Raw genomic sequence first — 72089 nt, forward strand, 5'->3', positions numbered from 1 at the left:
CTACTCATCACGCGGTACACATGGCATAGCCAGCATCACGGTTTTAGCGTGACAATCAAGAATAGCATAATGGGGCGACAACCAGTCCATGCCCAAGATAATGTCAAAATCTACCATGCTGAGCAACAATAGATCGGCTCTGGTCTCAAAGCCACTAAGAACAATCAAACATGACCAATAAACGCGGTCCACAATAAGAGAATCTCCCACAAGAGTAGAAACATAAATACGGGAACTCAAAGAATCACAACATACACCCAAATGCGAAGCAAAATAAGAAGACACATAAGAATAAGTGGAGCCTGGATCGAATAGAACCGATGCATCTCTGTGATAAACCAGTATAATACATGTGATGACAAAATCGGAGGCAACAGCCTCGGTACGGGCAGGAAGGGCATAGTATCGGTCCTGGCCTCCCCCTCTAGGGCGATCTCTACCTGCTCGACCTCCACCACTAGCTGGCTGAGCAAGTGGGGTAGTAACTAGACCTGTAACCATAGCCTGAGAACTCTGTGGGGCGCGCTGTGGCTGAGAAGTCTGTAAAGGTGCACCCCTCCCAAGTCTGGGAAATCCCTCACCATATGACATGTGTCACCACACTCAAAACAAGATCTGAGAGGATGTGGTGGCTGTGACTAGCTCGGGCCAGGTCTGCTGGATTGACCTCTGAAAGCACCCCGCGCGGAAGGCGCGCTAGATACTAGAGGTGCAAAATAAGGCTCCTGAGGTCTAGGAGGAGCTGGAATACCACTGGCTGCCGGAAGAGCTAAATGAACAGGGCGACTCATATAACCCCTACCATGATGACCTGCAGCTGGGGCACGAGCACCAGAATAATGGCCTGATTCTCGAGACCTCTTGGCCTCCCTATCTTCTTTCTCCCTAGCATGCATACCCTCAATCCTCCTAGCAATGCTCACCACCTGCTGATAAGAAATATCCATCTCTAACTCACGAGCCATGCTAGACCTGATGCTGGGAATAAGGCCCTCAATAAACCGGCGAACCCTCTCGCGAACAGTAGAAACCAATGTTGGTTCATGTCTAGACAAACTGGTGTAACAGACAGCATACTCTGAGACAGTCATAGTACCCTGGCGCAAATGCTCACACTCTGCGCGCCATGCGTCCCTAAGGCTCTGAGGAACATGCTCTCTCAGGAACATATCTGAAAACTGAGTCCAAGTCAGCGAAGCAGCCTCATCCGGACTATCTAACTCATAGGTGTGCCAACAATCATAGGCAGCTCCTCGAAGCTGGAAAGTAGTGAAGGAAACCCCGCTTGACCCTGATATACCCACGGTACGGAGAATGCAGTAACTCTCACCTAGAAATCCCAGAGCATCCTCTGATGCTAGACCGCTGAATATAGGAGGCTTGTACCTCTTAAACCCCTTAAGCCTCAGTTTCTCCTCCTCGGAAGCCGCTGCCTTGCCCTCGGGCTGAACTGGCACTACAGGCGGTACAAGAATAATCTCAGGGACTTGTTCAACATGCACTCGCTGCTCAAGAGTGCGGGCGGCGGGAGTCTGTGCTCCTCCCCTGGCCTGAGATGTAGCTGCAGCAAGGGGAAGCAACGCTGCCTGAGCCAGAGTGGTGTACATGCTCATGAACTGTGCTAGAGTCTCCTGAAGAGCTGGAGTAGTAGTAGCAGTAGGCGCGTGTCAGGTGCCTGGACTCCAGCTGGAACTACTGGTGGTACCTCGGCAGCAGCTTGCACAGGTGCTTTGGCTACATCACATGCACGTCCTCGGCCTCTACTCTGACCCCGACTTTTGGAGACTCTCGCAGGGGTGCGGGTGCCTGATCATCTCTGGCAGCGCATGTCCTCACCATCGGTGAGAGAATAGAATATAGAAGTTTAGAATTGTGATATCAAAATCTCGCACGACAAAGAATTCAATTGAAGTGGAAATTTTCCTAATGGTTACATAGCCTCTCGTATATAAGTACAGACGTCTCCGTACCGATCAGCGAGACTTTAATAAATCGGCTTGTGATTCATGACTCCTATGAACCTAGAGCTCTGATACCAACTTGTCACGATCGCGGTTCGCCCACCGTGAACCATCGTGATGGCTCCCTACGACTAGGTAAGCCTAAATCGCAGAAAATAAACCAATTTGCGTAAGTAAAACAATTGAAAATAGAATTAGAGTACTAAGACAGTGTTTAAAAGTGTCGCTCGGCATACACAATATTTAACTCTCAGGAACCAATACATAACTCCAAGACCCGGAAACCCATGAATCACAAGTTATGGATCACTACATAGTGCTCTAACTCCAAAATAGTCTAAAATAAAAGAAATACAGAAGGGCGGTAACTATAAGAGAGAGTGGACAGAGACTCCTCGGTCTGCAGACACGGCAGATACACCTCGAAGTCTCCAAACGGTCGCCTCGCCTCAAGGATGGTAAGTCTAAGTCAAGGTACCTGGATCTGCACATGAAAAACATGCGTAGAAAGGGCATGGGTACACCACAGCGGTACTCAGTATGTGCCAAGCCTAACCTCGGTCGGGTAGTAACGAGGAAGGTTAGAGCCCTACTAAGGTTAAATAAAATACAAAGTATAACAGTGTAAAACAAGACAATATAACTAAGTGCAACAATAAGAAATAATATAGAATAGAAAGAACAACAACAACTAGAACAAAAGCAAAATAATTACAGAAGGAAATACAATTCAACACAGAGATAACAACCGGAGTACCTTCCAGGATACCGTCCTGTAGTCCCAATTACATCTATCCAGTGGATCTCCAAGGATACCGTCCCGTAGTCCATCATATATATCCGAAGGATCTCCCAAGATCCCATCCCGTAGTCTAATTATTAGTGCGTGGGGATCTACCGAAATCTTGATCCGTACTCCCAAATATAAATACCCAGTACTGGGGGAATCTACCGTGTGCAGTCCCGTAGTTCCATATAATTGTGCAGGGGGATCTACCGTAATCCCACATCCGTAGTCCCAAATAAACAGACGAGGGGGATCTACTGGAATCCCACATCCGTAGCCCAAATAAACAGACAAGAGGGATCTACCGGAATTCCACATCCGTAGTCCCAATGTAAATACACAGTAGCAACAGGAAAATATTCAGAAATGGCAAATTTCATATTAAGAAAATAAGTAATTCTAGCCTAGCATGCTGCACAGAACTCAGGTAAGGCAGTTTGAGCAAATAAAGTATTAAATCACTTAGACATGCTTTCCTAAGCTAACAACAAGCTTAATAGTGCGAGCAATAAAAACAGGAAAGAAAACATACTAGTAATTACTTAATGAAAAACGGATTTCCAACAATTAGCACAAGTACGCACTCGTCACCTCACGTACAAGGCATTTTAATTACCAAATATACCAAATCTTATGGGGAAAGGTCCCCCACACAAGGTTAGGCAAGCCACTTATCTCGAACCGGCTCAAAGTCAACCCGAAACCACGCTCTTGCCACGAGTACTCAACTCCAAATGGCCCAAATCTATTCAATTCAATTGCATAATGTAAATAACACTTCAAGTAACTGACTCTACAAAGAAATTCTAAGCTAATACGCGAAATTAGGTAAAATGACCAAAATGCCCCTCGGACCCACGTCTCGGAATCGGGTAAAATTTATATTTCCAGAATCCTCACACTCTTACGAGTCTAACAATAACAAAATTATCCCAATCTAATGTCAAATCCCAATCAAAACTCAAATTCTTGGTCTAAGAACTTTTTCCTAATTTTCATACAAATTCCGAAATTAAATGATGAATTCATGTTTAGATTAATGGGTTACATGCAAAAAGGAGTAAGGAATCGTTACCCAATTGATATCTCTGAAAATCCCTCAAAATCTCGCTCAAATCCGAGCTCCCAAACTCTAGTTTTGATTAAAATGGCCAAACCCTCGACTTTGAAATTTTATATCTGCCCAGGTAAATCCTTCTTCTCGAACGCGGAAGGACCCTCGTGTTCGCGAAGCACAACTTCGATTGGCCCAGATTTCCTTCATCACGAACGCGATAGCAAACTTTTCCCTCCAACGCGAACGTGGGACACTCTTTGCGAACGCGTAGGCATACGACCTCTCAACTTCGCGAACACGGGACCCTCTTCGCGAACGCGAAGCGTTAAGCTTACAACAGGCCTAGCTCCTTTTCGCGAACGCGAGACCCCACTCGCGAACGCAAAGATTGAAACCAGAACTGGAGACTTGCTACATTTTCTGCAATCCTCTAAGTCCAAAAATGACCTGTTGAGCATCTGAAACACACCCGAGGCCCCCGGGACCTCAACCAAACCTGCCAACCAATCCTAAAACATCATTCAAACTTGTTCAAACCTTCGAAATGCTCAAAACAACATCAAAACACCTATTTTTCATCGGATTCAAGCCTAAGAATCCCAAAAACTCTAAAAAATACGCTTTTGATCAAAAAGTCTATCAAACCTCGTCCGAATGACCTGAAATTTTACACACACATCGCATTAAACACTACGGAATTACTCCAACTTCCGAAATTCCATTTCGACCCTCGGATCAAATTCTCACTATCGAACCAGAAACTTCAAAAATTCAACTTTCGGCATTTCAAGCCTAAATTAGCTACGGACCTCCAAAACACAATCCGAACACGCCTCTAAGCCCAAAATCCCCCAACGGAGCTAACGGAACCATCATATGTCCATTCTGAGGCCGGCTTCATATTGTTCCGACTACGGTCAACTTTTCAATACTTAAGCTCTCATTTAGGGATTAAGTGTCCAAAAACTCTCCGAAAATCAAAACTGAATATCCCGGCAAATCAAAAAGCAGAAATAAACTCGAGGAAAATAATTAATTAAGGATCGGGGCGTAAATTCTTAAAACGACTGGCCGGATCGTCACAACATCTTCCCGTAGATGGACGTCCTCTTCCTTTCCCGGCACTCGCGCTCGGTCTCCATGATAAGGGTCTGGCACAACAAGAAAGAAGTTAAAATAAAAAGACAGGTCGACAATAACAACGCAAACCCAATGACGAAAAGGAAAATAAAGACATCTACCCGCAAGGCCATGCCTACGACGTTCCGAGACAACTCCATGTCGCCCATCGCTCTAAGCACCTCGCTCTCAGGGGCAGCACATAAAGGGGCTAAAGCAGACGCCACTTGATCACAGTTCGACAACAAGTAGTAGTCCCCTGGGACAATTATATGCCGATCAGAACCTTCCACTATGACCTCCACATGGGTATGGCGCTCCAAAAACTCACGAACGTCTTCCGGGTCGACATCTGAATCTGAGCCTTCGCCCTCGACGCGTAGGCCCCCTCCAACATTGGATGAAGAGCCACCCTCACCGGAGCGTACGGAGCCGCCTCTTGAGTAAATCCCTTCCGTTTGGGGAGACCTCCCCGCTAAGATGGCGTCGGCCATAAATGTAGGCACAGATGCCGTCTGTGATGCACCCACCCTCCTTCTACCAATCTTTCCCAAGCTCCACTCTCCTCCTTTTTCTCAGTAACGACTCATCCCCGTTAAAGGATTCGTCCAATAGGTGAGGGGTAGGTAAGGAAGAGGCCTCTTCCCTCACGACCATATCTCGAGAGGGAGCTTCCGTTTGAATCGGCTGAGTACGACCCCCTCGAATGGATTCAGTCAAAGTAAATTGCATTTCTGCAGCAGTGATAGCCTGTCGGAATGCAGGGACTGGGGCCCTCCGCCTAAAAGCTCCTCGACCTGTCATCACGAAGAGTCGTATCAATAGATAACGGTGTTTGACCGACGAAGTAATATAGGAGAAGACATTTACCAGATGAAACCTTCGGTCCATAACATTTCACGAAGGCGGGCCAATCTTGGGTCTCCACTGCATGGGGCAACGGACGGGCTACCCAGTCCCTTATACCCGCAATAGGGCGGGGTGGATGCCCCATAGTTGCAAACAAGAAGCAAACAAACCCTATAATGAATGAATAGTAAAAGAAAGAGTAAAACAAGTGGCGACACTTACGATTCTCATTCCACTGCTCTAGGAACCTAGCGGGGTCAAAAACAATGTGTTCGGTTTTGACAAAGAAATACTTATGCCAAAACCTGTGACTTGCTCGGTCGTCTGTCCCAACCACCAGCCCTTTTTGTTCCACGATGCCTCGAATGCACCATAGTTCCCCTATGAAAGCTGGGCGAGAACAAGTGCAAGAGGTGGTGGACAGTAACCTCGCACCCCGCCAACTCCGCATACTTCGTCAACAATAGAAGTATCTTAAGCGTGTATGGTGAAAGTTGCACCGGGCAAACTTGATAGAATCTACAGAACTCTTCCTCTAACGGAAGGAGGGGGAAAGAATGACCAATCACAAAGGGGTACTCGTAAAAAGCGCAATACCCAGGCCTTTGTACTTCCACGAAGTTCCTTCCCGCTGGAACCATATCAACATGAGCGGGGATGCTATACTTTGTACGGAGAGCATCAATGTGAACTTGCTCCGTTTCATAAAGCACGGGGGTAGGAGTAGGAGGATGATCCTTGAGGAAGTCACTTCGAGACATGGGGTGTCTCGGCAGCAACTCCTCTACGGTGGGAAAACTATCCCCCTCTTCCACCGTCATATCCTCACCACTAGAGGGGAGCGCCATGGACAACGGGGCGGCCTCAGACACTCCCTCACGAGAACGGTGTGTTCTAGGAATTTCTTCGATGGAAAAGGTGTTAAAACAATAGAGAAGGTTGTGAACGAAGAATGGGAGAAGAAGAAGCAGAAAGTTGTTAGAACAAACTCATGAGGGGTAAGAAAGGATAACCAGAAATGAAATGGCCAAGAGTTTTTGAAAAAACAAACCCTCCACCTATTTATAAGATTGGGTGGCGCCAGAATCGAAGCGAAAGGTTGCAGAGTGGCACCGAAATCAAAGCGATAAGCCCTCAACCCCTGTCTCGAAAACACGCAAAATGATGACGCACGTGGAGATGATGTCATTTCCCGATAAAATACTCTATCCGGTGTCTTGTTGAGCACGTTGCCTTCCCATTATTGGCCAAGCCGTAACGCTTCGTAAGACCAAATTTCTCCACAAGAGCAAGCGGTGTCCGCTTATCGAGGACGCACCAAGTTGCAACCTCGACAAGCAAAGGGACTAACTGTATAGGTTCAAATTTAGACGACCACGACCGTTGATGAATACGACAAGCGACGAGATCCTCGTAGCTCGGCGTCCTGCAGGGGACGACGGACAAGCGAACAAGAGACTGTATGACTTTTACAGTAGTGTAGGTCCATCAGGGGCGTTGGGAATATTCTTTCAAATATTCTTTATGATTTGTCCTTTAGGGCTTAGAAGGGGCTTGTCCCTTATATATAGCGTAAAAACAACCTTGTAAACGGGGATCTCCTTCTTCTACTTTTCCAACTAAGAACACTCGCTGTAACACTGGCCTACGTAAACGATTAATATCATTATTGTTTGATTGTTCATCTTGATAAAGTCAAAAAATATTACCCTCTGTATTCACTTTGTATACCTTTTATTCTAGCAATTATTATACTTAGCTAAGATTTACCCCTTTATTTTCTTTGATTGATTTATTAAAAAAGGTTCCAATATCTTTTGAGTCAAACAGCAGTAATGTACCTTTTTAAGTATTTAGCACCAAAAAAGAAAGAAACAGCGGTAACAAGTCAAATTTAGAACTAGTGAAAGTGTTTTCCTATCCAAGAGTAGACGTATAAGCTTCCAGCTTGAAATTAAATACGAACATTTTGAGACATGTAAAAGACGAATAGAGTGACAAATTAAATGATTTCGGATAGGGATATCTGCTTGAGTCTCCATTTGATAATCTCTTTCTAACTCTAAATATGAAATGTAAATATTGCAAACTAATACAAGTTCAATTTAACTAATATAAGGTGTAATATTAACCGTATGATAATCAGCACTTTGATTATTGTTTCACTACTTAAGTAAGAATGAGGAACTGCTGTATATTCTCCATTTATTTAAGTTAGCCCAAAATGCAACAATAAAAACATGTGGTACACCTTAAGTGCAACTGTCTTGGTGGGTGCGTGTGAAAGAAATATATACAGAAAGGACCTAACCCACCAACCTCGGGCCCCTACCACCAGGGGTGCAATGGTTATAATTTATTTATACTCAATAACTTTTGCTTAGATCATATATTTTTGTTTAAAAAATTCACTAAATGTCATAATATTTAGTTTGAAATTTTGGCATTCATGGTCTACCGTTACATATTCATCAATTACCTTCATTATTGTCATTTAAGAGTGGCTTGATCCTAGGACCTTGTTCTCTAGGTATGACTATAAATAGTGACTTCAACAACTATTGTAGGACATGAAATCTCTAACAAATTTATGCTACACACTATTCTCAAGCTAAGTAATGTATTTTATTTTCTCTCTAACATTGTTTTTATTGCTGCCTTCGAAAGTCTTGCTCCCGGAACCAGGCTATCTACTATTTATCTCGAATTCAACGCTAAGTCTTATATTCTTATTTAATTTATTTATTATGTTTGGATCAAATCAGTTCGCTTGTTTGTAAACCACGTAACAAATTCAACTGTACTGTTTTACGAATGAACAATTATAACTTGAGATTGTTATAGAAATTTATAAACTTAAAGTTCTAGATTCGTCTATGCCTATCACACTGATGCAGGATTCGCGATGGCATTGGGGGTGGGTAGAAAATACGGTGGGAGAGTTAACGTTGGAAAATTGTGTTAAGAATCAAATGTATCCATTTCATGTAAGTAATACTCCAATTATTTGGGATTAGGTGATTTTTTTTTTCAATAATCAAACTTTAAGATCTGGCCTTTGACTGGTAATTTTGTAATAAGTACAGTTAATATTTTACCCTTTAGATGATTAAATTCCCATTCAATGTACATTTTTTGTATCATGGCTTAATTTTTATTTTCCTTTTCCCGTATATGTTAATTAGGACTTTAATTTCCTATTGAAGTAATAAAAAAAAAGTAAATAACTTGTAATCGAATGCATCCGCCAGTAGAATTTAAAAATAAATTGTTCCTAATTAGTGATTTATTATTGTCAATCAAAACTCAAATTTTATCTACAAAACTGAAAATAAAAGGAGAGAAGGCATGATACTAAAATAAAAATTGTTCAACATAATGGTATATTTTGCAATAAATTCATAAGAGAATATATATTTATGTTCAATATGTAGATGAATCTAGGGGAGGCTCAACTCTAAAGCCCCCAAAAAATTAAGCCCCAAATTAATTATATATATAGTATAGATAATTATATATTTATTTTTATGAAAAATAAATTTTCGCAATCATATGTTATCAATTTTTATCAGCCACTACGTTCATATTTTCAAAGTTTATACTATTTACTATTTTAAAATAGTGAAATGTACTTATTCTTGAAAATAGTAGGCATTTAAATTGTAGCTACTTCTTATTTTAATTTTTGGCTAATACACTTGAACTTGAATCATTCTTGTTTGTAACTTTGATGTTGTAAGATTTTTTTTTTCAATTCTTTGAATGTCTTTCTAAATATTATCAAGCTAAAGCTAACTAGATTATGAAATGATTAGATTAGAAAAATATGTCGTCTTATAACATGTTTCCTCCTAAAATCTTGGCCAAACACCTCAACTTCTTGAAAAAGGTTACTTTTGGAGAGGAAAAGCATTTTTGTACTTGGAGAAGAAGCTTGGCAAGCTATTAACCTTGAATGTTTGTTAAAATATAATAATCTATAAAATTGATGATTTTACTAATTTTTGGAACTAAAAGTGACAAAAAAATTATAAAAGTAAAATATGATGCTCTAATTTGCATATGTGATGTCTTAAGTATATTTTTATCTCAATTATATTTTTAAATATTTCTATCGCTTATAGAATAATTGTAATATTTTCTTGGAAAAAAAGTTTGTAAACTAAAATCAATAAGATGTAACTTAAGATCAACAAAATCTCATGAGAATCACACACGTATTGACCATATTGTTAAGTGAAAAAAATTGATTATCCAAACACAATTAACTTCCTGCATTTTAGGAAACTATAAGAATAAACATTAAATAAAATATATAAAAAATATACTAAAAATATTTAGCGCCTCTTTTAAGTTTGGCTTTAGGCCACATATTAGATTGAGCCGCTACAGTGAATTTAGAATACATTACAATTAAGGACAAGGAGGAATGATAGCTAAAACATTTAATTAAGATTTAAAAAAGAGAGAAGAAATAACATAAAATTGACCTAATCATTTTCGTGATAAGGAAAGATGATATATAGAGAGGAAGAAAAAGAAGTAAAAATAAAAAGAGAAGTATATCATGATTCAAAAAAATAAATGGAACGAGAGGTTGATAATTTAAAGGATAAAATAGTCATTGTAAATGAAATTTCTGGCGAGTGGCGAGATCTTATGACAGGGTTAGGCGAACGTTTATAGTTTACATTTTTAATTTTTTTCAAAAAGAATGGAAGGAAAAAAGTGATTTCCACACATTTGACATTGATATTATATAATTAAAACGAGCATACGAGAATAATTTAGAAGGCCAGCCTTGAAAGTCTGACCATGCTACTTTTGTGCTATATTTATAAACCTTAAGTGGAAACCAGAATTTTCAGTTAATGATTAGGAATATAATATTAACTATATAATTCAATATTGAGTTTAAGTCGATAGCATTGGGTTTATATCCTAGAATTTCTTCTTTAGTTAAATAGAAGAGAATGAAGGACAAATTCAAAATAAATGCCAAAGCTATTCAAATACAATCCTTAATAGCACTATCATAATTAAAAGATTTAAAAAATGATTGTTGCATTTAACAACAAGATTTAAATAAGATATAATGCAAGCAATTATTTAGTTGGATCTCTGTAATAATAACCAACATTGATACCATTTTATTCTGTAAATTCTGTGTTTTTATTGATCAAAGGTAAGTGATTCTCTATAATTAAGTAGTGCACTATCGTAAATGATCTTAAAAGCTCTAGAAATAGCTTGCATGAATGGAGAATCAATCATCACTATTTGATTATGATATATTTGTTGAAGTTTAAGAAGCTTTTAATTAGGTTTTGTTTGTGCACTTGGAATATTAAATTAGTCGCTTTTACCTCCTTGTATTAAGAATATAAGTAAAAATGTATTAATGCAATAACACCAGGCATTATGCTAGGGAAAATTTAGCACCAGATGGATATTTAATGATATTAAAAAGAAATGTAAAATCTTAAAAATGAGAATTTGCTTAGTGAAAGTGATCAACATATATTCTGATCATAAGAATATAAATTTTACTACTAATTCTAGATACCAACCAAACACCTAAAGTTAAACATGAATTCTGTAGAGGTACGTAATATGTGTGATGAAATAATATTATTATAAATGTATTGAAAAGAATGAAAACACTAACTATAGCATATGCATAAAATAATACTGCAGCTACATTGTGTTATGATAAATAGTTAAAATTTATTATATTCTAAAGCTTAAAAAGGATAGATGAAATAACCAAGTAGGTATAATTAATGCTGTGTCAACTCTTTTGCCATAAAAATAAAAATAAAAAAAATAGAAACGTACTGACACTAATTAAAAGTACATATAGGATAAATGGGAACAGCTAAAATTTTAGACATACGGGAGATGTTAATATTTTGACAGAAAGCACATAGGTGTAGATTCATGAGTTACCTCGTATGTACTTTTGGTTTTTCCCCTAGCTACATAATTTATAAGAAAAAATAATATTAACCTGAAGTACAAGTAAACGCATGCATCATCCCTCCTTGGAAATAGTCAAATAATTTAATATATTCACCAAGTTCTTACGGATGATATATAACAAGCTAGTATTAAAATCTTACCAATAAATAAAAGAAAATAAAAATAACGGAGTTGTAATGGATTATGAGAGACAATAATTAAGATCTCAATAGATACAAAAGACGTTAGGTAATTTTTTTTCCATCAATACAAATTTTGGTGCCAAATTTTTTATCAGATATACTTATATTACTGATAAATAGCATGAACTTATTGAATCAAATGATGTGCGCAAAATCCCAAAAAACTTACTTGATCAAACACCATCGTTATAATAAATAAATAAGTGTGATTAAAGATGCTAGAATAAAACTAGACCAAAGTCTAGATTGGCCCCCCACCTATCTCAAGAACCCCATCATCCTAACACCTAAATAAATAACTTAATTAGGAGGAGTAAAGTTGAATTGTTAATGGCAGAGACGAAGTAGTAGCTTTAATAATGAAAGGTAGCAACTACTGCAACTTCCCCTCTGACGTCATATGTCTCCTACCTGCAATAATATTACTACAACTACTAAGGGTTCCAATTTTAATGTATATACATATGTATGTCTATATTTGTCTCATTACACTAATAGTTTTAATAGATCATTGAAATTTTATGTCTTTGGTGTTAAAGCCGTGACTGGATAATTAGAAATTAGTAACGATTACTGCTATTTGCTTACTGATTTTAGCTTCATTATTTGGTAATTGTTGATTGTAATCCAAAGAAACAAAAACATACCAAGCCAAAATCATTTGCACCTCGGGGATAGAGTCGCCTCTGGTAAGAAGATTAGATCGTCTTAGGATGTTTTATATATATATATATATATATATATATTGTGTGTGTGTGTGTGTGTGTGTGTGTGTGTTGTTTTGGGCTAAGATCAATGTGTGTTGTTTCAAGCAATAGGCTAATGTATGGGCTTGGCTTGTGCCAAAGATAGCAGAAACACACCGAAATTTGACTAGGAGGAACTATAATTAGACTGGACAGAAACTGCAGAAAGTGACAAAGAGATTTCCATTTCATCTCAAAATGTCCCTTCACTTAAGCATTGTAGAAACATTACTTTATGCAGGAATAAATGGATAAAGCTACACTTGCATTTCTTCAATTTTTTTAGATTGAATGAATGGCACTCTCTACCACTTAAATGATTATCCTAAAATGGTAGGAATAAGACATGTGAGAATTTAATTGTTAAAACTATCTTATGTTAGTCTAGAGTTTAGAGATTTACTATTTTTGGTCCCTCCAAGGATTTAATTTTGAGTTTCTTTAATAGTGGCTTTTGACTTGAAGCTCATATATGTGAATGTGATTGAACAATTTTCTTTATAAAAAAAGAAGAAGAAGAAGATAACTAGCGCAATTTTATTAGAAAATAATAACTTAAAATCATGAATTCGCCTCTAAATTTCTTCTTTTATCAAGTGGAGAGATAATTGAGCTACCATAAGAATTTGCAATTCTTTTTCTTTGTAATCATTCGTCTTACAGGTTATGTGGGCTTATGTAAAAAGTCCACTACATTATTCCTGGACTCCAGCGGTTTAGTGGCCCAATTTTTTTGACCATGCTAAAATTGTTTTATAAATTTCAATTTATAATTTTTGGGTACATACTTCTAGATTTATATAAACAAATAAACGTCAAACAGTCCTTTTTCAGCTAACTAGCAATCTTTTATCACATTGTAGTTACTACTAAAAGCATTGTTTGTTATTGGACATTGCTGTATTAATCAGTAGTTAATATCTCCACAGCTTCTTTCAGAAATGGAAGAAAAGGAAAGAGGAGGTACTAAATTAATTAAGAACTATGCATTTACACCATTTTAATTAGTTAGCAAATGAACTGGTGGTGATTCTTAATGTAGCTGGTAGATCAACTTCATAATGATGTTGAAGCATTCATGCACCTATTTCACTCATAATGAGCACTCCCTTTCATCTCGACAAACTTTTTCAACGAATGAACACGCGTAAAATGTTAAAGATTATCTGAAGAACGTGTAATATACGCATGATTGAGAAATCAATTGGGTAAACAATTAGGTATAAGATTTTTCTCGTCTAATAAATACCTCATCTAGGGGTAGCTTGTCTTCAATATCTAGGTGTGTACTGTATACATTGAATTAGCAATATAACACAATATAAGAGTAATATTCTCATCGAATTTCCACCACACTCATTTAAATCCTCGATTTGGATCAGTGCAGAGCAACAGGCCAACAGCATTGCTAGCTGGTTGCTATACGTTTTACGCTATTGTTTCACCAAAATTAAATTGATATTCTCTACTCCAGTTGCCAATAGTGAATAGACTATGCTTTAATTAAATACCAACCAGCTCTTCTGGTTTTTTTTTTGGGGGGGGGGGAGAGGGGGTGGTGGTGGGTGGGGGGAGGGGGTTGGTTTGCGTCGACTGTGATAAGAGTGAGGTAGCCGGGAAATTACACTATGTATATAAAGTCAAATTTTATTTTTATGTATATGTATATATATATATATATATATATATATATATATATATATATATATATATATTAGGTGATGAATCATATTTGCTTCTTTGCATGTATACTTTTATTTTTTTGAATTCTCTTGGTGAAATTCCTACCTCCGCCACTGATTGATGTTATGCGATAGGATATTACTATTTTATTTGACATATGATTTTAACCATGCTTCATTCTCTACTTTAGTATTGACATTTTTCAATAAATTAAACAATTCTAAAATCTCAAGTAAATGGAGATTGATCGAATTATCAGGAATATAATTGTTGGGATATTCAGTACATTATGAAAATCTGGGGGGGGGGGGGGGGTAGCACAAGGCATGCATGAGATTTAATTCTACAATTCTAAATACTCCATACTCCATAGCTATATAGGATAGAGGAATTAAGATACTGTTGCGGAAGCCAAATGTATAGAGTGTGAATAAGTCACAACTACTATACCAAAAATTATGACAGCCACCAAATAATAAATAAGACAATAAAGCAATAATAAAGGGAACACCAGAATTTACGAGGTTCGGCTAATTCTGCCTACTCCTCGGACACAACCAAATATTTTATTCCACTCCAAAATACAAGTGAAATAATACTAAAGAGAGAAGATACAAATGCCTTAAACAGATGAGAAGGCAAATGAGAGGTGTGTTTCAATCCTAAACATTAGGCCTTCTTTTATAGGGGAAAAATCCCCTCCAAACTTAACTCCCAACCAATGTGGGACTTTGGCATTTTGCCAAACTTCAACAAATCTCCACCTTGGCAAAATTCCACATTTTCAATTCTCTCTCAATAACAAATTTTGGTTGTGTCTTCATCTTCAATCTTCAGTGTTCAACAATGTTGATCAAATCCAAACAATGTTGAAACTTGACCGCAGTCACCACCTTTGTCAGCATATCAGCAGGATTCTCTGTAGTATGAATTTTCTTCACCGTGACTCCACCTTCTTCTATGATTTCTCGTACGAAATGATACCGAACATCAATGTGCTTCGTCCTTGCATGATAAACTTGGTTCTTTGCTAATTGAATAGCACTTTGACTATCACAAAAAATTGTGATACCTTTTTGTTCAACACCAAACTCCTTTAGCAATCCTTGAAGCCAAATTGCCTCTTTCACAGCATCTGTAATAGCCATGTACTCTGCCTCTGTTGTAGACAAAGCAACTGTTGACTGCAAAGTAGACTTCCAACTAACTGGTGCCTTTGCAAAAGTAAACACATAACCAGTAGTTGATCTTCGTTTGTCCATATCACCCGCAAAATCTGAGTCACAATATCCAACTACAGACTGATTGTCTTCCTGCTCAAAAACTAACCCGACATCTACAGTATTATGAATATACCGTAGAATCCACTTCACAGCTTGCCAATGCTCCTTCCCTGGATTGTGCATATATCTGCTAATAACTCCAACAGCTTGTGAAATGTCAGGCCTTGTGCAAACCATTGCATACATCAAGCTACCAACAACATTTGCGTATGGTACCTTTGACATATACTCTCGTTCAGCTTCATCCATTGGCGACATAGTAGTACTTAGCTTAAAATGGGAAGCAAGTGGAGTACTAACTGGCTTAGTCTTGTCATCTATGCCAAAACGTTGAAGTACTCTCTTCAAATATTCCTTTTGAGATAAACAGAGTTTCTTTGAACGTCTATCTCTAATTATCTCCATGCCAAGAATTTTCTTTGCCTCACCCAAATCCTTCATCTCGAACTCCTTCTTCAGTTGAATCTTCAACTTATCAATTTCTTCCGAATTCTTGGAAGCTATCAACATATCATCAACATATAGGAGAAGATATACAAAGGAACCATCTTTAAGCTTGTGCAAATACACACAATGATCGTATTTGCTTCTCTTGTACCCTTGCCGCAACATAAACTCGTCAAATCGCTTGTACCATTGTCTAGAAGATTGTTTCAATCCGTACAACGATTTTTCAAGTTTGCACACCATATTTTCTTTTCCAGCAACTTTGAATCCTTCTGGCTGAGTCATGTAGATTTCCTCATCCAAGTTTCCATGTAAAAACGCAGTTTTTACATCCATCTGAACTAGTTCCAAATCCAATTGTGCTACCAAAGCCAACATAATTCTAATGGAGGAATGTTTTACAACTGGGGAAAACACTTCATTGTAATCAATTCCCTCCTTTTGAGCATATCCTTTGGTCACCAATCTTGCTTTGTAGCGAACATCTAATTGGTTAGGAAATCCTTCTTTCTTTGCAAATACCCATTTGCACCCAATTGCTTTCTTTCCCTTCGGGAGATTGGCCAATCTCCATGTATGATTCTGATGAAGGGACTGTATTTCATCATTCATGGAAATCCTCCACTTATCTTCTTCTGAACTTTGGACAGCGTCTTTATAAGTAGTAGGAACATCATCAGCTACAATTGAGGTTGCACAAGCAACCGTCTCTATGAGACGAACAGGTTTCGTTATTGTTCTTTTTGGCCTGCTGGTTGCTATTGATTCAAGTTGTTGTTGAGATTCCTGAGTTGGAATCTCCTCTACTGGCTCTCCTTCCAGAGGGTAATCTTCATTTGTTTCCTCCTCTGCTTCTTGTGTAGGAAAAATAAATTTTCCCTCAAACTCCACCTGCTTAGAAGCACCTTCATTTTGTTTGGTATCTTCTGTTACCTTATTTACCATAGCAAATTCATCAAAGGTAACATCTCTGCTGAATATTACTTTCTTTGTCATAGGACACCATAAGCGATATCCTTTGACTCCAGAAGTAATTCCCATAAAAATAGCCTTCTTTGCCCTTGGATCCAATTTTGACTCCGTCACATGATAATATGCAGTTGAGCCAAACACGTGCAAAGAGTTATAATCTACAGCAGGTTTTCCGTACCATTTTTCAAATGGTGTTTTGCCATCAATAGCAGCAGATGGTAGACGATTAATGAGGTGGCATGCATATGTAATTGCCTCAGCCCAAAATTCTTTGCCCAAGCCAGTATTGGACAACATACACCGTACCTTCTCCAGCAAGGTCCGGTTCATACGTTCTGCCACTCCATTCTGTTGTGGTGTATGTCTAACAGTGAAGTGTCGGATGATGCCATCATTTTCACAGACCTTATTGAAATGATCATTTTTGTATTCACCTCCATTGTCTGTGCGAATACACTTGATTCTCCCGCCTGTCTGATTTTCCACCATCGTCTTCCATTTGAGAAAAATTCCCAACACTTCATCTTTGCTCTTCATTGTATACACCCATACTCTTCGGGAAAAATCATCAACAAAGGTTACAAAATAGTGCTTCCCACCCAATGAAGGTGTTTTGGAAGGACCCCAAACATCAGAGTGTACATAATCCAAAATGCCTTTAGTATTATGGATCGCTGTACCAAATTTAACCCTTGTCTGTTTCCCTTTAACACAATGCTCACAAAACTCCAAGTTGCAAGCCTTTACTCCTTTTAACAATCCTTGATCTGATAGAGTTTTCAAGGATTTTCCTCCAGCATGTCCCAAGCGCATGTGCCATAGCTTGGTTGCTTCTGCCTCTTTGTCGTCACTGGATGTCACTGTCGCTGTCCCAATAACTGTACTGCCACGATAGCGGTACATATTATTATTCTTCCGATTAGCCTTCATTACCACTAGTGCACCGGAGCATACTCTCATCACTCCATTTTCTGCAATGATTTTGAACCCTTTTGATTCTAGGGCTCCCACAGAGATGAGATTCTTCTTCAAATCCGGTACATATCGAACATCTATCAATGTTCTGATCATTCCATCATGGTTCCTTAATCGTATTGAACCAATGCCATATGAGGTAAGAGGGCTGTTATCCGCTGTGTGGATGACTCCATATTCTCCTTCTTGAAATTCCATGAACCAGTCCCTGTTGAGACACATATGATAGCTACAAGCCGAGTCCATCAACCATATGTCTGATGATGTTGATGACTCTGTTGTAACTAATGAGAAGTCTGAATCATCACAATCAGCTACATTTGAATCCATAATGGCCTTTCCATTGTTATGTTTGGCCTTATTCTTCAACTTCGGACAGTCTTTCTTCCAGTGCCCTTTTTCTCGACAAAAGGCACATTCATCTTTGCTGGGTCTGGATCTTGACTTGGATCTTCCCTTCTTTGTCCTCGTTTGATTTTGAGGACGACCCCTCACAAATAGTGCTTCTCCTTCTCCGCCCTTCTGTTTTTCTCGCTTTCTTTGTTCATAGCTGTACAAAGCCGAACAAACTTCTCTGAGAGAAACTTCGTCATTTCCATGGAGTAGAGTAGTTTCAAGGTGCTCGTACTCATCAGGAAGTGACGCCAACAACATCAAGGCCAAGTCACCATCATCATAAGTTGTATCCATATTTTGCAAATCTGTAACCAACTTATTGAAACTGGTGATATGTTCATTCATCGTGGTACCAGGAACATAGGTGAAGTGAAACAGTCTCTTCTTCATGTACAATTTATTTTGACTGTTTTTCTTCAAAAATTTATCCTCCAGTGCTTTCCATAATTTACATGCAAAAGTTTCCTTTGTGTATGGATATTTCTGCTCTCTAGCAAGGTAGGATCGAATGGTACCGCAAGCAACACGGTTGATAATTCTCCAATCTTCTTCTCCAATAACATCTGGTTTCTTTTCTTCAATGGCCAGATCTAGCCCTTGTTGAAAAAGGACATCTAGAACCTCGCCTTGCCACATCCCAAAATGTCCGGACCCGTCAAATATTTCGACCGCAAATTTCGCATTTGACACAATTCTTGTCATAAGCGAAGATGCCAATGATGACGTATTGTTGACACTTGATGTAGATTCTTCTTGTTTATTGTCTCCCATCTTTGACACAAATATTATTTAATAGCTGACGACACAAATCAAGATTATTTCCTTTCTGGTGTGGAAGATCAGACTAAGCTGCAACCACAGAGCATACTCAGACAGAACCTTGACTCAGTTACCAAGATAAATCTTTTCTGATGTGGAAGATCAGACTATGCTGCAACCACAGAGCATACTTAGACAGTACCTTGGCTCTGATACCAATTGTTGCGGAAGCCAAATGTATATAGTGTGAATAAGTCACAACTACTATACCAAAAATTATGACAGCCACCAAATAATAAATAAGACAATAAAACAACAATAAAGGGAACACCAGAATTTACGAGGTTCGGCTAATTTTGCCTACTCCTCGGACACAACCAAATATTTTATTCCACTCCAAAAATACAAGTGAAATAATACTAAAGAGAGAAGATACAAATGCATTAAACAGATGAGAAGGCAAATGAGAGGTGTGTCTCAATCCTAAACATTAGGCCTTCTTTTATAGGGGAAAAATCCCCTCCAAACTTAACTCCCAACCAATGTGGGACTTTGGCATTTTGCCAAACTTCAACAATTATTTGACATATGATTTTAACCATGCTTCATTCTCTACTTTAGTATTGACATTTTTCAATAAATTAAACAATTCTAAAATCTCAAGTAAATGGAGATTGATCGAATTATCAGGAATATAATTGTTGGGATATTCAGTACATTATGAAAATCTGGGGGGGGGGGGGGGGGAGATAGCACAAGGCATGCATGAGATTTAATTCTACAATTCTAAATACTCCATACTCCATAGCTATATAGGATAGAGGAATTAAGATACAACATGTTATGTTTACGGGTAATTACTTTTTTGCCTTTAATTACCCTCATTTAATTTCTACAAGTATATATCTCCTGCTTTACCATCATATCAGAAATACTTGGACTGATACAAGAAAACGCCAGAAATTAAATGAAGAAAACCAGTGATATATCAAATTGCTTCACCAGTCCATACTCCATAAATATGGGGACATTCTCACCTGTCTTTTAATTACCATTTTTATTGTCAACTACTTAGACTAAAACAATAATAGAGATAAAACTTGTCTATGTAGTACTTTGTTCAGAAATTAACTACTCGTGCATTACCTTTATTGGTCTACAGTTGAGCTGTCGTGCCAAAAAAGGGAAGTGTATTATAGCCAACTGCACTGAATTGATGACCAAACAGCTGAAACTTGTCTACTTGAACCATTTCCTAAAATTAGGTCCAGAAAACATAGAAGAAAGTTATGCATTTCTGTGGGTGGGGGGACTTTAAGGTTTGAACCATTTCCTAAAATTAGGTTCAGAAAACACAAAAGAAAGTTATGCAGATTCTCGATCTTGTATGCATTTCTCTTGATCAACTTAATTTTTTCATACACCAAGTGTAAAGACCACTTCGACAAACTGGTGTATAACGCAGAGCATTACATTATATTATCCATCTTGACACATATTATATTAGCCATTAGGGAAAATAGGTTAATAATATTTTTTCATCAAGATCATCTTTAAATATTATCAACTGATCATCTGGGGTTAATCTATGGATTATTTCAATACAAATTCAGTCCGAGTTCTGAATGACAACCACTACTATATTCTATACTACATACAAAAAATAGAACTGGATACACAGACTAAAATAATTACAATATATATTTAAATGTATTTCAGAAGAGCTAACGAGTTATTGTGAAATAGTACAGTGTAAGAATGTTATTAGTGTTGGGGGCTGGAAGAGTCCGCTCGGCTTTGACGTTTCTTCCTGTATCTCCAGGCAACTTGTATCCGCCTTGCTGCTAGCCCTCGCCAATATGGCGATTCATACCTTAACGATTATCAGCTATTAAATAGTTCCCATGGTGACAAAGAGCTTGAAACAAGAAGAAAGCAAACCTATAAATATAGTAAGTCTTTTTCCTTCAATTTAAAAAGCTTTTAATTAGCACATAAGGTTCCATCCCATTCAGCTATGATACCAGAAAAGTTCATTGTACTATCCAACCCCCCCCCCCCCACATCCCCTGGTTCCATAAAACATCCGTCGAAGCAAAAGATGAGAAGATAAGAGAGCGAAAAAGAAGTACCAAAGTCCATGGAGATAACAACTTCAAGCCTATGATATGTCAAAAAAAGGGAAATGGGGAGCAAAAACAAAGAGACAAGGAATGAGGAAAAAGCGGCATTCGGCTGTGAGGAAGAAGAGGCGCAGAAGCATAACATTCTGGATTGCAAAAAGAGATAGTTTAAAGACAACATAACATTCCACAATTTTTTTGAACTAATAAGATGATTAACTTCCTCGAGTTGAAGAGTACAGTACAAGTATGTATGCTAAACTAATTGTTATTCTCTAATTCTGCAGAATGATATAGATTATAGTTTTGCTGGTGGTTAGGAATGAAAGTATAGAAAGAAACCTGAATGGGTTTTACTTAGTGATATTACTTGAGTAAAGGCCCAATGATTTGGAGCTACCACCTAGTGGCGGAACCAGAAATTTATACAATGGGATTCAAATTTTCTTTAAGGATGTCACAATTGGAACTTGAACCTATGACCTAAAGCAATTTTGAACCCCCTTTACTACTATATTTGAACTTTTCTTTTTGTCAAGGGGATTCAACAGCTCACATATAACATAAAAAAGATCATTTTTACTTTATTTGTAGAGTGTAATTTCCGATGAAGGGAACCCCCTTGACACTACCTAGTTCCGCCACCGCTACCACCTAACTCTAAAACATAAACATGTAAATCTGACATCATGTCCAGAGAGGCCCTTCTAGTTGAACTTCTCATATTCTGTATGGCTACTCTACAGATCTGACATTACAAGTAGAGTCATGAAAATCAATGCCACGTTATTTGTTTATCATCAAGCTTCAAGTCTTAAAAAAAAACCCATTGGAGATACAGTAGCTATAAAATTAAATTACCTTATGGCACCTTGAACACGTGTACTCCTCAAGAATCTTGCGAAAAGATTAGTGACTTCTTCAAGATCTGCAGCTCGCAATATAAATGCTTCAACATTTGTTAGGCACCTAACAAGTCTGTTGCTCAGTAATCTATGTCCTGGAATTCTGATCTTTTTCCCATCTGAAAGGACAAAAGGAAAAGCGATGTTAGGAAATATCCATCACAATATGTATTTCACATTCACAACTTCATCTCTTCCTAAATCGGAAAATCACTCAGAGCTTATCGAAGTTTTAGATAAGCAATCTGATAACCAGGAAGACTAAAGGCAGCCAAAGTTTTAACTGCCAATCATATGGTTTTCAATTATCTTCACTAAGTTGTGTACGCTTCATTAAACGGGGAAGTCAGCTCTGTGATTAGACTGATTGAAAGTTCAAAGCAAATATTTATCTGAAACCATCAAAACGTAGACTCAAATCCAAATTCTAATTGACCCTGACATCCTTATGATCACTGAATGGCCATCTCTCAACACCAAAGTTTTCGATAAAATCCAGCTTTTGACATTCCCGGTTTATTTAGTCTATATTGTAAGAGGGCTAGCCTTGGTGAATCATTTATGATTTTACACTACCAAATGATAAATGGAAAAGAAGGGGGGAACCACTCGATTTTCTAGTTTGTATATCGGCTTCATATCAAGAACAAGACAAGAGAGACACTAATCCAGGGAAGTTTGCATTATACTTAGTGTGCTGTAGACTTGAATTTTCTACACATTTGTCCTTAATTTTCTACATATTTGTCCTAGTATAAGATCAAAATAAGAACTGTTCACCAAGGAAGGAAAATATGCAGAAGTTCTGCACGACACAAGTTCTTCAGCAGCCAAATTTTGACTGTAATTGATTATCACATGCACAGAACAAGCTTCTCATAAGGGCTTGTTGCATGCAACAGCAAACTTAATATGACAAGTTTCTAGTGCAATCATCACTCCAAATTCCTGGTAAAGAGCCCGGTTACTGGTTTAACTTACTGCTTCATATGGATCTAGAATACTCACAGATGAACACTTGTGCTAAGAATGTTGGTTGACTCAGCACAGAAAAAATGTTATATTTGGCACTAAAATCTGCATTCAGTTGGCCAATAGGGTGCTCTAGATTTTGAATGCACACATTAGAGCTGGATATTTTTCAGTCTTGATAATTATCAGCTTTGAATCAATGAAAAACCTCTTGCTTGGTCACCCATACTACAATCTAACATTTGAGTAGGACTGCAGCTAAATGGTTACTCTAGTGGTCACAAGGGAGACTGTTGGTGGAATGTAGAGGTGCAAGGAAAAGTGGAAACCAAGAAAGCAGCGTATCTGAAGCTAGTGGAAAGTGAAGACGAGGAGGAGAAGAGGGCGAATAGGGAACATTATAAGTTGGCTAAGAAAGAGGCAAAGCTGGCAGTTACGACAGCCAAGACTGCAACTTTTAGTCGTTTGTATGAGGAACTTGAGGGCGGAGGTGGGGATAAGAGGTTGTTCATGTTAGCCAAGGCGCGAGAAAGGAAGGCACGTGACTTGGACCAAGTGAAGTGTATCAAGGACGAAGAAGGTAGAGTTTTGTTGGATGAGGGGCTTATACGTCGGAGATAGCAGGCCTACTTTCATAGTCGCTTGAATGAGGAGGGGGACGAGAGCACTGTACTGGGTGATTTGGAACTTTCCGGGAATCGTTGTGACTTTGGGTATTATAGGTGGATTAGAGATGATGAAGTTAAGGGGGCTATGCGTAAGATGAGTAGGGGCAAAGCGACTGAGCCGGATGAAATCTCGATGAAGTTTTGGAAGAGTGCGGGCAAGACAGGCTTGGAGTGGCTCACTAGGTTATTTAATGCCATTTTTAGAACGAAGAAGATGCCCGAAGAGTGGAGGTGGAGCACGATGGTTCTTGTATACAAGAACAAGGGAGATATCCAAAAATTGCAATAACTATCGAGGTATCAAGCTGCTTAGCCATACTATGAATGTCTCGGAGAGAGTGGTAGAGCTAAGGGTAAGGAGGAGTTTGTCTATTTATGAGAACTAGTTTGGGTTTATGCCGGGGCGTTCGACAACAGAAGTTATCCACCTTGTTAGGAGATTGATGGAACAATATAGGGAGAGAAAGAACGACTTGCATATGGTGTTCATTGACTTAGAAAAACGTACGATAAAGTTCCGAGTGAGATTTTGTGGAGATGTTTGGAGGCTAAAGGTGTACCTGTTGCCTACATTAGGTTGATTAAGAACATGCATGATGGAGTAAAGACCCGAGTGAGGACGGTGGGTGGGGACTCAGACCATTTTCCTGTTATGATGGGGTTGCATCAGGGGTCCGCACTCAGCTCTTTTTTGTTTGCTCTGACAATGGACGCACTGACGCGCCACATCCAAGGGGAGGTGCCGTGGTGCATGCTATTTGCAGATGATATTGCATTGATTGACGAGACACGAGACGGTGTGAACGTGCAATTAGAGGTATGGAGGCAGACCTTGAAGTCTAAAGGTTTCAAGTTGAGCAGAACCAAGACAGAATACTTGGAGTGTAAGTTTAGTGGCGAGACTCGAGGAGGGGAAGGGGAGGTGAGGCTGGACTCGCAGGTCATCCCTAGGAGAGGTAGTTTTAAGTACCTTGGGTCTATTATTCAGGGGGATGGGGAGATTGATGAAGATGCCACACATCGTATTGGGGCGGGATGTATGAAATGGAGACTCGCTTCTGGTGTTTTGTGTGACAATAAGGTGCCACTGAAACTTAAGGGTAAGTTCTACAGAGTGGTGGTCAAAGCAACGATGTTGTATGGGGCTGAGTGTTGGCCAGTCAAAATCGCTCATGTCCAGAAGATGAAGGTAGTAGAGATGAGGATGTTGAGATGGATGTGCGGGCACACCAGGTTAGATAAGATCAGAAATGAGGTTATTCGCGATAAGGTGGGTATGGCCCCTATTGAGGACACGATGCGGGAAGCGCGACTTAGGTGGTTAGGTCATGTTAGCGGAAACGTAAAAGAAAGAACACAAGATTTAACGTGGTTCGGATCAAAATAATCCTACGTCCACCAGAGAACAGTTGCCTTTTTAATATTAACAAAGGAAGGGGAGAGTTCCCAATTATACTTAAGAGAATTTCTCTCTTAACTCTCTACTCACTACAATGTGTTGTATTATTTTTGGGATGATTTCTACAAATGAAGGAGTGCATCCATTTATAGAGGTAAAGACCTCCTCTTGATGTCATTGGTGATATCAAACTACCTCCTCTTGATGTCATGGGTGACATCAAAGGAGGAAGCTTCCCCCTAGCATCCACACCAACTATTTCCACCAACTCTTCCAATTGGCATGCCATTGTTGACTAAACATAAACCAACATCTTCAATCTCCACCTTGGTTTGCGTTTCGAGCGTGCGTGTGAACAACTCTGGCCAAAACTTCTAAGCTTACTGGGCAACCCCGTTGTAAGAAACAAGAAGAATCAAACCATTGTTGAACATACCACCTCCACCTAACAACTGTTCTCTTCGGAGTTGCATCAGTTGATGCACACCCCCGCCAAGTCCTTGCAGTGTGCAAACTTAGCGAGTGGGACTATCTTGGTCAACATATCTGCAGCATTATCGTCTGTGATAACCTTCACGACCTTGATAGTTCCCTCTTCAACAACATCTCGAATAAAATGAAATCTGACATCAATGTGTTTAGTGCGCTCATGAAATCTCTGATTTTTCATTAGATGAATAACACTCTGACTATCACATATAAGAGTTGATTCCAGCTGAACCAAACTCAATTCCGCTACTAAACCTTTCAACCAGATAGCTTCCTTCACCGCCTCCGCTGCTGCCATGTATTCTGCTTCTGTCGTAGACAAAGCGGCAATCGACTGCAGAGTCGACTTCCAACTAACGGCACTGCCAACGAGGGTAAAGATGTATCCAGTTGTGGACCTTCTTCTGTCAAGATCTCCTGCATAGTCAGAATCTACATAACCGAGAATTGAAATACCTCCACCACTTTTTCGAAAGGTCAGACCAACACCAGAAGCTCCTTTGAGATATCTCAATATCCACTTGACAGCTTCCCAATGCCTCTTTCCTGGGCTGGACATGTATCTACTTACCACACCTACAGATTGAGCAATATCTGGACGTGTGCATACCATAGCATACATAATGCTACCAACTGCACTGGCATAAGGAATCTTTGACATATGCTCCACCTCATCCTCGGACTGAGGCATTTGTAACTCTGAAAGTTTAAAATGAGGAGCTAATGGTGTACTTACAGGCTTGCACGTATGCATATTGAATCTCTTGAGAACCCTTTCAATATACCTCTTCTTAGAAAGATGTACAACACCGCCTTCTCTTGAAATCTCCATACCAAGGATTTTCTTTGCAGCTCCTAAATCCTTCATGTCAAATTCCTTACTCAACAGTTTCTTCAAAGCATTTATCTCTGTAATGTTGTTAGCAGCAATAAGCATATCATCAACATACAACAGTAAATAAATCATTGAGTTACCAGACATCTTCTTGTGATACACACAGCTATCAAATGCACTCCTTGAGAATTCATGTGTAGTCATGAATGCATCAAACCTCTTGTACCACTGTCTAGGGGATTGCTTCAAACCATACAAAGACTTCTTTAGTTGGCATACGTGATCTTCTTTTCCCTCAGCTAGGAAACCTTCAGGCTGATCCATATAGATTGTCTCTTCTAGATCACCGTGTAAGAAAGCAGTTTTGACATCAAGCTGTTGAAGCTCCAAGTCAAATTGGGCAACCAATGCTAGTAGCACGCGAATTGAGCTATGCTTCACGACTGGAGAGAAAATTTCATTGTAGTCAATTCCCTCCTTCTGACTGAATCCTTTTGCAACCAATCTCGCCTTGAACCTAACATCTTCCACTTCAGGAATTCCCTCTTTCTTTCGGTAGACCCACTTGCATCCAACTGTCCTCTTCCCCTTTTGTCTTTTCACTAAGACCCATGTCTGATTCTTGTGAAGAGACTCCATCTCTTCAGTCATGGCTAACCGCCATTGTACAACATCCTTGCAAGAAGTTGCTTCAATATACGAGGAGGGCTCCAGATCCTTAATCTCTTCTTGTGCAGCTACGAACGCATATGCAATCAAGTTTGCTTGATCTATAAGGCGTTCCGGTTCTCGTGTCTGCCTCTTCTCCCTCCCCTTCGCAATTGTGTATGGTTCATTGACAGCAAGTTCTTCAAGGTCTACATCTTCTGACTCATCTTTAACCTGAGTCTCTTGATCCTTTTCCTTGGCAAGCTCCACCGGAAGCTCCACCTGCTCGTCGTTCTTGTTTCCGGAAAACTCCACGGAAACTTTACGGGGATCAAGTATAGAGGATTCATCAAAGGTGACATCTCTACTAACTATAAATTTGAGTAAAGACAAACACCAAAGTTTGTACCCTTTTACTCCATCCACATACCCTACGAATATGTCCTTCTTAGCCCTTGGTTCAAGTTTTCCTTCATTAACGTGATAATAAGCTGGACACCCAAATACTCGTAAGTATGAATAGTTAGAGGGTTCACCTGACCATACCTCATTCGGAGTCTTAAAGTCAATTGTCGATGCTGGAGATCGATTGACAATATGAGCAGCAATGTGAACTGCTTCAGCCCAAAATACTTTGGACATTTTGGCTTGTAGGAGCATACAACGAGCCTTTTCAAGAAGAGTTCTGTTCATTCTCTCGGCAACTCCATTCTGCTGTGGGGTATGCCTGACAGTCCTATGTCTTGAGATCCCATGAACCTTGCAGAATTCATTAAACTCTTCATTGCAAAACTCCAAGCCATTGTCTGTGTGAAGATACTTGATTTTCCGCTCCATTTGATTTTCAACCAAAATCTTCCACTCTTTAAATGCTTCAAAAGCATCACTTTTTGCCTTCAAAAAATGCACTCAAACCTTTCGTGAGAAATCATCAATAAAAGTGAGAAGATACCTCTTTTTGCCCTTCGATGGAAGTTTAGAGGGACCCCATAAATCTGAATGGATGTAGTCTAGCACTCCTCTTGTCTTGTGTTTGCCAGTGCTGAAGCTGACCTTCTTTTGCTTCCCTAGAACGCAGTGCTCACAGAAGTCAAGTGTGCTGATCTTCTCACCTTCCAAAAGGTTACGATTGCTCAACATCTCCAGTCCACGTGCGCTCATATGACCCAGTCTCATGTGCCATAGTCTTGCCTTGTCATCATTAGATAACTGCACTGTAGATGCATTTGCAGAGCCAACAATGGTGCTTCCGGCCAATGTGTAAAGGCCGTTCTCCAGCTTGCCTTTCAGCATGACTAAAGAACCTTTAGTCACCTTTATAGTTCCTGCTTCGCTCATGTACCTGTAGCCTTGTTCATCCAGAGTACTCAGGGAGATCAAATTCTTCTTCAGATCAGGAACATGACGGACTTGTGTAATAGTCCTCACGACTCCATCATGGCAGCGAACCCGAACTGAGCCAATGCCAACTATTGCACAAGTTGCATTATTGCCCATTACTACGGTTCCTCCACTTTTCTCATAGCTGCTAAACCAGTCTTTTCGGAACGTCATATGCAGAGTGCAAGCAGAGTCTAACACCCATTTGTTTCCATAACTACTATTATTATTACACGATGTTGTTAGTACATAATCATTATCAAAATCATGTACCTGTTCAATTGTGGATGCACTCGCCTTTTCCTTGGACTTTGACATTGAGCAGTCTCGTTCAAAATGCCCCTTCTTGCCACAACCCCAACACTCTGTATTCTTCTTGTTCACGCGAGACTTTGATCTGTGCTTTGATTTGCTCTTTCCCTGTTGGCTAGTCCGGCCTCTCACAAAGAGCCCACTTGCCTGGTCATCTCTCTCTCCTTCAATGTGCCTCCGCACATCACTAGAGTTAAGTGCCTGCCGCACTTGCTCAAGCTTGATAGGCTCCTTGCTATACATCATTGAATTCTCAATATCACGATATCCTGAAGTCAATGAAAATAGCAAAGCACATGCAAGCGTCTCCTCCTCCTTTTTAATTCCTGCAATATGTAAGTCCATTACAAGTTTATTGAACGCATCTAAATGATCTTGTAACGAAGTACCTGACCCCATCTTAAATGTGTGAAGACGCCATTGTAACAACATCTTTGTTGTCACTGATCGGTCTTGGTATAGCCCTTCTAGCTTTTCCCATAACTGTTTGGTTGTCTCTTCGGTACCCGTACTCACTTCACAAAGCACGTTAGGTGCAAGGGATAGTTGGATTGCACTCATGCATCCCCTTCAATCTTCTCCTTATCGGGAGTTGATATATCCTTAGGATACTTTCCGTCAATAGCATGGATTGAACCTTCCCTCCGCAGTAACGCCATCATCTGGATCTTCCAGATATTGAAGTTGTTGCGTCCACTGAATCTATCAATTTCAAACTTCATGGAACTCATCTTTGCTTGTTCTTCCTCCTTGGATCATTAAAGAATCCTGTTGCTCTGATACCAATTGTTAGCGGAAACGTAAAAGAAAGAACACAAGATTTAACGTGGTTCGGATCAAAATAATCCTACGTCCACCAGAGAACAGTTGCCTTTTTAATATTAACAAAGGAAGGGGAGAGTTCCCAATTACACTTAAGAGAATTTCTCTCTTAACTCTCTACTCACTACAATGTGTTGTATTATTTTTGGGATGGTTTCTACAAATGAAGGAGTGCATCTATTTATAGAGGTAAAGACCTCCTCTTGATGTCATTGGTGACATCAAACTACCTCCTCTTGATGTCATGGGTGACATCAAAGGAGGAAGCTTCCTCCTAGCATCCACACCAACTCTTTCCACCAACTCTTCCAATTGGCATGTCATTGTTGACTAAACATAAACCAACATTTTCAGCATGCCATTGTTAACTAAACATAAACCAACATTTTCAGTTTATGACTTGTATGCATAGTCGGAATTGAATTTCGGCCAAAGAAGAGGTGATTAGGCAAGACATGACGCAACTTCAGCTGACCGAGGACATGACCCTTGATAGGAAGGTATGGAGGTCGAGGATTAGGGTAGTAGAGTAGGTAGTCTAGAGTGTTCATAACAGTAGTATTGGCATGCAGTTTCGCTTTCTATTGGTAGTAGGTTTTTATGACTAACCGTTGTTTTCTTTCATTGTTGATCACCTTACTATCTTGTTGTTTTTATTCTGCTTTTATATGGCTTTTTGGTACTGTCCCTTCTTGTCTATATTTTCATTAATGTGGTGCTTATGATTTCCTGAGCCGAGGCTCTATTAGAAACAACCTATCTATCCTCACAAGATAGGGGTAAGGTCTGCGTACACACTACCCTCCCCAGACCCCACGGTGTGGGATAATACTGTGTATGTTGTTGTTGCAGCTAAATGGTACTTCGGATGCTAGTCCACACTTCCATTCATACCTTGAGAGGTTAATCTTCTACTGGGAAAAAGATGCAATAGTTCAGCCATAATTGTCAATAGATAAGAATTCCGTCAATACTTCCTTGATATTAAGTTCACTCATCACAGCTTCCAGACTTGTTCCATAGGTCTAGCCTGCATTTACCTGACATAATACCTTCATCCTTTTGTACATTTCACTTTTCCGCCATTCATCATCTCTTTGTAGGGGTTATTTCATGTTCAACTCATCCATGCATAGATAAGCATATCTTTTATATTTCTTTTTCAAATTTCATGCCGTATTTGCCTTGAGGGGGAAAAGGGGGTAGCTGAGCCTCAAGAAGAGAAAAGGTAGCTGAGTCAAAGGAGCTTTCAGTGATAATTTGAATAATATGGAGAGTACCTATTTGGATAACAAGAAATGGTGGAGTTCAAGCGAAGCTGATGAATCGATTTTATAACCAAAAATAAAAAGAGCTAACATTATATCATGCATATATGCCAAAGGTGCACTCACAAGACAATTTTCAAAAGATCTATATCACCTCTGTTTATCGAAGAGTGCTCAAGGCACCATGTGAGGAGTTCTTCCCCGCAGGCATCCCCTTCAGACAAGGAGGCCACGTTTCCATCTTCTCCAATACTTTCCATCTTACCCCGAATTATGAAAACCATTTTGTCAACCAGACCACCACGGTATAAAACTTTGCTTCCTGCTATGTATGTTTTCTGTCTTAATCTCTCACAGATGGCATCTATGATGGGTTCATCTAGAAGTGCAAATATCCGAACCTGCAAATCAATAACATAATATGAAAGTAATGATGAAAAATTATACGTTCAATATAAAGAGCCATTGAGAAAAGCAAACAGCTTAAATCTAACCCAAACCAGGAAAGCCCCCTTTTTCCTATTAATCTGGTTAAACAAAAATTCACACAAAAATGACATGTTTCAGAATCCAGACCTTGATTGGCTAAACTCAATGGTTCCAATCACAATATATGTACTGCAAGTGAGCTTGTCTATGAAAAGCATGAGGAATAACAGAATAAAGAGAAGATGAATGATCCAAATGATAGTCCAGCTGGAATTCACCTTTTTGATGAAGTTAAAAAGATGTCTCCGTATATCTCTTAGAAGGTCTTCAGGAAGGTTCTCTAGTAGCATTTCTTCATTGACCCCTCTGGTAGCGGCCCAATTATATCTCTCTGCCTCCCGAACTCTCCTACAGGGGAGACGATCATGCTTTTAGGTTTTCTTGTAGCAAGTAATGGGAATGGATTCACTAAAAGCTCATTTCTAAGACACATGGTAGTTTATCATTTTGGATTAACATTGATCAAACTACTGGTGCTTTAATTTGCCTGAATAAAAGAAATACCATGACAGACTCATCCATATTTCTAGAACAATAAAAAGGAAGTTTCACTGTGGTCCATCTAAGATATCGCCCTAATATTACAGTTGGAGTTACATAACATTATAGAGAACTCCAATGGGTGTGTAACACTTCTGATGCGGGACAATTGAAGGAAAACAAGACAAGTGTGCAAGTGCAGTTCAAAATAAACTGGGGAAGGAATTTTAAGTCCTTAACCCTCACAAGGATATCAAGATCTTTAAATGTCAACTCTCAAATCCAACTCTAATTTAATTAAACAAATAAAAGAGAATATTTAGGCACCCAACTCTCAGACCCACTTGCAAGAGTGACTGCCAAAGGATACAACTAAAAATTAGTCAGGACTATTCAGGACTATAAACTTGGTTAAATATAGACAACTAATAACCAGGTAACATCTCATAAAACTAAAATTTATATCCAAACAATCAATCAGAAATATACTTAATTTGAGCTTCCTCTGTACTTGCATCCCACATAACTAAACATACAAGACTTAAGGCCACATTGAGCTAAATATAAATAGAATCTTAATAATTCCTAAACTGTGATATCCTAGTCTGTGGAATGCAAAGTCGAGAAACACAATTCCATCTAGCAAAAATTTCAAGCTTTGACTGGGGTCCAGAGTAAATGAAGTATGACGATACGTGCGAGATATGATGATGAATAGCAGATCAGGCGTGCACTCAATCCAGGGAAAGGAGAAGAAAACTGCAGAGTTTAGAGTTAGATGTCAAGGAAAAAGAGCATTAAAGGCTACCTTCTCAGTTCTTCTGGCAAGCGCCTATGGCTCATCCATTGTTCAACGTCACGACGTCTCAGAGACATTTCTAACCTCCTGCAGAGAAAACATAATACTCATCGACAGTTGCACAAAAAGTGGTGCACAATCAATGCAAAGAGATAATAAGAATCGAACAATTACATCCAAGTAAGAGAACTTTTATCATGTTATACAATAAGGCTGGTGAACAATGTCCCAAAATTTCTACATGACCAAATAGTTTTGTCATACAAAAATGTTCCTCCAGGTATTTCACTTTTCAAATTTCCCACATAAAACTAATTTTTTTCTTGAGAAGAGGCAATGGCTTCATGTTCGGTTGAGAGAAATAGTTACAAAATACTTATGTATAACTCATGTTTGCAGAATATTATAGTAACTCTCCCACGCAATAAATCTCTTCAGTTAACTGTTAGCGGTCCCTGAATAGACTAAAATAGAATAACAATCATGATTATCCACAAGCATCAAGTATGTTACTTTAAAAATAGGCCTCCTTGGCATACACAAATACTGAACTAGTTCAGTTAGCATAGTAAAAAAAAAAAAAAATTACCTGCGATCTAGAGACTGCAGAAAGTTTTGCATATTTCCAATCAGGAGGGCAAAAAGTAGGAGTCCCATTCCGATTATAGCCATTGTGAAAATAACTTCCCACACAAAATAACTCGGGATTTGATTGCCAGCTAGTGTACTAATTTGCTTTGTAAACACACCATTTAAAAAACATGGGTCAGAAGTATAATTTCCACACTAAATGACACAAATAACTTAATGAATGCAATGTCTAAAACTCCAGGCTTGTGTCAGGATAGGATGAAATCGTATTTGATGTTATTGTGCCAAGATATGCTCAATCAAAGTTAGGTTTCTAATGTTTGTGATAATCTATTACTCAATAAATTTAATTATGGAGGAAAGAAGAAAGGTAGTAAGATTGAGTGAGAAAGAAGAGTAGAAGCAGAAGAGTGCACTGCCGTGGCGCTACAAGATTAGCTGCTGTGGCGTTGGAAGAAACTAGCAAGAAACAAGTATTATCTTCAGCACTACAGCACTGAAGAATTCTCGCAGCACTTCAATGACCCTGTATCAGCGGCAAAGCAGAATAAAGTCACCAGGCAGTTCTGCAACTTGCACCAACTTTGTCAACTTCAATAATATAAAATCTTCAGATTTCTTGGGAACTTTCTGCCCCCTTGAGGAACGTGGAAATGGAAAAGAGAACATCAGTTTTTAGAGGATTCAAGGGAGAAAAGAGAAGAATAGGGAGGAACATCCGAGAACCAAGCTTCCTATTCTAGTTTCTCCATTGAGTGGTGAGGGCCTAAACCATGTTTGATGTAGTCCTGCTGAAGCCAGATTTTCACCGGCCTGCGAGTTTGATCTTAATCAAAAGAAGGATTCAATCTCTTAATGATTCCATTGACATTTTAGCTGAATTTTGTTTTAAGATCTAAACCGAAAGGGTGTCTTTGAACCAAGATTACCTAGAATATGCAATTCAATGAAGACAGACATCGCATATTTAGGGAGGCTACCATTTTATGAAAGCTAGTGCCATGGTACTTGCATAGTGAAGAATCTAAGGATATATATTGACCTAAGGAGAACTTATATGCTTAGAAAATTCATAGTTTCCAATTGTATCTAAAAATAACAATCTTACTTCAGAGAAATAAATATGTGCAGTTTATGCTTGTTAACCTAAGATTTGAGCATTAGGTCAAATCAATTTCATAACACCATTTCTCATTGACAAACTTCTTAACCCTGACTCATTTTCACCTCAAGTGTGAGCAAATTATTTGACTTGTTGTAGATCCTCCTATTCACAACCAAATCGATCTCTCAAATAACGCATATTACAAGATCGCTTTGATAGCATATATAACCTAATTCTCGTGGGATTCAGTGAGCTGCTAATGTGCTCAGATCGCATCAAACCATCAGTGCATTTTTTTTTTTTGGGGGGGGGGGGGGGGCATGAGAAACACAGAAAAAAAGAGCTAATTGTCTTTTGGCTTGAGAGCAAACTTCATCAAAACTTGCACGACTTGGAGATACAGAATTTCACTTCATCAAATTGTTCTTCAGCCTGGGTATCAGATTCCCTTTGGTGAACTTTTCTTACATCCAACAAAAAAGCGACCAAAAGTATATCCAAAATGCATGATGAAACTGGAATTCCTTCTACAGACACAAAGAAGAAACAAGAGAACCTAGGTTGCGTATGAGATAAAAGTACAGTGGTTCAATATTACGCACATCAGTTTCAAAGTCAAGAAGTAAAATTAAGATATTCAGCTCCACAAAGACAAAAAGTTTACAAAAGATGTAAACAAAAAACTAGCATAATGAAACCAAAAACACGTATGAAATAGAATTCCAAATACTAATCATATCAGTTCGACTCCTAGTCCTACGTCTGGAAGCTAGGGAATGATAAAGGAAGGTAATTTCCGATGCCTTGTTTGGAATAAGGAAGCAAAGTGGAAAGAGAGCTATAACTTCTTTTGGGGGCCTAATAATTTCTGAGGTTGCTCTGGCACGAAATAAGAAATGATCTCTCCGAGTTGACGTTCTCATCATCTTTGGTAAAATTAAGTCCATTTTGAAGACATCCAAAAACAGATCTAACGTAGTTTTTAGCAGATAACCCCAATTTAAGTTTAATAGTACATCCCAGCAGATGAAGACCGTGCTACTTTTCCTACTTGTAATTTCTGTTCTCTGCCTCCCTCACCCTAGTTTCTAAACATATGGAAAAGGTATGACAATATCTGAACAACTTATCACGCAATGTGTATCTAAAATCTGGAATTCCCTACAAAACAATAAAGCTTTTGCCTGCCATAGTACTCGACCAAAATGTTTGGGAACACAGAAGTCAACTGAAAGTACTCCAGAAAAAAGTTAATAATTTTTTATAAAGAAGTACTCTTACATAAATCTGAAGTTATATAGAAATATCAATGACTAACTACTTAACAACATCCACTAGAGCATGTGATACAAATTTCATTTTTTAATACAGCTAGTATTAGAAATACGCAAATCGTACACTCACAACCATGAATGCTGGGTTAAGATACCTGGAAGCCCCAAAACAATGAGTACACATATCTTGTGACAACACTCCCTTCAGCGGTTAGATTAACAGCTTGTTCATAAATTCCATAGTCAAAACCACCATTAGTAAAACAAGTAACTGCATCAGAATTGTTCTTCCACTGGTCCCATGTTGTATCCGACCGAAACTTTCTGAAATCGGTGCCATGACCACAGTCTATGAATTCCGTACATCTTGCTATGTTTGAGCTACGACAAGCATCTCGAAGGCATTGATTCACCCTCTAGAGATGGAAGGAAAAAAGTTAATTCCGAGTATGATTTTGGAAACAAGGACAAGGCAACTGGTAGAAAGCACTTAAAAATTTTCAACATATTTGTTTCACGCATTCTCGCAAACCCCTCTACCCTCAGAAGTGTAATAAGAAGTAAAAGTAATGGCTATATCATCAACAAAAGACATAATTAAATTGAAGGAACAGAACAACTAAGCACGGTGAAGAACAAGTTTTCACCTGTAAACCAAAAAGATACCAGCATGATCCCACCACATGGCTCGATAGAACAAAAGTGAGAAGATTTATGACAAAATTTGCCCATGCTGACTCAAATATAAAACCACTTGGAGACTGGCCAGCTAGCAAAGGCAAAAACCTGTACAACCTAGGAATATACTGGAGTAGTATAGCTGCCCTCAATAGATTCTTCGCGTAATTTGCCCCAGATGATGCAATAGACTTGGGCAAAACCAATAATATGATGATCTGCACATAGCAAATATATTAATTATACCTCCAAAACCAAGAAGTGCCAGAGAAGGCAACAAGGGAATTAACATTACTAAAAACTTAACTCCTACAGGTTGGGTACGATAAAATCAACATAAGGTTGTCCTACTACAACCAGTTAAAAAGTGGGTGCCATTACTAATTCTATCAGTATTGAGTCCTAGTGTATCTGAATTATGGAGTACACAGAAATGTAGGTTAGAGAAACAGAAGAGAAGGAAGGCACATTTACCTGAGGAAGTGGTAGTACGATGAAGAAGTCATGGACAAAGTATCCAGAAAGATAATTTATAGCAATCTTTTTAGGGTGGTCAACCAGGTCACCTGCTCCCACCACCCTAGATTCAGGAGCAACATAAGCTAAGCGGAACTGCAAAAGGTTGGCATCACGTACCCACACATTATTGAAATAATAGACAAGATGAACAAAAGTAAGTCTCTCACTTGTCTCTATGCAGGAAAGTGGGAGTACGAGAGTAAGGTCAACCAGCTTTTGAAAATCTATTAACTAGTTGGTTGGCTCATTGAATTAACTAAGCATTAAATTGGATGCAGTTGAGGTGCCAATAAAAACTTTTAGATTAGCTTTAATCTGCAGAAGAATAAAAATGTCAATCTAGAAGTATCATTCTGGAGAGACAGTATATATATTAAAAAATCAACGAAATAACCAAAAGGCCAGTTATGCTGACAGGTGACCAGGAAAAGAAGAGCACCAGATGACAGCTCAAATGGTGCACAAAGAATATTGCACAGATAAATATTACTGTTGCTAATCAGAAAGAAAAGAGGATTCTGCAGAGAGAAGTGGGAACTGTTACCTGAAGAAGGATGTGAACTAAGTAAACGATATCAGTGATGCTCCTCAAAATCACAATAGTTGTTGTCATGGGCCAATTTAGTACTATACATTTGTTTCCCTAGAAACAAAACAAGAAGATTGATCTTTAGAGAAAACTTATTCAATTGTAAACCTTGTTTACCATACACAGAAGATTCTGGCACTATGGAAAAATTCCAATGAGAAAGACAGAGTGTAAATTTCCATGTAAATACCTAACAACAACAAATATTTTAGATTCAAGATCCATAGAAAGAAAGGAATGTCTTGTATGAACAAAAATTTAAAGGAGTGGAAGGTCTCAAGATCACAACATGCCTACAAAAGCATATGAATTCTGCTTTAACAGTTTAAACTCTTATCCTGAAAACATAAAACCTCCGAGAATAACTTCAGTTGAAGAGATAATGGTCATTCATCTCAGGCATAACAAAGCAGCTCGATGTTCTTGAGCTCGGAGTGGCCTACTCTAGACTGAATTAGATTTTCCACGGCATGATCTTGTTTAAGTATTGGAATGAAAAACCCATCTTACATAGCTAGTAAATACTGTTCATTTATTTCAGCGCAAACCTTTTGTAGTCTTTATAATTGATAGGTCATCTGCATCCTAGGGCCATGGGGGGAATATTGATATTGCATGAAAGTTATGTTCTTTATTATGCATGGCAATTATAGGAGCTTTGGTTCCTTCACAGTTTCTAGAATAGAAAGCTCCCATAAAGCAAAAATACAGAAAGGATACTTTAATTTCAGTATGCACAAGGTGATGGAGTGATCATTTTACATATTTGTGTATGCCTGTCATGCTCACTAAAATTCAGAAGGACATACTTTCATTATCTTAATTAAGCTATCATCTCTTCACCGATCTATTCACTTCCTACTTTGAGAGAAATGAATTTGCACATCTTAGATAGTAGTAAAACTTAGTAGGTGAGAGACAGAATGACTTGATTCTTTCTTATCCAGGTAAAAACATGTCAAATAATGTGCAGTATGGAAATACGCTGCATGCACCCAGGTCTAAGTAAAGTAGCACAAGTGACAGTTTACACAAAAATATGTATGATTTATCCTACATAACCAAATAATAGAAGGGAAAGTGATTTCACTTTCATAGAACTTCAAAAGAATACCTGTTGGACATAAAGCAAAAAGAAGAACAGGGGATCTATAAATACTGCAAATAGGCATGAGATGACAAAAAATTTGTTCCACTTCTGGACAATCTTCGCATGAGGATTCATGACACCAGGAATATATGGATGCAAGAAAGAACAAGTTCTCTTTGCCCATCCTTTTGCATCTCCATACAGCATATTATGGAACTGTAGAGCACAATAAGAGCAAAAAAGTGAGAAGTTAGACAGCTTAAAATCCAGTGCATCCTTTGAAATTCATTGGAAATGAGATAAAAGTATCTAAGAGCAACATCTGAAGTACCTATAACAAAGCAAATCCAGAAAAAGCGACAATAAAAAAGAGAGAAGAAGAAGAAAGGACATAACTACTCTATTACTCTCTTTTATTTCCTTTTCAGGAAATGACATGGAACACCATGTGCTCAGAGCCTCAACTAACTTTGAGGAGGCAACCATTATTACTCAAGACTCATCATAACTATAGAAACATAAATGGAAGAAGCTTAGACCACTTTTTGACGAAAGATCTTATGCTTCAGTATACTTTTACTCATCTATTTCTGGGGACTTCACAATCCCTTGTTATTCTTATAACACCTCGAGAACCATTGCGGGAAGGTACTAGAACATCTTCCATGTTTCAACATTCGCACTAAGCCCAGAAAGAACTATAATCAGCATAAGCAAAGACAGAATGGGAGGAAGGGTAAAGTATTTTAGTATTGGAACTGCTAGTCAACCATATGATATAATCATCATTGTCATCTTTTAATATCTGCGGATCACAGACATATAGTTATCTACCATTGACATAAGAGGCACCGTGTACTCGTCGGAAATAAATTCTTTAAATATTCAGGCACAAGGATAATAGGTGAACAAAGGGACAAAGATACAATTGAACTTACAAATGGTTTACACTGAATACAGATTATAAATCTTATTTGAGACATGGAAAAGATCACTGATATTGGAAATGGAAACCACAAAGCTCTTGTAATTGCAAAAACCATAAGCAAGGATAACATCAAAGTTTGAGCATTATGGATTCACCATTATCATCAACTTGAATGCATAAACAGGGAAACTTGATTGGCCATGCAAAGTAGTTTACCAAAAATGAAAGCCCATAAAAAGTAGAAACTCCCTACACGTGGTCAAAGCTGAAATTCTGACTATGTGAGATGAAAAACAAAATGCACATTTTGAAAATAGTGTGCATGGTAGATAAAGCTAGAATCCAGACACTGAAAAAAATCACATAATAGCACATAGCTAGGAAGACATACATTTAGCTTGAGCAAAGTGCAATACCCTGTGATCTATTATATCTGAAGACTTTGAATTTTTTTCCCGTGCTTTCAAATGGTAATAGGTTGGGCATGTTGTGCAGTAAGGATCACTGCACATGCCCAGTTGTCCAGACTTCAATAGATGTTCATTTTTTCCAGTGTAGTCATTATTAGGCCAACCATTTCGTTCTGCACTGCCAATTGAAGGATATTTTTCTGTTGCAGGCAGAGATGGTTTGTGCACTACTGCAGCGGGAGTGGGCCGAAAGCTATTCTCAGGCTTGCGACTAATATATAATGGCCCGCTCATATGAACCAATGAAGTTCGCCCCTCACTTCTCAAAGGACCGGTATAGCCTACAAAACTACTATCATTTCCAAAGGAATCCATAGAGCTCGTTGGCATTGATAAGGATGCACTCCTTGTCCTGTACGTAAAACGTCGATTTTGAAAGCCATCATTTTCATCGGACTGCGGAAATGATGGTGATAACATCGGCATATCATCTTTTTCAAAAGTCTCCATCCCTCAGATACTCAACCTGCAAGAGGAAATCAACAGCATTTTAATGAAAAAAAAATTGTCACGAAGCTTGACAGCTTAAAGAAAAAAGGTGCAAAATGACTTCACAACTCTTTGTCAACAGAAACTACAAAATCTAACAAACAAATAAAAGTTTGACGAGTACCGAAACAAATTTCTAAAGTAAGCAGGATTACTTAATGCAACTTAGTAAAGCAAATAGCAGATTTCCAAGACTGCAGGAGGAAACTGAAAAACTACCATCCTCAGTGAACCAAGGTTTTCAGACAAAAGCATACTGAGACAACTGAAAAAACTGCATAAGCAACAGAGATGATTAAGTGAACATGTATTCATCTCCTGAGACAGATAGATCTGTATACTTTTGCTCAAATACTTCCACACTGCTGGGAATCTATTACAATGCATTCAAATTATAATTTTCTTTAGGAAAGAAAAACGTGTACCAAGAGAAAACCATAAGTTGAGTTTTCTTTTTTTGGATAAGATAAGACTTACCATAAGTTAACTTTTTTACCATAAAATTAGATTCATTATGGAATAGGTTACTGCTCTTCTTAGAACTTCCACTCTAAGTTCGCTTTCCCTTCCAATACTAAAAAAACGAATGTCTAGTTGTTAAGTAACATAAATTCCCCTTGAAGTAGAAGTTATATTCACATAGCTAGGTACTAGACATTGAATTTCAGTTTTTCTATTAAAAAAATTAAGAGATAATTTGAGAGTAATTATTTTGTCAAATTCATTATCTTCCAATCATATCTTCATGTCAATTATTTTTCAATAAGTAAGATAGATACCCAACTTGTTTGGGACTGAGGCGTTGTTTTTTGTTGTTGTAACATAGATATGTCAAGTCTGTTTTGCTCTGATAGAAATTTTAAGGGAAGAAGAATGATTTTCCTATACAACTGATCCTCAAAAAATTTCATGATCTATAACATGCTTCACTGAGGCTAGTTTTACTTGTCTGGACATGAATGCCAAAATTTTTTGCAACAACAGAAGCAACACTTGATAGGCATTGCATGTGAGTCTTTCAACAAAAAACCCTCTTTGATAATTTTAAAACCAGGAAATAATTAAAAATTTGCCTTTTCCATGAAATAATTGGGATAAATATAGAATTATGGGTGCATGAACAACAGAGTAAACACACTGCTCTGACAAACAGATGGCAAAGTTTCTTGTGATCATCAAAACGAAAACGATCACCAACTTATATGTAATACTTCAACTTCACTTGTAAAACAAGGGTTACTAAAATTCAATCGCAAGAAACTCAAAGAAACGTAAAACAAAGTATAGAAAAGCTATATCTACTAAATAAAGAAAGCGAACCTAATTTCCAGCAGAATTATGGGTTCAACGGGGAAAATCTGCTGGGAATAACAGGAGTAGCAGAGAAAGAGCAATGGCCAATTTTGGGTTAAATAAATTTACGAATGAAAAGGAGCCGTAGCGAGGAGAAAAAAAAGAGAGACGACTTCACAAGACTGACTAAAGAGAGCGTTGAATTTATTAGTCTTTCCTTTCCTTTCCTACTTGGGTCGTCTTTAACGACTCCGTGGTTATTCACGCCAAATACGGTTGGGCTCCCTCTCCTCCCCTACAATTTTTTGTTTCTATTAATAGGGAAATTTTTATTTTTTAGGTCCTTCTGATTTTATTTTATTTTTTTCTTTCTTCACTGTAGTGTTAGATTGGGCATATTTAACATTCAATTAAATTAAAATCTCAACTTGAAATTCTTACAAATTAAATAAAACATTACAAAATAGGCGTTTGGACATGAAATTCTAATTTTTTTTTAAAAAAAAGTTGTATTTGGAGTTAAGTTGAAACATGAATTTGAAATTATGTTTGGACATACATTTCATTTGAAAAAATATTGCAATTTTGTGAGATGAGAAAAAAAATTGAAAAAGTGGTCAAAACCACTTATTGATTTTTGAAAAACTCATTTTCGAACTTTTTTCAAAAACTTACAAAATTGTATGAACAAACATATTTTTAATTTTTTTTTTTTTTTGAAGAAGGAAATCTTTTTTATGGGCAAATAGGACCTTGTCACAATAACATATTACACCATGCAACGACTTTTGTTTAACTTGGTACTTCTTTTTCAGCATTAATTTTATTTTTTTACTAAAAAGGATAATTTTATATAAGAATAGCACAAATATAACGTACTTTCTATATAAAGGAATCAACATTACTTCTTTTAATTAATTGAAAATTTAAATGTTTAACGTTTTATTATGACTTATGAGAACTACTAAAATAGGAAAACACTAAAGAGTTAAAAGAAACTAATAAGTGGTCGCTTGGTTGGTAAACAAGTTATCCGGTGATTAATTATTTTGGAATTAGTTATCTCATCCTCCCATAGGGATGAAAATAACACTACATCCGGGATAAATTTCGTGATTAGCTATTTCGCGATTTTATTTCTAATCAAATGTGGGACAAAATTATCTTAAATGTAATCCCGAAATTTATTATCCTTTATCCCTCGTACCAAACTAGTCCTAAAGGAGTGAACAAAACTGAAATTATCTCTTAGGGGTCGTTTGGTAGGATGCATTAGATAAAATAATGCATGCATTAGCTTTGTGTATTAATAATACATTGTTTGGTACACATTTTGAACTTATGCATTAGTTATGCAAGCATTAGCTATACATCTTATTTGGTATTATCCTATGCATTAGTTCATAACTAATGCATAGAAAACAATGGTATTAGCAATGCAATGAGTTTTAATGCATGCATTTGCTTAGTTAAAGACAAAATTGTCCTTCAAAATTTATGTTTGATTAAAATATGCTAGTTAGTATATTAATGCAAGTTCAAAATAATCCAAATAGTGAGAAATAAAATTATATCCCTAGTAAATAAATAAATACTTAGCATATTTTCTTTTTTATAAATAAATATTTAATTTTATTTTACAATATAGGTAGACAAATCAAATAATTTTTTGTAAACTTTTTCATATAAAAAAATTTCTCAATATATATTTCTTTTAAAAAGTTAGAGTGTGAACTAGTTTTGAGGGCATTTTTGTAAATAAACAATTCTTTTAGAAATTGTGCAATGCTTTAATACATCAAACCAAACAATGGATAAGAAATATGTCAACATAACTAATATCAGCATAACTAATACCAACATTACTAATACACCCTATTCGGCATTATTCTTATGCACCCTACCAAACGACTCCTTAATATAATATTTTAGTTGGTAGATAGTGCTTCTGGTAGGTGACAAAAGTAACACCTCACCACTTTACATGCTAATATACAACTAGTATTAGTACCCCGCGTGATGCGCGGATAATTAAAAAGAACGATCTACACCGTAAAGTTTAATATGTTAGTGTTAATACTATCTTTACAACCAAACATTAAAAACATTTTAAGACTCCAGTAAAACTTTCATTCCATCTCCTAATAAATGTTCTATAAAAATAGTGATACTATACAATTTATTTGATATGAGCTTTTATAATACTATAAAATTTGTTTGATGTGAGCTTTTATGAGCTGCATAACCACTATGACAGGTTAATTGGGTAATCCATCCAAGTGGGGCAAGATTTCATCTGCAAATTCTCCCCAAAATGTTGCTGAAATATTGTTCCTCCTATATGTAAATACACAAATTAATAATGAGAAAATAATAGTAATTGAATCTATAACTAATTCAATTCATGGTTGCAAGCGTACTCATGATCCTCAAGCTCCAAGTTCATAAAGGTACTTGTTTTACCACCTTGATTGTACGATTCTACGTTACCATGACCAATAACTTCTCCTATGATATCTGTCGTATTTAAATAAATAGTTATAAATAAGGTGATAAAATATTCAACAAAAAATAGCGAAAGCTAAAACAATTACCGTATAGTTTATTCTCATCAACCTCAAGTTGATTTGTGAGATGCTCATAAGGCTTAAAGTTGAAGATATTCAAACAAACTGTGGATCACTAATTTCATCCACACTCATCCTATGAGAAAATGTCAGTTTCAATTTATGCTTGTTGGTCTTAATTTTCAGATTGTTTGGTCCAACCACAAAGTTTTTCATAACATACAATCTCATTTCATATATTTTTGTTTTAAAAATATGTATAACAACTCTTCCAATAGTTGAATGAATTTGATCTCCCTAAATCAAAAAATTGAAAAGAAATTTAAGTTAGCAAGGCGCATAAGTTGAAGAAAATACAGCATAACTCGAAAAAAATAACATGTAAAAGAGTATGCACATTTTCATCTTGAATAATTAATTCAATTGAATTAGAATTTTCTGGTTTCTCGCGGTCTGGAACGTGCCACAATCTAACAACACGAACCTTCAAATTCCAACTCATTTTGGATACTGATATTTCGCTGATATAGTTATAGTTTGGAGCCATACTTTGTAGAAGTTTGTGTGGAAACTAAACCCTAAGCAATGTAGAGAAGCCAAACCTAAGAAAAAGTTTCATAAATAAGGATTTCTAAGGAAAAATTATCATAGTAAATTAATTTTTAAGTATATGAAATCCTAATATTTTAAAAAGGTATGTGTAAATCAATTTATATGAGTAAGTGCGCAAGAAATGATACGGATCTTAATTTTTTAGCTTTTGGCTTTTTTTTTTTATATTTATTTTCAACGTTTTTTTGTGGTTAATTAAAATTTGTTAACCACCAAGCCTTAATTTTGTCTAGTATTTTTCATATGTCTTCCTGTTCATTTTTTAATTCTATTTCCTTTAATATAATATAGATGTAAGATATAAAACGTTTATTTAATTATTATTTTCTTAAAAAAGAATACCTAATATAACTTAATTATACATAAAATTTAATTAAAGATACCTATAATAATGTATATTATTCACAAATAAGGTTAGATACAAAACTTGTACTAAATAAAGAATTATTATTTCAACTTAAAATTAATGTGTAAGATTTTCAACGAAATTTTAATTGATTCTTGCTCAAAAAAGGATACCTACCATAACTAAATTATACACAAATTTAATTAAAGATACCTATAATTATAATATATTGGTTTGCTTAATGAAAATTGCATCCTTTTTTTGTGTACGTCCAAAAAATTGTACTTTGGTCATTAAAAAGAAAACATTTTTAGTTTAATTATTAATTCTTTCTTAATTGTTTTGTCTATTTCTTTTAATATAATATAGATGTAAGATAAAAATATTTATTTAATTATTTCTTTCTTAAAAAAGAATACCTACCATAACTAAGTTATACACAAAATTTAATTAAAGATACCTATAATAATGCATATGATACCTATATTAATGTATATTGTTCGCAAATAAAGTCAGATACAAAGCTTGTACTAAATATAGAATTATTATTTCAACTTAAAATTAATGTGTAAGGTACAAAGCAAAATTTTAATTGATTCTTTCTCAAAAAAGGATACCTACCATAACTGAATTATACACAAATTTAATTAAAAATACCTAGAATTATAGTATATTGGTTTGCTTAATATAGATTGCATCCTTCCATTAAAGAATGAAATTCACTTAATAGCTTAGGTCTTTCATTTGCATTTGCATAGATTGTGTCCTTCCATTTGCATAACTGAATTATACACAAATGTTTTTAGGTCTTCAAGAATGAAATTCACTTATAGAAAATCTTGGACTACTACTTCTATTAAATATGTTTTTATTTATAATTCAAATTTTTAATGTTGTCTTAAAATTGCCAAATGGCTTCATTTTAGCTTGCCACTTGACTTAATCACATGCTTCACTACTCTCCTTTTAATATAATATAGATTATTTTGTTAATGTGCAAGCCAATTCTCTTTTAACTTTCTTTACTCTTTGGTTTGTTTCATAGTTTCGTTCCATATTTAGTAGGGCATTTAATTTGTCAAGCTACGTCCTCCTTTTTCTTTTTACTATTAATTTTAGGCAAAATATATATTTTATCCATCGACCTTGTACTTAAATCTTTCTTACACACATGTTAAATATGGGACACACCAAAACTTTTAAAAGTATGTCAATTACACACCTCTTTTGTCATGTATCACATGCGTGTATTACACATACAAGAGGCGCGTGAAAACTACAAAATCTATCTGAAATTAAGTTTTTTATTTTATTTTTCCCCTTTTTAACTATTTTCTTGCCAAACTAAAGAAAAAAAATATAACCCACGTCTTCTTCCCCAACTCATACCCCAGCGATTCCCCCCCCCCCCACCCCCTCCTTCCCGTTTCGTCTTCTTCCCCAACCTCCATCCTAATTTTGTATACCCCTCATATTTCGTCTTTACAACCCCCATAACTAAGAAGAAAAAGAAAAGGAAGAAGAAAAAAGGAGCTATTGGGTCTTGTAAAAATCATCATTATTGATCTTTTGAAAAAACTTGAAAATTTAATGGAGTCTTGTTGATTTTGGTGTTCCATGACCTAGAAAATTAGTTTGAATTCGTGATTATTGTTGAATAAAAATTTACTTAGGTGATTAATTTTGATAAAATTCAAAAAATACCATTAACAAGTTTGAAGCTTTAGGTTTGAGCTTGATTTTGTTATAAATCGGGCAGAGAGTTGAATCTATAGTTGGGGAAGAAGGTGCTTGTAGTGGAAGAGTTGGTGGTAGTATGGTGGTGGTGGAGAAGATGATGGGGTTGGGGAGATGAGGAGAGGGTGGGGTTTTTTTCTGTATTTTTTTCTTTGGGAAGATGAGGAGTGGGGGTGGGGTAGATTTTTTTTCCAGTTTTTTTAACGATTTATGACATGTGTCAGACGCTGATTGGCACGTGTAATAGCAATCTTTAAGCAGATGTGGTCAAACACTGAAGTGGTGTGTAATTGACACACCTTTAAAAGTTTTGGTGTGTAATATTATTCCATCTTTAACAGGTGTGTAAGAGGGATTTGGGGAAAAGATCGATGGGTAAAGTATGTATTTTGCCTTAATTTTAAAATTTGCTTCATTCTATTCCAATGGGCTCCGCCCGTGAGCTTTTTGATATTCCTTTTTTTCCCCTCCTTTTTAATGTCTCTTTCAGTCTATCTAATTTTCATAAAGCACTATATATCTCTTAGTAGTAATTAGCAATCTATAGATATCATTTTCTATATTACGGATTATAGATACTTTTTCTGTGGTTATAAGATGTATTTGACGTATTGAAGCTATTGTAATCATGAATACAATAGCAAAAATAGGCGTGAATCAGGGAAGTCCAACTAATCAGTTGTTGTATTCGAGTGTATTCGACTGTATTCATGGAGTGAAACATGGGATTACAGCTGGACAGATTATTATATTCGACTGTATTCGACTGTATTCACGACGTGAAACAGGGGATTATACTTTTTTTAAAATGGAAATTGAATCAATTAACATAATAGACTCCTAATATAACTCAAAAAACTCAATTATAACACACAAATTTTGTATTTTTCAGTTATAAAAAAGATTCTCAACCGAAAAATACTCCAAAAATATAGCAATCTTCAGAGAAATTATATAATACATATGAATACATAAATTATATTAATTAAAAAAACATATAAACACATTCATGGCATATAGCGAGACAATGAATACAATGAAATACATAGAATACAGCCGGATATATTGAAATACAATGAGAAAAAAAAATACTGAATACAATGAAATACATGGAATACAACGAGATACATTGAATTACAATGAAAAAAAAGATAGTGAATACAATGAAATACATAGAAATACAGCAAGATACATTGAAATGCTCTTAAAAAAAAGGTAACAAAATCTTCAAATTGCTCAACCCCAAACTTCAGACGACCTATTTTAGTCGATGATTTTCCGACGACCGATCGGATTCCGACCATGATTCCATAAGCAGCGATGAGAGAAAGAAGAAGAAAACTAGAAAAATCGCTGAAGAATAAATTGCTAGCCTTCGTAACGCAAAGAAGTTAAAGTCCCAGAACTGAATTTTGCTAGCACCCGCTGGTAACGAATCGGAAGAAATTGCTAGTACCCACTGAAGAAGAAATTTCCAAGAAGTTAATGTCCCAAAAAATTCCTTTAAGAAGAAGAGAAAAGATACTGGAAGAAGAAAACAATTAAAATCGGAAAGGAAGAAGAAGAAGAAGAAAAATACTGGAGTTGGCCATGGAGATTTCGTTGCCTTCATTAGGTTCAAGCCAGAGAGACAGCGTATTTTATGGCTTAAGGGTAGGAGGTGACCATAAATAGGTATTTGGCTATAAAAATCAAAAGGTAGTTATAGAACATAATTTTTTAAAATGATATTTATTTAAAATAAATAAGATATCAACCTTTGCTATAAAATATAATTTTTTCTCTCCTTTTTGCCGAATAAGAAAACGACAGCATAGTCTATCAACTGAAAAAGCAATACAGAAAATATAGAAGGATATTATTCGTAGAAACTTAGCCGCGGAAGTACACCCCAAGCAACAACAATAAAAATGAACAAATGACTCAAACAATATTATCGATGAGCACATAAGGTAATGGTACAATTCCACTGATCGGCTGCCAAAATGAATATTGTTACATTATTCCAATCTCCAATCAAGAAGAATGGAAGACCAAACAACAAACGCTCAAGCAAAATACAAAAGAGACTACTTCTTGCCTGTAGGAAGCGAATTGGCAATATTGCTCTTGTCGCCCTTCTTGTTCGTTTCTTTGTCTCTCTTTTCCTATCTATATCTCCGCCTTATCTGAAAATATTCTTCAACGTAGCAACTCCACAAATAGTCATTTTCAAGGATGCTATTTAAAGATTAACCAGTACTTATTTTTGTTTGACCAAAAAGTATGAAACTCTTTGTTAAACTAATTAAGTAAAAGGATAAGGGATTAATTCTAGTTAAAGATAATATCCCTAGATCTAAATTCAGTTTATATGGATAATGTGGAACCACTTTAAAGTAGATTTAATGCAATACATAATAAATGTTGTTGTTATTAATGTGATGAGAGCAAGTAATAAATAACAATAAATGACACTAAATGTAAATAAGGAGGAAGATTCACCCAATAATGAAAGAGGTAAATGATTCATTCTTCTAACAATGATGAATGAAAAGAAACTGAGAGAATATTATACACTTTCTCGGATCTGGTGGAAAGGACAATGGATTGACTATAAGGATCGAATCTCTCTCAGAAAATTGTTCTTTGTATTTATCTAGAGAGCTTACTTTTCAAAATTATTCTTATCAAATGGAATATTACATGCCTTTTGTCTTATCTCTCCTACTATATAGATGATATATTCCCAAAGAACCCTAAAAGGTACAAAAGAAATAATATTCAATGGAATATTCTCTTTGAAAGTTCCAAAGTTATACTAGCCGTTATTTCTACTCCTGCTACTCGACCTCGGCCCTGATGAGCCACTCAACGGCTTGTTCTTGTTAACCACTAATCGACCTCGGCCAAGCTGCCTATAATGAGTTATAATTCTCACGATAATCATCTCTTCGTGTCGAATTTTCTTGATCGCATTTTGACCTATACAGTTAGTCTCTGCGCTTATCGAGGTTGTCTTTTGGTCGACCTCAATGAGCGATCTTCATTAGTCGCAGTTTTGAGAAATTCGAATGGGGAGGTCGAGTAATGATAATCGTGGCCAAGATTATGAAGAGTCCGGTTCCGACATCGACCCTGAAAAGGTACGGATGTTTGACGGGGAGTTAACTTGGGTAGAGGTGAGAACGGAGGGATCTGCTCGTTCCATCGTCATTCCCTTGGACTACAACTTGTTGACGAACACAGAGAGCATAGTTCCTTCTTTGGTTCCTCTTTGAACTGGCGCCGAGAACATGACCTTATAGACGTTTAAGGATGCCGATCTATCGTTAGGCATATCCGGAATGGCTTTGAGGGTACGTTTTTTTACTATTTAAGTTTCCGTACCTTTTTCTCCTTTCCTTTTCATTATTCGTTTTTGCAGACTACTTTCTACTTCCTACCTGTTTATCAGACCCTCATTTTGGAGATTGAGTGCGCCCGCCGAGAAAATAAGAAGAGGGGTTTGTTCAAAATAATGGAGTCTAAGTATAAAGAGTACTGTGCCAAGCATTGTGAGTTGTGCCGCCGATTCAGCATGGATGGTAAATTCCAGTCTCTCAGGGACAAGCTGAAGTAGAAGGACGATGAGCTCATGAGGGTCATCGGCAGATGTAGCGAGCTTTAGGGAGCGCTTAGGTCCAAGGATGAAGAGCTCAAGGTGAGTAGGGGTCGCAGCCGAGTGTATCGATCTTCAGTCTCAAGTGGCATCCCTGCGGGCCGAGCTAGAGCAGAGCTCGATCAGAGCTAACGGCCTAAGTGACAAGTTGATAGAAAGAGTAGCAGAGTTGGAGAGGAACGAGGAAGCCAGATCAGTGTCTTTGGCAAAGGTAGCGGCATTAGAGGATACCATCTGTGTCCTCAAATCTGAGTGGGCGAATGATGCGAAAATGGCCATGCTCAGGGAGGCAAGGTTTGATGAACGGATTGATGGTCTCGAGAAAGAGATTTCAGACCTAAATGAGCAGATCGCCATTCTTGAGGCCGAAAAGGCGCAGCTACTGGCTCAACTGTCTTCATCTCATGTTTCCACTTATCCCGATGTTCCACGGGATTTACTAGTGTTGTGGGAAATCTAATACCACCAAAAGGTTCCCAAGAGATAGGCGACCAAACCCCAGAAAGATTCACCTGAAAAAACTCACTCACGCGCCCCCATGCGCCTACCAAAGATATGCCGGTAGCGACATGTCTGACCCATGCACCGACGCGTGAAGGCTGTTCTGGCCAGAATTTTAAAAAGTTTCTTTTGGATAGTGTCATTGCCTTGAAATTTTGAGCCTACCAATCCAATTTAAACTAAATTCCGACCACTTATATATTTTTCGATGTGAACAGTGATTTTTCCGTCGTGAATAGTGATTTCCGGATAATTTCTAATTTTTCTGGCATTAATAGTAATTTTTAGAAGGGTTTCCGATTTTTCGGGTGTGAACATTATAATGTCATTCGTATTAGAAGTCGTTGACTCAAAATCCGTTGGATCTAATGCATTAAATCCAATCCAGATGGTTTCTGATAGAATATATGAGTCCACCAAACTATATACAGACCAAGTCCTATATAGGTTTCCACAGATAACGCTAATGCAACATTAAGTAAATGGAATATGGAACTTTTACGTGGAAAAATCTCTGCTCAAGTAGATAAAAAATCACGACATACACTGGTAGGATTTCAACTTCACTATGAGCAAACTTTAGATTACAACATATGCAATCTAGGAATTAAACTCTTAATACCTCACTAACTTTTAATACACCTATTACAAGACACTTTACAACACACCTATTACAAAGACTTCAACTCATAACTAACTCTAGTCACGATACAAACACTGAAGGTTTATAGTTTACAAGGGGTTCCTAATTAAAGCTTAGATAAGCAAAGTAGGAATTAGAATGAAGAACAACTACAAAGTTACAACTCAACTAAGGACATACAAGAGACTTGTTGTAGGAACTGGTCCGTAGTAGTGTTGTACTTTGTTCTTGATGCCCTTGGGAATTGAATGCTTGATAGACGAATGGTTGGAGTGCTTAAATGAATTCACAAGTATTCAAGTGATGTTTTGTTGTAATGCTCTTTGTTAATACAACTTGGATGACATCACTTGACTGATGTAATCACTTGGCTGGTCAATGTGGAGTGATTGATGTATTGTACTGCACTGTTTGTGTGTACAGTGCAGGCAGTCACTTTCTAGCTGTAGATAGTTGACTTCATACTACTGTCAGTGAAACATAAGGGGATCAGGTCCATGTGTTGATTCTTTATCTTTTGAAGTCATAGCAACTCACATTAGCTCGAGTCTGTTGATTGAGTTGTGTACCACGTATGTCAGGTCTTTTATCTGGTTCTTTGACAGTAAGTTTATTAGATCATCAAAACATAAAGCTAAGGTACTCTAAACCCATCAATTTTCCCCTTTTTGATGATGACAAACTTAGAAATTGATAACCATATGCAGAGCAAAATAAACCAGATAAAGTAATAGGAACTTGTGAAGTTTCCCCTGACTTTATGTTTCCCCCTTAATCAGATCTCCTGCTTCAATTATGCCTTCAATTATATTTTCCTCTTTTGGCATCATTAAAAGTACACAAGCAAGCAATCAACATAAATAAGTATAGCCTAACTAACTCATGCCATATATGTGCACACCACATGATAGAAAAGAGAAACAGAGGAACATAAGCATTTATAGTAAAAGAGGTGAGTCTTCATTGATTTTATAAAACATAAGCCTTTGCTATTACAGCAAAGGCAAATTTGAACTGTTAACAGCGGGAGCAGTACAAGTGAATTCTATCCATACCACAAAAAAACAACTACCATTATGTCATCAAACAAAAGAGATAAAATGGAAATTGGTCACTGGTGCATTAGCCTAGGGGACACTAGAGAGAGAGGGCTTAGAAGCTGCTGCAAGAGTGTTGAGAACGAGATCAATTCGAGCATTTGTCAACATTTGCTCTGCGAGCAGTTTCTCCTTCAGATTCTCAACCTGTTGCTTGAGATCAACATTTTCTATGGTCAAACGAGCAACCTCTGCACTTGATGAACTGGAGGATCCTAGTGCCTCTTGAGCCTGACATAGCTGAGTCTCTAGAATGGCATTCCTCGCCTTCAACTTTCTAATCTTCTCAGTAGCACTGTCCTAGGCATTGATAAGTTGTGAGATTGTCGAAGTACTTCCTACCCCTCCACCTTTTTAACATATTCACATTCCTCTAGAGTAGTGTGCGAGAAGATCTACTTCTTGATCCCCATCTTGGGCTATCCCAAAGGCACATTAAAGAACTTGAAGACATGCGTGAGAAGAAATCCATAGGGAAGACCATGATTTCCATCTTTGAAAGTTGTCACCTTTTGTATGTGCTCAATTATTATGGCTGGCAGATTAACAAATCGAAAATCATCCAGTGCTTCCATTAGATACATATCAGACTTGGATGTGATAGACCTCCTCTCAGCGCGAGGTAGCAGGATCTTGTTTACCAACTCAAACAGGAGCTGATACATATGAAGCAAAGTTTTCTTATGCACTCGTTCCCCCCGCTAGACTGATCCCTCCTTTACTATAGCATGCCTAAAGTTAGAGCCCCAGACATCCTTAACAGAAGACATACCGTCAACAGGAACCTTAAGTATGTCTCCTAGCAGAGCAGAGTCCATGACAATGTCAACTCCATTTACCAATGCACAGATATGGTCAGATTCAATAGTAAATAGGTCGGCATAGAAACTTTGGACCTCATCCTCATAAACCTTGGGCACATCCACTTTGAACAGATGTCCCCACTGTTGAAATTCGACCATTTCAAGTATTTTCCTCATACTAGCCATATCAGATATTTCTAGGTCAAATGTGCAACCCCACAGAACCTTTTGGTATCTCAACCTTTCTTTACTAGACACATTTTCACGTTTCACTTTCTTTACAGAACCGAATTCCTTCACATTCTCCAATTTTCTTTTACCAGACTTCACACTACACTTACTCTTTCCACTTGATTTCACTAGAGTATCATCATTAGACAGTGACTCTTCAGCCACCACTTGCTTCAACTTGTCACTACTTTTCACTGACTTTTTACTAGGCATTCCTACAGCCTCCTCTGAAGCACTTTCAGCAGATTGTTTTTTTTCTGAGGTCTCTTGACTAAGGAACTTGGTTACTCTTCAGCTTCCTCATCCACTTCCACTACAGGAATGTTCTCGTCATAAACAATCTCTCCATCCTTCACCAGCCTCTTTTTCTTCTTCTAGCTACTCCTTTTACTCTTCTGCAGGGCAGACTCAAGAGCCTCATTTTTTTGCAACCTCATAATAGGTCGCTGAGGAGAGAGCTAAGGAGTGGCTACTGGCCTCCTTCTGGCAATGAACATATCTAGGGCAACATTATCCCGATCTTCTTTATCACTGGACCTCATAGTAGGAGCCACTACTTCAAAAGGCTTAGCATCAAAGTGAGGAGAAGGAGCAGGGTTGAAACTGACCTGGGAAGAAAATCCCTGACATGTTTCCTCAGGAAAGGTGTCAGGTCCTTCAAGAGGGGTCCCAGTAGTTTCTTCTGGTGCAGGTTGTTCAAAGAGCACCACCGTTCCTTCTCTCACCAACGACTGAGTCTCTTCCCCCTGAGACTCAGGCATAGTAGAGGTAACCTCATACACTATTCCTTTAGCAGATATGGCTAATATGTTTTCTATGGCCTCTCTTTCCTGAGATTCTATGGGTGCGACAAAATCCCATACTGGAGTACCTGTAGACTAATTAACACTAACCTCATAAACCTTTTCTACCTATGAAGTCTCACTTTGTTCTCCATCTTTGCTTTATTCTTTGAGAATCTTAGGCGATAGAGAAGAGAGACTATCAATTTTAAGGACTTCTCAGTTCTCAACACTTAGATGAAGAGTGTGTTCTGAGGGTGTGGTGAGAGAGATGGAGGGTGAAGGAGAATCAGGTTTAGGTGCTTCAATTTCAATAGTGGTGGAAAGGGAAATTTTGAGAGGTGTTTCTTTAAGAACGGAGGAGTTGGGGGTTTTCTCTTCAATGAAAGGGAGAATTGTTTGTTCTTCAGCCATGGAGGATGATCAGTTTGAAAATTTTGGAAGGGATGAGAAGGAGAGAGATAATCGTTCAAGGTCTGGAGATGAGAGAGTTTTAAAGAGGAAGAAGGCAGTTATGAAGAAGAGAGAAACGGGTTCTGAAATGGCGGTAGATATTTTGGGAAGATGCAACGTTTCAGAGGGAAGTGAAGGGATTTAAATGAAAAGACGTGACATACAGGGTCTAAAAAGGTTTATGATGTGGCACTCAATTTTTGTTTCTTTTTGAGGTATGTATGAGAAAATCACAAGACTACTAACATATGGTACAAGAACCAGGTTCTTGACCGGTCTTTCAAAAATTCTCAACCCTCTTTTACCATTCATGCAGTGCTTCTGCAGCTTCTATAATCATCATGTGTGTCTACCTGTAACGATATTGAAGTGAGTTTGACTTGGCCGAAAAACACTTTAGCTAACTTTACCTAAATGTGATTTTCATAGTTATGGTAGGAATCAAGTTCTCAATTAGGCTTTATTAGCCCCAATTCTAGCCTGTTTCTCTCAAAGTGTTCTATACTCAGGGCTTTGGTGAAGATATCTACAATTTGGTCCTCTTTGCTGCAGAACTTCATACAGATAAGCCCTTTTCCACATTATCTTTGAGAAAATGATGTCTCACATCAATGTACTTGGTCCTTTTATGTTGGACTAGATTTTTGGCCATATTGAGTGCACCTGTGTTATCACACAGAAGAGGCACACAATTAGTGTACACTCCAAAGTCTACTAGTTGATGTTTGATCCATAGGAGTTGAGCACAACATGAAGCTGCAGCAACATATTCTGCTTCAGCTGTTGAAAGCGCTACTGAATTGCTTCCTTGTCCCCCGTGAAATAAGACATGATCCTAGGAAGTGAGCCATTCCAGATGTGCTTTTCCTATCCACAAGATAACCTGCATAGTCAGCATCAGCATACCCAGTAAGATTAAAATTATCACCTAAAGGGTAGTATAGAACCAGGTCTTGTGTTCCCTTAAGATATCTCAGAATTCTTTTGTCAGCCTTCATATGAGATTCCTTGGGATTTGATTGAAATCTTGCACATAGTCCAACACTAAAGACAATATATGGCCTGATGGCAGTGAGATAGAGAAGAGACCCAATAATTCCTCTATCCATGTCTAGTCAAGTGGCAGTAGTAATGGGAGTGTCAATCACTTTTGATACTTCCATATCAAATCTCTTTAGAAGCTCATTGATGTATTTCTGCTGACTGATGAATGTACCCTTTGTGAACTGCTTCACTTGAAGACTCAAGAAGAAATTCAACTCACCCATCATGCTCATCTCAAACTCACTTCCCATGAGTTTTGCAAATTCCTCACATAGTGAATCAGTTGTTGCCCCAAAATGATATCATCAACATACACCTGAATGATGAGAAACTTTGTCATTAACATATACCTGAATCAGTTGTCAATTTTTCCTCTTGTAAAACCATTTTCTAAGAGAAACTTTGACAACCTTTCATACCAAGCTCGAGGAGCCTGCTTCAACCCATGCAGTGCCTTGTCCAATTTTAACACATGTTCAAGGTGTTCATGACATTCAAAACCTGAAGGTTGTTTTATATACACTTCTTCCTTGAGGAAGCCATTCAGAAATGCACTTTCGACATCCATTTGGAACAAAGTGAATTCCATATGTGATGCAAAGGCAATGAGGATTCTGATAGCATCCATGAGAGAAACCGGAGCAAAAGTCTCATCATAATCAATTCCTTCCTCTTAATTATAGCCTTGGACCACTAGCCTTGCCTTGTTCCTTGTAGTGTTTCCATGTTCATCGAGCTTATTCCTGAATACCCACATGGTTCCTGTGATGGTTTGATCTGAGGGTCTAGGTATCAAGTGCCATACATTCTTCCTTTCGAATTGATGCAGCTCATCTTGCATGGTTGCGATCCAGTCTGCATCTTTTAAGGCTTCCTTAATGTTTTTGGGTTCTATTTTGGAGAGAAATGTTGAGAAGACAAGTGAATTTCTGGATTTTGATCTGGTTTGGACTCCTAAATCCAGACGAGTAATTATGTTGTCAAGAGATGAGAGCTTTTGTGTTTCTAGTTGGGCACTTGAGCTTCATTTGTAGAGGAGCTGAGTAATCCTGACTCATTCTCTTGTATCCTTCTTTCAACAACATGTGGAGTACTTTGAACTGCATCAACCACTCTTTCTTCAGCTTCTGTGGTTATAATTGTGGTACCTGGTTCTCTCCGGTTGATGAGGAAGAGATTGTATTGTCTTCACTAGTCTCTTTCACTTGACTCATCATATCTGCCTTTCCATTTGCCATATCAATAACTTGACCTGGAAGTAGCATAGATACTCCATCTTGATCATCCTTGTTGCTTTTCTACCAGGAGAAGTAGGACTCATCAAAGATTATGTGTACACTTTCCTCAACACACTGAGTCTACTTGTTGTAAACCTTGTAGGCTTTACTCTGAGAGGAATATCCCAAAAAGATCCCTTCATCACTCTTTGCATCAAAATTTCCAAGCTGATTCTTTCCATTATTGAGAACATAACATTTACACCCAAATGTTCTTAAGTGAGTCAGCTTGGACTTCCTTCCATTCAGCAACTCATAGAAAGTTTTGTTCAAGAAAGACCTGATCATGCACATGTTCACCAAGTAGCAGGTAGTGTTGAACTCTTCAGCCCAGAAGTTCTTAGCAATCCCATTATCGATCATCATTATTCTTGCCATTTCTTCAAGGGTTCTGTTCTTTCTTTCCACAACTCCATTTTACTGTGAGTTCTTGGGGCTGAGAAGTTATGGGTAATGCCATTCTCGTTGTAGAATTCGTCAAACTTAGCATTGTCGAATTCTATCCCATGATCTTATCTAATGCATGCTATTTTTCACTCCATCTTCACTTGAATTTTCTTCACAAAGGCTACAAAAACCTCAAAGGTCTCATCTTTTGTTCTAAGGAATAGAGTCCAAGTGAATCTGGAATAATCATCCACTATCACAAAAATATATCTTTTTCCTCCCCTGCTTTGCACTCTCATAGGACCACATAGATCCATATGAAGGTGATCAAGTGGTTTTGAGGTACTGACATCCTTCTTTGTCTTGAATGAGGATTTCACATGCTTCCCTCTGGCGTAGGCATCACAAACTTTGTGCTCCTTGAACTTTGACTTGGGCAGACCATGAACCAGGTCCTTCTGAACTAGCTTATTCAGTAGAGAGAAGCTTGTATGCCCCAGCCTTCTGTGTCACAGTTCAGCATCATCATCAACTGCTTTCAAGCAACTCAGATCACTGATCGCTGCCAACTCGACACTACACTAAGGTAGGAAGAGCGGGTCGCAATAGATTTTACCCGATATGAGGGTCGAGATCGATTTCCTCAGGGCGCTAGTAGTGGAGTTGGATTGTCTGTTTATCCTAGAGATGTGTTTGTGCTCCTAATTTCACTTCAAACACTTTTTGAGTTTTTGTATTTATAACTACTATTATAAAACTAAGGATTGAAGCTAAATTATTGTAAGAGAATATTGCCAAGTTGTAATTAATGGGAAGAAGGGCACTAGGGTCGTAGCATCACCTAGGTGGCTAATTGACGGGTAGATGTTACTAAGGATAGATTGACATATTTGGGGATTATACTATAACCGTTGCACAATTGCACCCACTCTCACACCTCTCGGTAGAGAGAGTGATTTTTCCCGGCCAATGAGACCAAACAACTAGGGTTCAAGTAGGGTGATTACTCTCTCGAGATTTAACCCATTAATTGGGACTACCATTTCTCATGGGTCCATCCCAATTCCTTGTTGGGTCAATTTTGGGGTCATAGACTTTCTTTCTCAAGAAGAGTTAAACCCACTAAGCTTGAATCAGTGTTTGCAACCACCAATTCTTGAATAAAAATATAAAATCAACCCAAATAGCAAACACCCAATATCAATCTAACCCTAGATGGCAACACCCATCAATTACCCACACTAGGGTTGAGCCACAACCCTAGCTAATGGGTTTAGCTACTCATGCTAAATACAGAAATTGAAGAAATAGATGAAGAACTAAACATAATAATTGATTACTAGAAGAAACTACAATAATCTATTGTTAATGTAAAGCAAAATATTCCAAAATATGGCTACAACACCGAGTGCAGCTATCGTCTGAAGTTCCCCGATAAAAGAGAGCCCTAAAAAATAGTAAAATGTTCTATTTATACTAGGCTGGAAAAACTGGACAAAAATACCCCTGCCGGGTCAGTGCGGGCCGCACAAAATGGTCTGTGGCCGTACTGGCTCTTAGACTTCAACTGTTTGATAACTTGAATAGGGGGACGCGGACCGCGTGGAAGGGTACCGCAGCCGCGATGGCAACTGGCGCGGTCCGCGCAAGCGTGATCGTGGATCGCGTGACCAAAAGTGCACTTCTCTAAACCTCTGCTCCGCGGACCGCGTAAATGGTACCGCGGCCGCGAAGCCTGAATGCGGACCGCATAAATGGTACCACGGCCGAGTAGCTCTTAGCCTGATTTTTCCCTTCTCTGAACTTCCTAGTGCGGCCGCGGTTGCTTTTGCGCGATCCGCACTAGGCCCATTTTTCCTCCATTCACTTGGTCTTGATACTAGAGCAGGTTTCACTCCTTTTTGAGCCGATATTTGACCTTTTGTCAATTTGTCACTCAAACCTGCATTCAAGCACAATTTGTGAGCATTTTGGGACTAATTTGTAGCAATTTATAATCACATCATAGGTAAGTAGGGGGATAAAACACGTTAAAATCCCGACTTATCAATCACCACTTTGTAGGGACTCAAAATCAGCAACGTAGATATTCTTGTATCTTTTGACCACAAGTACCACTTCACCAGTTAATAGATTTGTAACTGTGCATATCTTTGACAAAAACTCCACCTTGTTTCCTTTATCACATATTTGAGAAACACTCAAGAGACTGTACTTAAGACCATTGACATAGTACATATTCTCAATTGAGTGAGAGAGTGATTTTTCAATCTTTCCAACTCCAAGAATCTACCCCTTTTTCCCATTACCAAAGGATACACTACCTCATTGTAGGGCTTTTAGTGAAAGAAACTCCATGGTATTCCCAGTCGTGTGCTTTGAGCATCTACTGTCCATGAATCATCGTTGACTGCTTCCTTTCACTGTTCCCTGCATAAGAAAATCAAGGGTTAGATTTAGGAATCCAAGCAAGTTTGGGTCCCTTTTAATAAACAAGAGGATGAATAAATCCTTTTCTAGTCCATGTAGGTAATATGCGCTTTTTATGGGTGGCACCTGGTCCTCTTTAGCAGTTACTCTTTTAGCAAGAACTTTATTTTTCTGAAGAGATTGAACCCTGCCTTGGCAATTTTCTTTGAAATGCTCATTTTTCCCTTAGTGGGTGCAAAGCCAATTATCAGGTACAATAACATACTTGCTATGAGGGTCATAAGAGGTTATCTCCTTTTGAAACTATGTTCCCTGCCTGTTTCCACCATTGTTAACGTACATGGTTGTAATAGCATCCGAGGACCAGGTCCACTTAAGAGACTTCTCAAGGTCATTTTTTACTCTTTTCAAATCTGCTTGAAGTTGTCTATTTTTCTCAAGTTGAGCGCATAAACTAGTTTTTACAGCATTTAACTCGTTTTCAAGCTTGATATGTGCCTCACTAGCAACTTCTTTTCCTTTATCATAATTTCCAGGCCTACATTCTGCTTTGAGTTCATCTATTGTTTTCTTCAAGTCTATAATCACAACTAAGAGGTCATTTTTTTCTTACTCTAGGGCATCAACTTTCTCCACTAAGTCATTCTTTTCTTTACTGAAATTTTCGATGGTTTCTTTTAAGTCAACAGCTACTACTATCAAATCGTCTCTTTCATGTTCTACACTAGCAATTTTCTCAGTTAGAACCTCCTTTTCATTTTCTAGATTACATATGGTTTCCTTCAGATCAACCACACAAACTACCATGTCATCTCTAGTTTGTTCAGCATCTCCTAACTCTATGGTTAAGGCATCCTTATTATCTACAAGACTATGATATGCATCAATTAATACATTTGCTAATGACATGAGTTTCTTAGGAGAGTAGGATTTCAGATTTCTCTGAATATCCCTGAAATTTACCTCATCATTGTCATCATTTTCATCATTGTCTGACTGAGCCATCAAAGCAAATATTGAATCATATTCATTTGCTTCACTTTCAAAGGCCATCATAGAACTATCACCTGCATCATTTTCTTCTTCAGACTCACTGGAGGAATCTCCCCATGCTGCAAGAGCTTGCTTCATAACATTGTCAGCGACGTTCTTTCTTTTGAAGCGTTTGTCGGGAACCGGGTTCCTCTTGGCTGCTTTGTCAGAGTTGTACTCAAAATGTTCTTGCTTCAGGAGAGGGAAATCCTTGATGAAATGCTCTGGCTTTCCACATTTATGACAGAGGTCATAATTCTTTGGTTTGTTGGAACTGCCTCTCTTTGGTATGCCTCCATTTGTTCAGACCATTTTCTGAAACCTTTTGGTTAAGTAAGCCATATCACTGTCCTCCTCACTTGAGTCATTGCTTTTAACTTTGAGTACCAGGTTCTTTTCCTTCTTTGGTTCTCTTTCACTATCCTTCTTCTTCTTCATTTTGTAGGTTTTCAGATTTCCAATTAGCTCATCTATAGTTAGCGCATGCAAATCCTTTGCTTCAATAATGACATTCACTTTACTCTCCCATGAACTGTGCAAAACACTGAGAATTTTCCTCACGAGCTTGTTCCAAGGAATGATTTCACCAAATGAGTGTAACTCATTTATGATAGACGTGAATCTTGTGCGCATGTCTTGAATGGATTCATCGTCCTTCATTCTGAAGAGCTCATACTCAATGGTGAGCATGTCAATCTTAGATTGTTTTACTTGAGTGGTCCCTCGTGTGCTATTTGTAAAGCTTCTCATATTTCATTGGCAGATTGACAGGCTGAGATCCTGTTGTATTCATCAGGTCCTATGCCACACACCAAAATTTTCTTGGCACAAAGTTTTTCTCCACAACTTTCCTATCTGCATCATTGTATTCTTTCCTGGATTTTGGCATCGTCACTGGAGGGTCTCCGACCTTCTTTGTTGGGACATAAGGACCATCACAAATAACATCCCACAACTCAGAATCTTCTGCCATGATAAAGTCATGCATTCTTGTCTTCCACCACCCATAGTATTGCCCATTGAACCTGGGTGGTCTGTAGGTAGACTGACCCTCTTCAAAATTTGGTGGAGCAGCCATGAGAAGACTTTCTAGGTGTTAACCTGATAGAAAGAACCCGCTCTGATACCAATTGATAGAATATATGAGTCCACCAAGCTATAGAGAGACCAAGTCCTGTATAGGTTTCCACAGATAATGCTAATGCAACAGTAAGTAAATGGAACAGGGAACTTTTACGTGAAAAAATCCTTACTCAAGGGGATAAAAATAATGACCTACCCTGGTAGGATATCAACTTCACTATAAACAAACTTTATATTACAACCTATGCAATCTAGGAATTAAACTCTTAATCCCTCACTAACTTGTAATACAACTATTACAAGCCACTTTTCAATACACCTATTACAAAAACTTCAACTCATGACTAACTCTAGTCACAACACAAACACTGAAGGTTTATGGTTTACAAGGGATTCCTAATTAAAGCTTCTAGATAAGCAAAGTAGGAATTACAATGAAGAACAATTACAAAGTCACAACTCAACTAAGGACATACAAGAGACTTGTTGTAGGAACTTGTAACGACTCGACCGGTTGTTTTAAGAATTTATGCCCTGATTCCTTATTAACTGCATTCCCCGTGTTGTTTCTGCTATTATGAGTTTCTGGGAAGGTTTATTTGGAGTTTCGGAGAGTTTTGGGACACTTAGTCCCTAAAAGAGAGCTCAAACTTTAGAATTTGGACCGTAGTCGGAGCAGTGTGAAGACGACCTTGGAATAGAATTCTGTCAGTTTTGTTAGCTCCGTTGGGTGATTTCGGGATTAGGGGCATGTTCGGATTGTATTTTGGAGGTCCGTGGCTTATTTAGGCTTGAAATGCCGAAAGTTGAAATTTTGAAGTTTCCGGTTTGATAGTGAGATTTTGATCTAAGGGTCGGAATGGAATTTTGAAAGTTGGAGTAGCTCTGTAGTGTTAAATGTGATGTGTGTGTAAAACTCCTAGTCATTCTGACGAGGTTTGATAGACTTTTTAATCGAAAGCAGAAATTTGAAGTTTTGGAAATCCTTAGGCTTGGATTGGAGAGTGATTTGTGGTTCTAGCATTGTTTGATGTGCTTCGAGGGTTGGAACAAGTTTGTTTGATGTTTTAGGATTGGTTGGCAGGTTTGGTTGAGGTCCGGGGGGCCTCGGGTGAGTTTCGAGTGCTTAACGGAAGTTGAATTGGACTTAGGAGAAATATGAAGTTGGTTGAACCTGTCATAACCGCACCTTCGTGTATTGGACCACATGTGCAACACCACAGAAGCGGTTCAAGTATCGCAGATGCAGTTTGAGGCGAAATGGGATTTGACCGCAGATGCGGCCCAGGCACCGCAGAAGCGGTACTGCGAATACCAAGTCGCAGGTGAGGAAATCCCCATTTAATGAAAAGGGGCATCGAGGGGCAGAATCGAGGGTTTAGTCTCAAAACCTTAGAAATTGATTTGGGAGCTCGGGATTGGCAATTGTGAGAGAGATTTTCACCTAGGTGTTTTGGGTAAGTTGTTCTTACTCGGTTTTGATTAATTTCCACGAATCTATGCTTAAATTCATCCTTTAAATTCGAATTTGGGGTGAAAAAATTGGAGAAAAATTCGAAAAAGTTCTTAGACCTAATTTTGGAGTTTTGATCAAGCTTTTGATGTCGGATTGGAGTAATTTGTGTATATATAAACTCATGAGAGTGTGAGGATTCCGAATTTGTAAATTTTACCTGATTTTGAGACATGGGCCCGAGGGGCGTTTTGGTCATTTTTCCTAATTTTACGTATTAGCTTAGAATTTATTAGTGAAATCAGTTACTTGATGTTATATTTACATTATGCAATTGATTTAAATAGATTTGGACCATTTGGAGTCGAGAACTCATGGCAAGAACGTGGTTTCGGGTTGATTTTTGAGCTGGTTCGAGGTAAGTGGCTTGCCTAACCTTGTGTGGGGGAACTCCCCTTAGGATTTGGTATTGTTGATATTTGAAATACCTTGTACGTGAGGTGACGAGTGCATACTTGTGCTAATTGTTGAAAATCCTGTTTCCATTAAGTAACTATAACTGTGTTTCCTTTCCTGTTTATACTACTTGCAATTTAAGTCTGTTGTTAGCTTAGGGAAGCATGTCTAATTGACTTAATTGCTTTACTTGCTCAAACTGCCTTATTTGGATTATTTGCAGCATGCTAGGTTAGAAATATCTGTTTTGCCTTGGTATGAAATTTGAATTGAATTGAGTATTCTTCATGTTGCTGCTGTGTGTTTACTTTGGGACTACGGGATGGTATCCCGAGAGATCCCCCTGCCTGTTTACTTTGGGACTACGAATTTGTATTCCGGGCGATCCCCTGCACATATATATTGATTTGGACTGTAGTGCTGGATACCGAGAGACCCCAGCACATATATTGAGGATACTAAGAGATCCTCGGGATGCGAGCGATCCCCAACACATATATTGAGGATACTAAGAGATCCTCGGGATATCGAGAGATCCCAGCACACATATTGAGGATACTAAGAGATCCCCGGTTATTATCTCTGTGTTGAGATGTATTCCTTCTGTGATTATTTTGTCTCTGTTATAGTTGTTGTTGTTCTTATTACCCTGTGTTACTTCATACTATTAGCATTTAATTACATTGTCGTACTCTATATTGTTTTACCTCATTTTTAGCTATAATCAGTAGGGCCCTGACCTTCCTCGTCACTACTCGACCGAGGTTAGACTTGGCAGTTACTGAGTACTGTTGTGGTGTACTTATGCCCTTTCTGTGCATGTTTTTCATGTGCAGATCCAGGTACTTCGATTCGGCCTTACTACTTTTGAGGCGAGGCGATTTCCTAGAGACTTCGAGGTATATCTGCCACGTTCACGATCGAGGAGTCTCTTTCCATTCTCTCTTTCAGTATTAGCCCTTCTGTATTTACTTTTGTTTAGATATTCGGGAGTTAGACCCTCGTAGTTATTCAACAACTTGTGATTTCATGAGATTTCGGGTTTTGGGAAGTTGTTCAGTTTGAGAGACTATATTGTATATGCCGAGCGACATCTTTTAATATTCACTATGTTAATTCTATAGTTTTTATTTATTTTATCTGTTGTTTTTCCTTTTTCCGCAATTGTTAGGCTTACCCAGTCGTAGAGACTAGGTGTCGTCATGACAATTCACGGAGGGCGACTTGGGTCATGATAGAACTGGTTCGTAGTAGTGTTGTACTTTGTTCTTGATGCACTTGAGAATTGAATGCTTGATAGATGAACGGTTGGAGTGCTTGAATGAATTCACATGTGTTCAAGTGATGTTTTATTGAAATGCTCTTTTTTAATACAACTTGGATGACATCACTTGGTTGGTCAATAGGGAGTGACTGTTGTACTCTGCTGCACCGTTTGTGTGTATACTGCAGGAAGTCAATTTCTAGCTGTAGACAGTTGACTTCGTACTGCTATTAGAAAAACACAAGGGGATTAGGTCCCCATGTTGATTCTTTATCTTTTGAAGTCATAGCAACTCACATTAGCTCGAGTCTGTTGATTGAGTATTGTACCACGTGTGTCAGGTCCCTTATCTGGTCCATTGACAGTAAGTTTTTTAGATCATCAAAACATAAAGCTAAGGTACTATAAACCCATCAGTTTCTTTACTGGATTGTATTAAGTTCCTTCAGTACAAAGCATGTAAACAGACATCTTTAAGGATAACTTCCATTGTTCAAACAGATAGTAGCGTGACTTGTGTATCCCAATCTTCAACCTCTAAGTCTTGGGTCATTGATTCAGGTGCATCTAATCATATTTCTGATAACAAATCTCTTTTTACTAGTATTTCGTATTCTCAATCTCTTCCAACAGTCACAACGGCCAACGGGTCTCAAACCATGGCAACTGCAATAGGTCAAGAAAGTCCACTTTCTTCCTTACCTTTAGATTCAGTTTTTTATGTTCTCGGTAGTCTTTTTAATCTCATAGACGTTAGTTGCTTAGTCAAATCACTTAAATATGCTGTTTTATTTCTTGATGACCTTGTTTTATACAGGAACACAGTATGTGACAGATCATTGGTATCAAACGTGAATCAGATGGACTTTATTACCTTATCCTTGCAAAATCACATGGACTCACACCTTGTCTTCCTTCAACAACTTGTCCCGTTACTAAATTACCAAATTTATTACATAAACGGTTGGGACATCCTAGTTTGTCAATATATCAGAAAATGGTACCTGACATATCTCACTTGTCCACTCTAGAGTGTGAGTCATGTCAGATCGGTAAGCATACCCGTTCCCATTTCCCGCGATGTCTTGATAATCGAGCAGAGTCACCTTTTACGTTAGTCCATTCAGATGTTTGGGGTCCTAGTCGGGTCAGTTATACCTTGGGATTCTGCTACTTTGTCAGTTTCATTGATGATTATTCCAGGTGCACTTGGATATTTTTGATGAAAAATTGACCCGAGTTGTTTTCTATTTTCAGACCTTCCACGCTGAAATTCAAAATCAATTTGGGGTTTCTATCTGCACATTTCGTTGCGATAATGCCCTAGAGTATTTGTCTTCCCCATTTCAGTAGTTTATGAACTCCTATGGGATTATTCATCAAACATCTTGTCCGTACACATCCCAACAAAATAGGATAGCTGAAAGAAAGAATAGACATTTTATTAAAACTGCTCATACCCTACTAACACAATCTCATGTTCCGCTGCATTTTTGAGGGGATACAATTCTTACTTCTTGATATCTTATCAATCTTATGCCATCTTCAGCTATCCAGAATCAAGTTCCATTCTCTATCTTGTTTCCCCACTTACCTTTGTTCTCTCTTCTACCCCGTATCTTTAGGAGTACGTGTTTTATTTATAACATTACTCCAGAAAAAGATAAGTTAGTTCCTCATGCGCTTAAATGCGTATTTCTGGGTTACTCAAGAACGCAAAAGGGATATCGATGTTATTCTCATGACCTCAAGCTGTATCTTATGCATGTTGATGTTATCTTCTTTGAAACCTAATCATACTTCACAGGTTCAGGTAATCACTTAGATATTTTTAAGGTGCTACCAGTTCCGTCTTTTGGAGATTCAGTCACTATCTCCCATTCATCTTCCTTCATAGCTCCAGTTGCAGCTCCACCACCTATAGATCCAGTTCAACCTTCTACAACTCCACCACTCTTGACTTATCATCGTCATCCGCGCCCAGCATCAGGCCTAGTTGATTCACGTCCTGCACCTGACCCTGCTCATACTGCATACTTGTCTCCTCTTAGTCAACTGATTGCACTATGAAAAGGTATACAGTCCACACTTAATCCTAATCCTCATTATGTCGGTTTAAGTTACCATCATCTATCATCATCCCATTGTGCATTTGTATCATCTTTGTCCTCTGTTTTCATCCCTAAGTCTACATGTGAAGCATTGTCTCATCCAGGATGGTGATAGGATATCACTGACGAGATGTCTGCTTTACATATGAGTGGTACTTGGGAGCTTGTTCCTCTTCCTTCGGGAAAATCGACTGTTGGTTGTCATTGGGTGTATGTAGTCAAAGTTGTTCCAGATGGCCAGGTTAATCAACTTAAGGCTCGTGTTGTTCCCAAGGGTATACTCAGATATTTGGACTCGATTACAGTGATACTTTCTCTTATGTGGCTAAAATAGCATTAGTCCGCCTTTTTCTATCCATGGTTGTTGTTCGTCATTGGACTCTCTATTAGTTGGACATTAAGAATGATTTTCTTTACAGTGACCTTGAGGATGAGGTTTATATGTAGCAACCACCTAGTTTTGTTGCTCAGGTGGAGTCTAGTGGCCTTCTATATCGGTTGCACCGGTCCCTCTATAGTCTAAAGCAGTCTCCTCGAGCCCGGTTTGGTAAGTTCAACACAATTATTCAGGAGTTTGGCATGACTCGTATTAAAGCTGATTACTCTATGTTTTATCGCCATGCTACTTCAAATATCTATATTTATCTAATCGTTTATGTTGATGATATTGTTATTACCGGCCATGATCAGGATGGTCTTAGTAAGTTGAAGCAACATCTCCTTCAGCACTTCTAGACTAAGTAACTGGGCAAATTAAAGTATTTTATGAGTATTGAGGTCACTCAGTCTAGCTCAGGTATTGCGATCTCACAACGCAAGTATGCTTTAGATATTCTTGAGGAGATAGGAATGACAGGTTGTAGACCTATTGATACTCCGATGGATCCGAATTCTAAACTTCTGCCAGGACAGGGGGAGCCTCTTAGCGATCTTACAAGATATAGGCAGTTGGTTGGTAAATTAAGTTATCTCACAGTGATTAGACCTGACATTTTCTTTCCTGTGAGTGTTTCAGTTTATGGATTCTCCTTATGATAGTCATTGGGATGCAGTTGTCCACATTTTTTTAGTACATAAAATTAGCTCAGGCAAAAGTTTATTGTTTGAGGATCGAGGCCATGAGCAGATAGTTGGATACTTAGATGCTGATTGGGCAGGATCATCTTCTGATAGACATTTTATGTCTGTATATTGTCTCTTAGTAAGAGGAAATTTGGTGTCTTGGAAGAGCAAGAAATAGAATGTGTTTGCTCGATCTAGTGCAGAAGCAGAATATTGAGCAATGGATATGGCGACATGTGAGCTAATTTGGATCAAACAATTGCTCAAGGAGTTGAAATTTAGTGAGATTAGTCAGATGGGACTTGTGCGTGATAATCAAGATACTCTTCATACTGCGTCAAATCTAGTGTTCCATGAGAGAACTAAACACATTGAGATTGACTGTCACTTTGTTAGAGAAAAGATACTCTCGGGAGATATTGCTACAAAGTTTGTGAAGTCGAATGATCAATTTGCAGATAGTCTCACCAAGTTCCTCAAGGTCCACATATTAACTACATATGTAACAAGCTCGGTACATATGATTTATATGCACCAGCTTGAAGGGGAGTGTTAAAATAGTTATGTGAATATATGTAATTAGTCCTAGTCCCTTATGTAATAGGAGTAGGTTATGTGTTATGTATACATATAAATATGGCTAATTGTAACATAGAATTAATTAATAATATTTTTCTCCCGTGCATTCTCACAGTCCCTATGGTCACCTAAAATAACAGTAAAGAAAGTAAATTCCTAGATACGAAAGTTCTAAATTTGACAATAGCCAATTTGTAAAAGTATGGGCCTGAAATAATAATAGAAGAAACTGTACACACTGTCTAGAGACACCACCCTTGAAAAAGTATGTGTTTTTGCAGGAGAGTTGAGCATGATGTGAATCAATAGGGAATTATTGTCCCCTAGGACCTCAAAACCCATCCTCTGCAGTATTTCTGATGGAAAATATTGCTATTATCGCATATGCGTGCTAGTTTCTAAAACCCTAAAACAACAAAGTTGCTTTAATGATCAGTACACAACTTTTTACTACCCCGGTGTTCAGATGCCATTACAATTATAACAAAGTGCAAAATAGGAGTAAATTTTGACAGGCAAAGTTTCTGAGCTCTAGTAGATCTTCACCAAGTAACCTTAATAGAGGAAATGATATGTTGCGTAGCTGGAGGTGATATTGATGTGGCATATTGTAACAGCCTAGCCCGCTAGTGAAATTGTCCACTTTGGACGTAGGCCCTCATGAGTTTAAAACGCGTTACTAGGGTCTAAGGCTTGTTAACTTATATACCCAGCATCTCTCTTGTGTTTTGTCGAGCATACACCCCCTCTTATGGACTCAACATCCTCCCTAAGCTTTGCCCCACCGCATGGGATTCACCTAGACTCAGCACGAAGGTTTGCCCCACCTAACCAGAATTTGTCTAACACAAGAATGACTCTGATACCATCTGTAACAGCCCAGCCTGCTAGTGATATTGTCCGCTTTGGACCTAGGCCCTCACGAATTTAAAACGCGTCACTAGGGTCTAAGGCTTGTTAACTTATATACCCAGCACCCCTATTGTGTTTTGCCGATGTAAAACTCTGTCTAAATATTACGATACTATTGAGTAATCATTACATCAAAATTAGGGGGTGGTTAAAAGCTTAATTCAAGCTGGTTAGTTAGAAGCCGTTAAAAGTAATTAAAGGGGTAGCTTTCCAAAAGTTAGTTGTAATTAACTTTCCCGCCAAAAAATGTTCCCCTATATAGTTGATTTCCTCTATTGTAATTTTCAGTTTTTTGGATGTTAAATCAATAAAACTAGTCTTCTCTCTTCTCTTTCAATTAATTCAACTATTTGTTGAGCTTAGAGAATCTGTTCAAGGGTAATTCTTCTACTTTTACCCTTTAGGTTTCTCTTCCTTTCACTGTTCTAGCTCGAATTTGTTTGGGTTTGCATCATTGGTATCAGAGCACTCATTCCTTGGATTTGTGAATATGGGAGTTCATAACACTCGAATACACGAATTGAGGAAAGAAGTCGATAGTCTCAAAGGATCGATAGAAGCAGTTACATCATCTGTGTCAGAATTGCAGAAATCAGTGGACAACAGGGTAGCTCAGGCTATGGAGGAAGTTAGGAAGTTGCTGGTGGGAAATTTGGCTACAACTGGAGTTCAAAACCATGAGTTTCCTGTGGAGAACGAAAGGCTAGAGGTGGTAGGCCATCGTCCTAGAGGCCATCAACCTCTTAATCATGATTATCATACATATTTTCCTGTTTTTGATGGCGTAGGGTTGAAAGATTGGCTGTACAAATGTGAGTAGATCTTCGAATATGAGGAAACACCCGATGATTCTAAAGTGAGAGCAGTTTCTGCAAGCTTGAGGGCAGGGCACTACAATGGCACCAATCTTACATGAAGCACAGGGTAACTAGAGATTGGCCTCGATGGGGTGAGTATGTAGCTTGCTTGTATGCCAGATTTGGATCTAAGCTTTTCGATGATCCCATGGAAGATCTTAAGGATCTAAGGCAGGTAAGTTCAGTACAATACTTTGTTGATTTGTTTGATGAACTGCTGAATAGGGTGGAATTATCCGAAGAATATGTTGTTAGTTGTTTTATTAGAGGGTTGAAGCCAGAAATTGGCTTACCTATTAAGATGTTAGCACCTAGGTCTCTAGCTAAAGCCATTAGTTTATCTAGGATTCATGAGCAAACATTGGTAGTACAGAAACAAGTCTTCATGATTCCATCAAATCCCTCCTATTCAACTAAGAATACCCCAAGATTTTCATCTGTTAATTCCCAACCTTCCCAATCAAACACCACGATAACCCACAGATTTAGTCAACCCCTCAACAAAACTTCCAATTCCCAAACCTTATATGATAAACCTACCTATAAAAATGCCAAGAGACTGACATCTGCTGAAATGGAGGAAAAAAGAAGTAAAGGGCTTTGTTACAATTGTGATGAGAAATACAGTTTTGGTCATATGTGTAAAAATAGAAGGCAATTATTTTCTATGAAGGTGGAGGAGGGATTAGTAGAGGTGGAGCTGGAACAAGATGTGATGCTGGATCCAACAGAGTTATTGAGCATGATTGGTCAAGGATTAGAGACTGATGCTGAGGGATCCATTTTGTCTCATGTCTCAGTTCATGCTATGAATGGCTTACATGATTTTAGGACTATAAGAGTAACTGTGTCAATCAAGGGCAAGGCTGTGCAAGTCTTGATTGATACTAGCAGCACTCACAATTTCTTGGATCTCA

The 72089-nt window shown here is 37.9% G+C and overlaps 1 protein-coding gene across 3 annotated transcripts; it reads right to left on the reverse strand.

Moving 5' to 3' along the window:
- Positions 1–20881: 20881 nt before the first annotated feature.
- LOC107816503 (putative cyclic nucleotide-gated ion channel 20, chloroplastic) lies at positions 20882–42046 on the reverse strand. Of its 3 annotated transcripts, none has more exons than XM_075255728.1 (13): positions 41841–42046; positions 39978–40497; positions 38658–38849; positions 37499–37597; positions 36910–37047; positions 36405–36653; positions 35913–36173; positions 33377–33522; positions 32797–32874; positions 31727–31856; positions 31174–31420; positions 22183–22345; positions 20882–21071 (listed from the first exon to the last, which is right to left on the reverse strand). In XM_075255728.1, the coding sequence occupies exons 2-13, from the start codon at positions 40479–40481 to the stop codon at positions 20963–20965; spliced, it is 2316 nt and encodes a 771-aa protein (XP_075111829.1). In that variant the 5' UTR covers positions 40482–40497; positions 41841–42046; the 3' UTR covers positions 20882–20962. The 3 variants fall into 3 exon arrangements, with proteins under 3 accessions (XP_075111829.1, XP_075111831.1, XP_075111830.1); XM_075255730.1 differs by having other exon boundaries at positions 39953–40497; positions 41841–42042; XM_075255729.1 differs by having other exon boundaries at positions 20882–21116; positions 41841–42031.
- Positions 42047–72089: the final 30043 nt, after the last annotated feature.

Source organism: Nicotiana tabacum, chromosome 6 (genome assembly GCF_000715075.1).
Source record: "Nicotiana tabacum cultivar K326 chromosome 6, ASM71507v2, whole genome shotgun sequence".
Taxonomy (NCBI): Eukaryota; Viridiplantae; Streptophyta; class Magnoliopsida; order Solanales; family Solanaceae; genus Nicotiana; species Nicotiana tabacum.

What these genes read in the sequence shown, in the direction of transcription:
- LOC107816503 (XM_075255728.1), bottom strand. Translation starts at nt 40,481, where the DNA reads ATGGAGACTTTTGAAAAAGATGATATGCCGATGTTATCACCATCATTT. An exon ending in TTTTTAACTTCATCAAAAAG is followed by an intron (nt 31,421 to 31,726) that starts GTGAATTCCAGC and finishes ATTGATTTGCAG; the next exon opens with GTTCGGATATTTGCACTTCT. An exon ending in CGTGTTCAAGGTGCCATAAG is followed by an intron (nt 21,072 to 22,182) that starts GTAATTTAATTT and finishes ATAATCGTTAAG; the next exon opens with GTATGAATCGCCATATTGGC.